Raw genomic sequence first — 72,089 nt, 5'->3', positions numbered from 1 at the left:
TCTGTGAGGCCGAGTGTGTTGAAGAAGCGGATGGCAAGGATGACAACATCGCTGTCGACAGTCCGGACAAATGTCTTTTTATGGCCATTGGCCCCAGCATGTGCAAGATGTAGGATTATTCTTGTATCTGCTTCTGGATGATTACAAGGCTGAAGGGCAGACATGTCATACCCTGGTCCGTTGGAGAGTACAGCATCTTTCTTGGTGGAACGGAGGAGTTTACCTGACATGCCATGCTTGGTTATCTCTTCACTGATATATCCAAATAGTTCATCCTTGTTGTCCTCATTTTTCAGGAAGTCACTGTTCCAGTTACGTTTTGGAATTGGAGTTCTCCCATCTACTTTTAGTTCTTGATCCGGTTCCTCTGCGTTGGTGAGTTTGTGTTTTGAGGTTCTCCTCTGGATATGCATCGAACACAATATCCAATCGCGTGACAGATTCATAGCTCATGTGTGACCTCACAAACCCAGCAATATTGGTGTTAACGTAGTCATGGAATGTTTTTTCAGTAGTTGGCCGGACCATTTGGACCATTACAGGTTCCAGATTTACACAAGCATAAATATAAATATGCCAACTGACTTCCTGTGGTCAATAAACATAAAATAGACACCACATCCTTATTTGTAGTGCATTTGGTTCAAAACTTGTAGCCCAAACCCTTTTTTGGACAGCGGCCATATTGAATTTAGGGAATTTGGGGTTGTTGATATACCCAATCATAAATGTAAGTATTGCTATGGGTTTCCCATGGTCAAAAAAGGTAAAATAGACATCAAGTTTGTATTTGTATCTCATCTGGCTCAAAAGCTATAGCCGAATACCTTTCAGGCAGCGGCCATATTGGTTTTGGCCGCCATCTTGGTCTTAGGGACCATTGGCTCGGGCGCCCTGGCTAAATCATTTCAGTATGCCCTCAGCTACATCTGTGCCAACTTTGGTGCTTGTAGATGAATTTGCACGAACAATGGGGTGTAAGGCCCCATACTACAGCCCAAACTGCTATTTTGGACAGCGGCCATATTGGAATTGGAGAATCAAGGGGTCCAGATATACTGGGTCATAAATATAAACATTCCTATGTGTTTCCCATGATCAATTAAGCTGAAAAACATATCAAGTTTATATTTTGAACTCATGTGGTTCAAAAGTTATAGCCGGATCCATTTTCTGGCAGCGGTCAAATTGGATTTGGCCACCATCTTGGCCCCGAGGGTCGCTGGCTCCGGCGCCCTAGCGAAATCATTTCGGTATGACCTGAGCTACATCTGTGCCAAATTTGGCAATTTTAGATGAATTTGCGCGAAAATGTGCTTAAGGCCCCCAACTATACCGTACTTTGTGCTGCGAGACGAAGTGTATCAACTTGTCAGACGCCATTCTGGATTTTGTCGTTCGCTTGTACGGTGGCTCTGAATTGTCAAAAAAACTCTCAAAATGCTGGCTGTGGATGCGAAAAACGCAGAAAATCGAACCCGATCCGAATTTTTTTTATTACGGACGAAAGTTTCGTAGACAGTGTACAAGCATGATTGACATAACGTGAGGTCGAACTTCTTTTTTAACGTGCTAAAATTTCGGATGCAAGTTTTGGACTCAGTGTGCAATGGCCTTAAGTGTTACACGCTGGCAAGTGGAAATACTGGTTTAATTCAGCCATATATCTTTGAACCAGAAACCGATTTAGAAGAGAAAGAGCGAATTAAGTCGATGTATCAGAATGATAATACGTTTTATGTATTGCAACGTCAGACACATGACTGTAAATAGGATTAGCCTTTGACTTGACTACGTTATCAGACAGCTAATAATGTGATGCTAATGTCAATCTCCGTTGCAGCCTGTGTTTGCTACACTGCAGTTTTAAAGGGAAATACTCACTAATGCTGTTAACATGAATTTACACATGGTTTGTCTTAAAGCATATTAAAAACCCCATATAGACATAAACAACATTAAACACTTATCTTCTCCACAGGATCTGAACTGGTCATAAACAGCACCTCAGGGTTTCATTACTGCACAAGTGAACCAGGATGTGCTTGTGGACTGATGGATGATGATTACTGAAGATGAAGATGAAGCTGAGATTCGTCAGTTCAGCTGCACATGATCTGCATTCAGTGACAAAATACTTCTTATCCTTCATAATACAGTTCATTTTGAAACTTCTAAGATCCACAAGAACTGTTATGAAAAACAAACTGTAAAACCTCAATTAAAAAAAAAAAAAAAATATATATATATATATATATATATATATATATATTTCAGTAATACTTTACTTAAAGCCTTTATATATAATACATTATAAAAGTATTTTTAATGCATTAATAATGGACATTATAATGCATTGTATGCTCTCATGAATAATTGTGACCACGGTTATAATACTTATCTATTCAATGTTACACCTTTAGAAAGTATGATGCATTAAAACACATGACAAACAACCAAGTTCAAAGAATCTGCAAATATTATAATGTATTTTAAATTTGGTTACAAATATTTATGGAAAGATATAATGCATTATAACCTACATTATGAATACCTTTGCATCATACATAAAGGCTTTAAGTAAAGTGTTACCAATATTTCTTTATTTAATACTATTTTTATACTACTTCCATAGTGTTGAGTCAAAGTCTGTGAAGACAGTTAATAAATATTTATGCTCATTAAATGTAATTTAGGACTTGTTTATTTCTAGAGTTTTCTTCCTCATTTGTTTAGCTCATATTATCAGTATAGCTTAGTACTGATAGTTTATGATAACCGTGCATGCTATTTTTGGCGTATGACCATAAAAGAAAAAAAAATCTAAAATGTACACACACACACAAACACACACACACACACACACGCACAAACACAGACACACACACGCACAAACACAAAAACAAACACACCATACAGATTTGGGGGTGAGTAAACGATAACAGAGATTACATTTTGTCTGTCTAACCATTTAAAAAGTCAATTCGCTTCCAGGAAATGGTAATATTAACAAGAGTGCACCGTTGTGTGCAGGACTGAATGTCTTCGGGCTGAAACTGTGTATTTCCATGGTTATAGATGGGAGAGGGACCTTTAAGAAAACAGTCAGAATCACTGGCAAGCTTAAGTTTAAGCGGCTCAATCTCAAGTTATTGTAAGTCCATTAGCTACAGTAGAGAGAGAGAGAGAGAGAGAGAGAGAGAGAGAGAGAGAGATAGAGAGAGAGAGAGTGTGTGAGAGAGAGAGATATATATATATAGAGAGAGAGTGTGTGTGTGTGTGTGTGTGTGTGTGTGTGTGTGTGTGTGTGTGTGTGTGTGTGTGTGTGTGTGTGTGTGTGTGTGTGTGTGTGTGTGTGTGTGAGAGAGAGAGAGAGAGTGTGTGTGTGTGTGCGTGTGTGTGTGTGTGTGTGTGTGTGAGAGAGAGAGAGAGAGAGAGAGAGAGAGAGTGTGTGTGTGCGAGAGAGAGAAATGGAAAAAGTGTGTGCTGTTGCATGTGCTGAAATAGTTTTCTGCTATACAATCTCCAGAGACTTGAGTGCTTTGCATTTTCCCCCATATTCCTGATTTCAACTATGCAAGGTGTGTTTTTCAGCCGTTTTCACAGGGAACCTCTGATTCTGTGGATGTGCAGCTTCTTGTCTAGCTGAGAGAACGAGACGAGTCTTGTGAACACTTAAAGCTCCAGTAGGTAGCTTTTGTAAACAAATATTTGTTAAAACTCTCATTATGTCCTGAAAGTAGAATATGAGACAGATAATCTGTGAAAAAAATCAAGCTCCTCTGGCTCCTCCCTGTGGTCCTACTGCCATTTGCAGAAATACACCGCTCCCGGTCAGAAACAACCAATCAGAGCCAGGAGGAATGTCTTAGCAGTGTCAATCACGCTCGTGTACCCGCTGATCACCCCTCTCTTGCACAGCGCGAGCGCGTACCGTCGTTCGTGACTCTCCTGTTCGAACTCGTTCATCCAAATGAACAAATCTTTTTTCAAGTCATTTCGTTCATTCAACGAACAAAATGATTCGAAAAAAGATTTGTTCATTTTGAACGAGTCTTTTTCGGAGTCATTTCGTTCATTCAACGAACGAATGACTCGAAAAAAGATTTGTTCATTTGGATGAACGAGTTCAAACAGGATCACGAACGTGCATCACAGAACAGAGCAAGTCGAGCATTTGTGCTTATAAAACTTAAAGTTTTTTATTTATTTTTGAAATGACCGATCGTTTCGCTAGATAAGACCCTTATTCATCGTTTAAAACCCTTTGAAGCTGCGCTGAAACTGTCATTTGGTCCTCCAAACTTTTGTGTCATATTGAAGTCCATTATATGGAGAAAAAGCCTGGAATGTTTTCATCAAAAAACTTAATTTCTTTTCGACTGAAGAAAGAAAGACATGGACATCTTGGATGACATGGGGGTGAGTAAATTATCAGCAAAAGTTTTTTTTAAAGTGAACTAATCCTTTAACGTTATCTTACTAGCTATTTATAACTTATAGAAAGAGTGCAACGTTATAAAGTTACATGTATTGCAAAATACATAATGATTTGAGGACCAAGTTTGTAGTCAAAGTATGGGCAGGTCATAGTCAATGTAAAGCATATTGTTGATGTTTCGTCCCTATTAGTGAATGTTCCATAACTGTTTATAATCCGCCGTCATCGGTGGTCCTGCTTACTAGCCTGCGCGTTCACGGCAGGCTCCGCTGTGGGGGAGGAGCTGTGGGGGAGGAGCTGTGGGGGAGGAGCTGTGGAGGGAGGAGCTGTGGAGGGAGGAGCTGTGGGGGGAGGAGCTGTGGAGGGAGGAGCTGTGGAGGGAGGAGCTGTGGAGGGAGGAGCTGTGGAGGGAGGAGCTGTGGAGGGAGGAGCTGTGGGGGAGGAGCTGTGGAGGGAGGAGCTGTGGAGGGAGGAGCTGTGGGGGAGGAGCTGTGGAGGGAGGAGCTGTGGAGGGAGGAGCTGTGGGGGAGGAGCTGTGAGGGAGGAGCTGTGGAGGGAGGAGCTGTGGAGGGAGGAGCTGTGGGGGAGGAGCTGTGAGGGAGGAGCTGTGGAGGGAGGAGCTGTGGGGGAGGAGCTGTGAGGGAGGAGCTGTGAGGGAGGAGCTGTGGAGGGAGGAGCTGTGGAGGGAGGAGCTGTGGAGGGAGGAGCTGTGATGGAGGAGCTGTGGAGGGAGGAGCTGTGGAGGGAGGAGCTGTGGAGGGAGGAGCTGTGGAGGGAGGAGCTGTGAGGGAGGAGCTGTGAGGGAGGAGCTGTGGAGGGAGGAGCTGTGGGGGAGGAGCTCTGGAGGGAGGAGCTGTGGGGGGAGGAGCTGTGGGGGAGGAGCTGTGGAGGGAGGAGCTGTGGAGGGAGGAGCTGTGGAGGGAGGAGCTGTGGGGGGAGGAGCTGTGGGGGAGGAGCTGTGGAGGGAGGAGCTGTGGAGGGAGGAGCTGTGGAGGGAGGAGCTGTGGGGGAGGAGCTGTGGAGGGAGGAGCTGTGGAGGGAGGAGCTGTGAGGGAGGAGCTTTGGAGGGAGGAGCTGTGGAGGGAGGAGCTGTGAGGGAGGAGCTGTGGAGGGAGGGCTGTAGCGCAGCAGAGGGCAAGGGGGTTGGACCTGTAAGTTGTGCTTGTTCAAATTTTCAGGCAAATTTTATGTCAACATTTTCTCAAAACTCCCTACTGCAGCTTTAACCTGTGCTGTGTGATAACGTTCCTCCATCTGTCTCACATCTGTTCTTCATGAGAATCTTTCTCTCATCACATCTCCAGTGAAGGTGCTTCTTCAGCTGCTCAGAGTCTTCTCTGCTCAGAAGCATTTCTTAGCAATAAAATAACGTTTAGGGAAAGTTATAGTCAGAAATGGAAACTTGAGTCTGACTTGCACACATTTTCTATACTGAATGCCATTGGCAGAAAAAAAAACTGTTCCATTCTTGAAAATCCCATCCTTGCAGGCTTATAATTAATAAAATAGTTATAATAGATATCATTTAAAAGTAAACGGTCCTACCTGAAAAATTATTATTTTTAGGTAAAAATTGACACTTTTTTTTACATAAATATGGCTTACAGTTTTTCTCAGTCACTGTGGTACATTTCTCAGATCATAACTGAAATTCTCTAAACTATTTGTTCCACATTGATGCATAGAAAACACACGTGGCCTGATGCATAAAGTGATTTCCGTCACTAAAACTGAGTTTAGTTTGAACAGAGAGAACAAACAGAGAACTGGATGAAGAGCATATGTACCTACAATCATTTGAAACAAAGGCTGCTGTTCTTCGAGGCAGTGATGATGGGAAACTGGAGCTTTTCTAAACTCTTGCAAAATGACCTGTTGTTTTGAAGCGCTTGAGTCACTGGCGACCCCTGCTGGTCAAGACCATGTAACGGCAACGAAAACTCACACAACCAATTGAAAATGTGTGTTCAAATGTCTTGCATGTGCAAAAAACATTCAGTTCCTCAGTCAACCTCTACACAGCGTCTTAGTTCCCTTTCAAGGGAACTTCGAGCTGCGTCAAACGCTGCGGGAACGCCCCTGCGTTGTGCGTCATGAAGCACGTATGGAATCAGCCCAATGGAGAGATGAAACGTCATAGGCGGGTGACGTCATCGACCAGGAAACTATAAAGCACCCCAAAAACACAAGCGCATTAGCTTCTGTGCTTTCAGTCGCGCTACATGTGAATCTGTCCCTGTGTGATATTGTCTGTCTTACATACCCTGCACCACACAAACAATTTATCCCTATATATATATATATTGAGAGATTATGGCGGACGAACAGCAGTTTAGAAAGTGTGTTCCTCCCTGCTCGCGTTATTTAACGAGCGGGGATACACATGATCTTTGTGTTGTTTGTTTGGGAGTTCAGCATGCCCAGTTTGCTCTCGAGGGAGCAGACTGTGAGCATTGCGAGCGTTTGCCGTTAAGGACGCTCCGCTCCCGCCGGTCGCTCTTTGAGGAGAGCGGTTCGGTGCGCGCTCCCCGCGGTTCGGGTCCCGCTTCTGCCGAGGCAGAGCGGCGGCGCTTATCGTGGGGATCGCAGATGGATCTCACAGCGGGGTTTGAGACGGGCTCTGCCTTATCTCTCCCTTCACCTGTGAGATCCAGTGCCTCAGTCCCGGGTTCGGAAGCACGCGCTGCGGTTTCTTCCGCTCGGGCTGAGGCACCAATGCTATCCAGTTCTGAGGAACTTGATGTTGTTAGTGTTGAGGGAGATGTGGAGGATTCGCCACCCCACACTCCTGAGAGTGATGAGCTTATGGAGGTGTTAACAAGAGCTGTTGAAAAACTTAATATTGAATGGCCAGTGACTAGACAGGAGTCTGTTTCTAAATCAAAGTTGGATGAGAGATTTTTGCCGTCACGTGTGCAGCCTCCACGCCGGTGCCTGCCGTTTTTCCATGATCTCCACACCGAGGTGTCGAAATCATGGAGAAAACCGGTGTCATATAGAGTGTTTAGTCCCCAGACTTCAACATACGCTAATATTATGGGAGCCAAGGCTCATGGTTATGGTGCGTTGCCTCGTGTGGAAGAGACGCTTGCGAGCCATCTCTCCCCCGAAGCAGCATCATCTTTTAAGGCACCGGCATTACCCACCAAGCCTTTAAGAAACACTTCGGCTTTGGTGGGTAAAGCATATTCGGCAGCAGGTCAGGCTGCGTCATGTCTGCATACTATGTCAATCTTGCAGGCATACCAGGCTGATCTGCTAAGGGACATGAGTGAGAGTGAGGAGGTCAGTACTGACGTAGTTCGCGAACTGCGTCAGGCTGCTGATTTATCCCTGCGTGCCACCAGAGAATCGGCCAAATTAATGGGTCGTTCTATGGCAGCTCTGGTGGCCGCAGAAAGACATTTGTGGTTAAATCAGACTAATATTAAAGAGAGAGAAAAAGCTTTTCTTTTAGATGCTCCTCTTTCTCCCATGGGGTTGTTTGGTGATGCTGTGAATTCAGTTATCGATAAATTCCAAGAAGAAAAGAAACAAACTGCAGCTTTTAAAAAGTTTCTTCCCCTTAAAGTTCATGTCCCTGGGGCTGCTGGGCGGGAGCAGCCCCGGCCGTCTTCGAGCTCATCACATAGAGCGCAGCAGAGGCAGAGTGTCGCGTCTCGTGCTCCCCCTGCTGGACAGTGGGCTCAGCCGCGACACTCTCAGCCGAAGCCTTCTCCCAGTAGAACTGATCTGAGGACAGTTATATTGGCTAAGAAGGCTTCGGCTAAGAAGAAGTCCTGACGCCAAGCCGTTCAGGATGCTGAGGGTGGTCCCCACCGAGGCGGAAAGGTGTTCACCTCTTTTTACGGTGCCCATTCCTCCTCGGTGCCCTCAGGGGCTCGTTCTGCCAACCCCGCCTTTATGCCGGGGCACAGACGATCCCAGCGAGCGCTTTCCCGAGGGACGCTCGCTCCCTCTGAGGAGGGTCTCAGAGCGGTCAGACCAGTTGTTCCCTGCCGGTGCGCCGTTACAGGGCGCTGCGTCTGCTGCTCAAGTTACACCAGAGGCCAGTCTCGAGAGGCTGGTACCCTTAGTAGAATTTCTGGCAGAGTGGAAAAGCCTTCCAAAAATATCTCATTGGGTCCTGCAGACAGTAGAAAAGGGTTATGCTATCCAGTTCAGGTGTCGTCCACCAAAATTCAGAGGGGTTCTGCACACAGTGGTGGGCCCCGAGCAGGCTCTGGTATTGGAACAAGAGGTGAAAACGCTCCTTCAAAAAGAGGCTATAGAACGGGTTCCTCCTCCCAGTTTGGAGTCAGGTTATTACAGCCGATATTTCATCGTTCCAAAGAAGGATGGGGGGTTGCGTCCAATTTTAGACCTGCGCATATTGAATCGCTCGGTAGGGAAGCTAAAATTCAAGATGCTCACTATCAAGCAGATCGTGTCTCAAATCAGGTCCGAGGACTGGTTTGTCACGATAGATCTGAAGGACGCATACTTCCATGTGTCCATCCTTCCACAACACAGGAAGTTCCTGAGGTTCGCCTTCGGGGGCGAGGCGTACCAGTACAGGGTTCTTCCGTTTGGCCTAGCTTTATCTCCCCGCACTTTCACGAAATGCATGGATGCAGCACTAGTGCCTCTGAGGCTTCAGGGCATTCGTATTCTCAATTACATCGACGATTGGTTGATTTTAGCTCAGACCGAGCAGATGGCGGTTCGGCATCGAGATGTCGTCCTCGCTCATATCAGAAAGTTGGGGTTGAGGCTGAACGCAAAGAAAAGTGTATTATCTCCTTCCCAGAAGACCACTTTTCTGGGTGTCGTTTGGGATTCGGTATCGATGCGGGCGCGACTCTCTCCGACCCGCATCGCTTCGATTCTCTCAGCTGTGAAACAAGTGAAGCTAGGCCAGCTACTCACTGTCAAGCAGTTTCAGAGACTGTTGGGTCTGATGGCAGCAGCGTCCAACGTTATACCTTGCGGCCTGTTGTACATGAGACCGCTACAGTGGTGGCTCAGGACCAAGGGATTCTCCCCGAGGGGAAATCCGCTCCGCACGTTCAAAGTCACGCGGCGCTGCCTTCGTGCTCTGGTCATGTGGAGAGAAACTTGGTTCCTATCCAAAGGTCCTGTGCTGGGGGCTCTTTGTCGTCGCATAACGCTAACGACGGATGCTTCCCTCACAGGGTGGGGGGCGGTCATGAGTGGTCGCCCAGCCCAAGGTCTGTGGCAGGATCATCATCTTTCGTGGCACATAAATTGTCTAGAGATGTTGGCTGTGTTTCAGGCTCTGAAACACTTCCTAACAGACCTGAGAGGCCATCATGTGTTAGTTCAATCAGACAACACGTCGGTGGTCTCTTATATAAATCATCAGGGGGGCCTGCGGTCTCGCCGGCTTTACAAGTTGGCCCGTCAGATCCTCCTGTGGTCCCAAGGGAAGCTACTATCTCTGAGAGCAATGTATCTCCCTGGGTATTTGAATGTGGTAGCAGACTCCCTGTCGAGGCAGGGGCCGAGGCCAGGGGAATGGAGACTCCACCCCGAGGTGGTGGAGCTCCTTTGGTTGAGTTTCGGTCGCGCCGAGGTGGACCTATTCGCTTCCAAGGAGACCACTCATTGTCATCGGTGGTTCTCCATCACTCTTCCAGCCCCCCTGGGGTTGGATGCTATGGTGCAGCCGTGGCCGAGGTCACGTCTGTACGCCTTTCCCCCGATTGCTCTGTTACCAGGAGTTCTGGAGAGGGTCCGCCGGGACGGGGTCAGTCTACTACTAGTAGCCCCGTTCTGGCCGGCCCGAGTATGGTTTGCGGACCTGATTTCTCTCCTGGACGGTTCTCCTTTGGAGCTCCCGGTCAGGAGGGATCTACTCTCCCAGGCGGGGGGCACGATACTTCACCCCCGCCCAGAATTGTGGAAACTGTGGGCTTGGCCTCTGAGGGGGCCCAGCTCATAGACTCCGGTCTCTCAACCGAGGTTGTTGAGACCATTCTTAACTCCAGAGCTCCATCCACGAGGAAGCTTTATGCCTTGAAGTGGAAACTTTTCACTTCTTGGTGTGGAGAACACCTGCAGGACCCAGTTAACTGCCCAGTGGGTGCAGTGCTGGAATTCCTGCAGGAGCGCTTCTCCACAGGGTTATCCCCCTCCACACTAAAGGTGTATGTGGCGGCACTAGCTGCTTACCACGTCCCTTTCAGTGGAGTTTCTCTTGGGAGACACCCGCTTATAACTCGTTTCCTCCGTGGCACTTTGAGGCTGAGGCCAGCAGTTCGTACGAGGGTGCCGACTTGGGATCTGGCCATTGTATTAGAAGGTCTTTCCCTAGCTCCTTTTGAACCTATCGAAGAAGTTCCCGAGAAGTTTCTCACTTTTAAGACTATCTTTTTGCTTGCTATCTCTTCACTAAAAAGAATCGGAGATTTGCAGGCTCTGTCGGTTTCACCCTCGTGCCTGGAATTTGCACCTGGCATGGTTAAAGCTTTTCTGCATCCTAGACCAGGTTACGTTCCTAAGGTTCCTACTAATATTGTTAGACCTACGGTTCTGCAGGCTTTCTGTCCTCCTCCATTTATGTCATCGGACCAGGAGAAACTTAATTCACTCTGCCCTGTTAGGGCATTAGACGCTTATGTCCACAGAGCTGCCCTGTGGAGGAAATCAGAACAACTTTTTGTATGTTTCGGGCCACCCAGGAAAGGGTGTCCGGCGTCTAAACAGAGAATGAGCAAGTGGGTGGTTGAGGCTATCTCACTTGCTTATGAGTCGGCTGGCCAGCCTTCACCTTTGGTTGTCCGAGCTCACTCTACCAGGAGTATGGCTGCTTCTAAAGCTCTTTTGTCGGGGGTTTCCCTGAGTGATGTTTGTGATGCGGCTGGATGGTCTTCACCGCATACTTTTATTAAGTTCTATGACCTAGACTTAAGCTCTACCCCTGGGGCACAGGTGCTCTCGTCCTCTGTGCGCTAGTCTCACATGACGGTCATTTGGTCCTATGGCGACGTGGGTATTCGCGTTCCCGCAGCGTTTGACGCAGCTCGAAGTTCCCTTGAAAGGGAACGTCTCGGTTACGTATGTAACCCTAGTTCCCTGATAGGGAACGAGACGCTGCGTCGCTCCGCCATACTCCCGGCACTCCCGTTAGCGCTTCCTTCAAGCCTATCAGAAGCTAATGCGCTTGTGTTTTTGGGGTGCTTTATAGTTTCCTGGTCGATGACGTCACCCGCCTATGACGTTTCATCTCTCCATTGGGCTGATTCCATACGTGCTTCATGACGCACAACGCAGGGGCGTTCCCGCAGCGTTTGACGCAGCGTCTCGTTCCCTATCAGGGAACTAGGGTTACATACGTAACCGAGACGTTTTGTATTTATTTCATTGATCAAGTGTGAATTTGTGTGTTAAAGGTAGAGTAGGCAATTTGTTTTATAAACACTTTTTTTTAAATATAGCTACTGGTTGGAACTCTCTTCAGAACTTGATAGCAATCAATAATAAAAGTGGTCTACATATTAAAACGTGTAGATATATCTTCTACAGAAGTCTCAGGACCAAAGAACCATGGTCCAATCATTGCATTCGGTCCGACAGACAGCCACCGATGCCAAAAACATACGGCAGCAGAACCAAAACAAGCAGTTTATTGTGCGCTCAAGCCGTAACTACTGTCAGATGGAAACCCGTGACGTTACACTCTGAGCGGTTTGTGACTTGAATTTGTGCATTTCAATGGCAACACTTTCAACGGTGAAATGAACTGCAGCAGCATGTGGTATAAATAAGAGCTCTGTAAGTTTTACGTTCATTATTTCCATGATTTGGAGGAGAAGTGGCTTTGGAGACGCTCTGAAGGGAGGATCTCATGTTTTCAAAGCTAACTTGCTATTGCCAGCCGCTCCAAAATTGCCTAGCCTACCTTTAAAGTGGACTTATTATGCAAAATTCACATTTACATGGTGTTTGATGCGTTTCGTAAAAGTGTATATACAACACATTACCCTATAATGGTAAAAATCCACCCACTTCTTTAATCCCCATAAATCATAAGAATAAGCCGTTTGCAGATAGTAACTTTGTGACTTCTCATTTGCTTAGGCCCCGCACACGACCACTGACTGACTCCACCCCATTAGCATAGACTCCGCCCCTCAGTGAGCTGAACACAGTCCGCCATGTTTATCTCCTCGCCAGAGTATTTAACAGCAGCATTCAAGTAAGAAATGTATTCTTATTAAAGCTATTAAAGTTATTCAGTAAAGAGCAGTGAGTGATTTTTTGTTTTGTTGTTTGATTCATATTAACAGCATATATAGCAGTAGCTACTGTATATATTACACTGCTGTGACATAAAGATAATAAATCATTTGTCTACCTGATGTAGATTTAATGCAGGTGCGGTTCGGGTCGCTGCCTTTATGTCAAACGGGTCGGGTCCGGAATCAAATAGTGTTACTGTCGGATAACAGATCGGGTGTTACGTTAAGTACTGAGGGCACAGGCTGATATGGCTTTAAAACGCATGCAGGTAATAAACTTTCATGATGATAAACTACTGCAGTGACACGTGAGCTTGAGATTATAATCAAAACCAAACAGATGTTTTCGTTTTTGGCAGAGTATCTGAGGCAGGAGCTGTAAAGGCTCCGCCCTCTTCTGGAAAAAGGAGAGGGGAGCAACAGCTCATCTGCATTTAAAGATACATGCATGAAAAAAAGGGCATTTACAACATTAAAGGGTCCCCTTTAAAAAGAATCATACAAGAATGATTTCGTCCCTTGGGGAACAGAGGATCACCGCATCATTCTTTCAGGGGACCATAAATGTCGGATGGTTTTACAGGCAGTGTTTTTCTCATCTGCACACATGGCTTCTGTGCTGGAAATTAATTAATCGACAATGAATTAATTAAGTTATGAGTTGTATTACAGGCTTTAACATCTGCACTTTTGCTTGTATATTCTTTATTTTAAAGACGGATGATTCCTTTTTGAATGTTTCATTGTGTTAATGTTGCTCAATAGTTATGGCCACTGTCATATATTCCCCATGTATTGTCTGGACTTTTGTTGTTTTTCCTGTCGTAGTGCCATGTTTTGTAGTCCGTTTTGTTGATTAGGTCTTTGATTATTCCCAGGTGCGTCTTGTTTGCCAATCAGCCATTGTGTACATACTATATACCCCAGTGTTTCTCATGTTCCTTGTCTGGTGTTGTCCTTCTATGGATGTTACGTGTGTGCTTGTTGTCAGTTTTGTTTACCCTCCTTGTCTGTGTCTGGATTTACTTTCATTATGTTTTTTTGAATGAATGTTTGCTGCCTCTGGATCCTACTCTCGTTATACTGAAACAGCGGTTGTTACAGCTACAAGCCATAACTAATACAAGGGAAGTAGAATGAAAACAAGGTTGTGAGGAATAAATGCTGACGAACATTTTTCCAAAAAGCTTTCAGTTGACAAAAACTCCATAAAATGTTCTTGAAAGTTGTTACATGTGGTCTAAGAGGTTTAAACAGTGGATCCATGCATAAGTGTTAGAGTCCCCCTGTAGTCACAAATTTGATCCCTTAAAATTCATATTTGATCATCAAAGTGACGTATTTAAACGTTTTTTCCTTTGAAAAAAAACTTCAAATAGCTTGAATGTAACTCAACACCCTTCCCTCATTTAGTATGCATGGTTCTATGAATATGCAAATGAGCCCCGCCTCCACTCACTCACTCGCTCAGAGATCCACCCGTTGACGATCACACGTTGATCTGATTGGTTACAAGGTAGTTTGTGATGTCAGACTTATGAATTTGAAATGGTTTGTCTTAAAGCATATTAAAAACACCACATAGACAAATAAACAATATTAAAAGCTTGATTTTCAACACAGGGGGACTTTAATATCTAGTAGATACATATCGTTTCAAATTACTTTTCTTTTTTCAAATCTCCATGATTTATAGATAAATCAGTTTCTTTATCAAAAACATTTCTCTATGATTGTCCCCAGAACTTTTAAAACGTTTTAAAGACAAACAAGCTATTTTGTTCCATCAGATTGTTTTCACTGCAGAAATGCCAACTTTACGAATATTAATTATAATTCTATATGATATCCAATATAATCGGATTGAAAATAAACTAATTTGTGGTTTAGCATCAGTTCACCAAGTTATATCAACGGTTTCTTCAAATCACGTGTATATTCATTTGTCTAGACTATTCTCCACACATCTATAAACTGAGAGCGACATTTAGTGATCAAATTGTTACTACACAAGCGCCTATAAATAAACTGTATTATTATTATTTCACAGTTTTTATATACAGGTCCTAAGCATAAGGGTAAGTACAATAGGACTCTATAAACAGTCATACATATGAAACTATACATTTATGATGTACAAAAAAACAGCAAGAATAAAGAGTGTATAAGCGTGTTGCCTTAAGCTGTTTCTCCTCACAAATGTACTCATTTATTTGTATGTGCACATTTATTTAATTGAATTTATTATCAAGAGAAGGAGTTGGTGCAGTAAAGTTGATAAACATGTGGAGATGCAAGGGGCCTAAACAGGGAGACAGTTTGATGTGTTTTTGTTGAATCAGGGAACTGAGAGAAAACACACTGTTGTTCCCACATGCTTCAAAATAACCACCATCATCCCAGTGCCAAAGATCTTCTGCTTCACCATCTCCCAGTGACAGTGAGTGCAGTGTGGCTTTAGTCTATGGTCGGTCGCTGTACATGCAACCCTGCAGGGGTGTGTATATGTTGCAATGACAAAATGATCACTTTCTGTAAGTCCAAAGGCTTTTTGCATCAGAAGCAAAAATAAAAAGTGTGTGTCCTCCCCCAGAAAAATGTTACTAGAGTAAATGCCATTTCATGTATTCTGGTGCCTTTTAATTAAACAAGTAAACTAAACTCTGCTTCACGTCGTGCATTAAATGCACAGCTATCCGTGGATTATCCCGCTGATACCATGGTATTTTGCCAGCGTCGACAACTTAAAGCTGTTATTGAAGTTTGCAACGCAATATTTGACCGGAAGGATACAACGGACGGTTATTTTGTCAGTCGCGGCTCGTTGAGAAATATAATGATTCAGCAGAAATGGAGTTTTAATTTATTAGGGCATTCCTCAAGTGGAATGGATTTGACTGACGGCACACTGAAAAGCGAACAGCGCTGAATTAGAGATGGTAAAAGTGAGTTGGTCCAATATCATTGGTCTTAAAAAGTGTTTGGGTCTTGTCCCACCCATATTCGTTCGGGTCACATGACATCACTGTAGCTTTACGCCGCCATCTTTACAACCGACGGTCTCAGTAATGCCTGCAATATGTTGTGCAGTTGGGTGCAACAACAGCCGAAAGAGGAACCCCGAACTGGTATTTTATTCTATACCAAAAGACACGAGTTGGCGCGAGTCTCATATTGCATCATGTCCCATCTTTCTGTGCGCACACACCCGACCCGAAGCGTGCAGCCATAGACCCTATACAGCGCGCAAGTAATGAATTGAGCTCTGTTTCGTGTCTGAATGGACAAATACACACAACATTATGTTTAAATGTCCGTTTTGGAGAGTATTCACGTAAAATATTTCGGTTATGTCTTAAACAGAGTTGTCATCCAGTCTCTATGGTAGAGAGAGAGAGACGAGGAAAACAAACAAGCATACAAATGTAAATTATCGTGGCCGGAAAAATTATCGAGCTAATTTTTTTAATCGTGTGATTAATTGATTTATTGACTATCGCGACAGGCCTAATCCAGATTAATGACAGCTAGCCGTGAGCCGTGGCAAACAGCCGGCAAGCTACCAGCTGTTAGCCACTTAGCCAGCTAACAACTCCCTACCTAGTCAGAGCAAACTACCACCAAAATAATACATCTGATTTTTTTTTTTACAATACCTACATTTCCCATGATTAAATATAAATGCCTGGTGGCCAGGTGCCGCACTTTTACGTCTTTTCCCCATCCAGCCACAGCATGTTGATACGCGTCTGTACTCTTGAAAGCCTTCAAGTGATCCCCACTGTATGGGGAGGGGTTATGCACAAGATATATATATATATATATATATATATACACTCACCTAAAGGATTATTAGGAACACCTGTTCAATTTCTCATTAATGCAATTATCTAATCAACCAATCACATCGCAGTTGCTTCAATGCATTTAGGGGTGTGGTCCTGGTCAAGACAATCTCCTGAACTCCAAACTGAATGTCAGAATGGGAAAGAAAGGTGATTTAAGCAATTTTGAGCGTGGCATGGTTGTTGGTGCCAGACGGGCCGGTCTGAGTATTTCACAATCTGCTCAGTTACTGGGATTTTCATGCACAACCATTTCTAGGGTTTACAAAGAATGGTGTGAAAAGGGAAAAACATCCAGTATGCGGCAGTCCTGTGGGCGAAAATGCCTTGTTGATACTAGAGGTCAGTGTAATGGTGTGGGGGATGTTTTCTTGGCACACTTTAGGCCCCTTAGTGCCAATTGGGCATCGTTTAAATGCCACGGCCTACCTGAGCATTGTTTCTGACAATGTCCATCCCTTTATGGCCACCATGTACCCATCCTCTGATGGCCACTTCCAGCAGGATAATGCACCATGTTACAAAGCTTGAATAATTTCAAATTAGTTTCTTGAACATGACAATGAGTTCACTGTACTAAAATTTTCTCCAGGTCTCTCTCTCTCTTATTCAAATGGGCAGTTTGGGCGGCCATACCGGACGAGATCGGTCCTAAATATGGCGGCGTTCTATTTGGTAGTGATGTAGGTGGCATCTATGAATACATTGGTTCCGATGCGATGCCCATGGTGGTGATTAATGCACTGGATTAGAAAAACGATATGATTGTTCAAAATATCTCAAAATCAAGTACTGATCCTTGCATTTCCACATATGAACATATGATCCACATATTTTGACATATAAGGGGTCATTGTACTATAAAACATCCTGTAAGTTTAAGAACTCAAAACTTTCTCATTATGCCTAGTTCAAAAACAGCTTTTATTGAAACCAATGACTCATTTCGGATTTTGTCACACTATGAAGTAATAGAACGACGAAAGATTGCAGAACCAGATCAAAGGCTACTTCTACATCATCACATCTCGCCCACTGGCACATTAGTGAGACGAGTAAGGGAGAAGAGGATCAAATAACAGTACCTTCCAAAGGAACTTAATGCTATGAAAGTGTTTATTTATTTTCAGCTATGTGAATGTGTAAGATATGGACCCGACAGTAATGTCACAAGTTGTCCTCCAAATATGAACTCACGCTATATTAAGCCTACATTAAAGAGTCTAAGGGCACTTTTAAACTTGTAGATTGTTTGCTTTGTTCAGAAACAGGGACTTAAAATGCATTAAAATGTTGCATTTTCTCTTTGGTTCGGTTCTGCAACATTTCAAAACATACCAGTCACATGTGAGTAAAACTGTCTTCTTATTGGTCAGTTTCATCTGCGTCATCCATCAAGATGATTGACAAGTTTTCTCTGCTTGGTTTATCTGTAGCTGTCGAGATAAACGCAAACACTGATATGAATAGTCAGCATTCCCGCTTTAACGGATAAATTAAAGCTATATATATATATATATATATATATATATTTATATATATATATATGAGCGCAGTTGCAATCTTCATATATGCCTAAACAAACTGAACTAAGGGAGAAACGCACCAAATAACCTTTAGTTCCCTTTCGTCCTGGGAACTCCGACGTGTCGTCGGGGGAGTTCCCTGACGAATTGGGATCACGCTAGGGAGCCAACCGTCTTCGAGAGAATTAAAAACGAGCCAATGGACATTGGCATGCAAGATTTGCATTCCGCGACCCGCCCACCAGCGCGGGTATAAAAGGCGGAAGTAAACATTGCGCAATGCTTTTTGCTTCGGAGCCGTCCAGTGTGTCTCTCTGTTGAGCTAAGCTGCTGTCTCTGAGAAGTTTTAAAACCAACGAGTCCTCTTTGGAACAAGAAAGGATCCTCGGTGCTGGTGTTACGGTACTGTTGAGCGACCATCGCCTTCCGCGGCCGGCCGTTTCTCTTAAAAAAAAAAAAAGCTGTTTTAACGGCTGGTACTGGTGGTGAGTGCAACACACGGGCTTGCAGTTTCCCCGTTGTGTTTGCCGCGGTGGTCCCTCTGTGCCTCGGCACATAAAAGAGCATCTTTTTCTGTCTAAAAGAGCAACACGGGCGTTTCGCGTCCTTTTCAGGATGTCGTTTCACCCGTGCGTTTCTGGATGCGGTCGACTTCTCCCTCAGGAGGATGGTCATAAACACTGCCTCACGTGTTTGGGCTTAGGGCACGCTGAGGCAGCGTTTATGAACGAGTCGTGTTCTCATTGCGGGAACATGACTCTGGCGATGCTGCGTTCGAGACTGCGAACCCTGAAATATGGGGGAGTCCCTTCAGAGAATCCCCGATCTAGTTCGTCTGCCGGTTCAGTTCAGCAGACGGCTACTTCGGTGATTCCTGTTGGTGAGCGGATGAGGGTTACCGTGCGGAATGTCCCGTCTGGTGAAAGATCCTCACGGGCTTCCCACGCCTCTAGTAGCTCGTTGCCATCAGGTGTCCCGGCGGCGCTTCCGGGACCGCCTCGTGCGGTCCCGTTTGTCTCCTTCGGGGCACCGCCTGAGGATCAGATGTCGATCGCGGCATCGGAGGAAGAGCGGTCATCTTCTGGTGATGACTCAGCGGGTCTACCCCCTTCGGGCGTGGTGGCTGCGGCTGAGCCGGATCCAGAGATGGCCGCTATGCTCGAAAGGGCAGCTGCGAATGTCGGGCTCGTCTGGAACCCTCCACCGGGCCCCGAACCTTCGCGGCTGGATGATTGGTGTCTCGGAGCGGGCCGTGTTGTTGCCCCGCGGCCTGCTCCAGTACCATTCTTCCCTGAAGTGCATGAGGAGCTTAGGAAGTCTTGGCTGGCCCCCCTTGCGACCAGGCGTAGGCAACCTCGCTCCTCCTTCCTCACCACTCTCGATGGAGGAGCAGCACGCGGGTACGAGGGAATCCCCCCAGTGGAGCGGTCGGTTGCGATGCAATTGTGTCCTAAGACCGCTTCCTCCTGGCGGGGTGCCCCTTCACTCCCCTCCCGCGCCTGTAGGTTTTCCTCTGGTCTGACCAGGGATGCCTACATGGCGTGTGGAGACGCTGCTTCCGCCCTGCATGCCATGGCGCTGCTGCAGGTCCACCAGGCCAAAGCACTCCATGACATGCAGGAGGGTGGTTTCGACCTGGGATTGCTGCAGGAGCTGCGTGCGGCGACGGACCTCGCCCTCCGGGCGACGAAAGTCACCGCACGTTCCCTGGGTCGAGCGATGTCCACTTTGGTGGTCCAGGAACGCCACCTGTGGCTCACCCTTGCAGATATGCGCGAAGCGGAGAAGAACAAGCTTCTCAACTTCCCCATATCTCAAGGGGGCCTCTTCGGCGACGCGGTGGAGAGCTTCGCCCAAGAGTTCTCCACCGCCCAGAAGCAGTCAGAGGCGATACGGCACGTCCTGCACAGGAGGCGGACTGCTGCTGGTCCGTCCTCTGTGGCCGTAGAGCCTCCGGCTGCTCGTCGCCGAGGTCGCCCTCCCGCGGCCGCTCCTCCTTCAGGGCAGCAGTCCAACCCTGGAGGCCGGAGGTCTGGTCGTAAGAGGGCGGCCAAGCCCGCCCAGACGCCACCCGCCCCTTCCAGTAAAAAGAAGGGCGGGAAGCGTCCCTGAGACGGGCGACCTGGTCGAGGTGCTGGATCCTGCTCTTTCGGAGGGTGCCCCTGCACGCCTCCTTCCCCCGGGGGAGGGCCGGGTGGAGAATCTTTCTTTCCTTTCTGTTTCTGTTCCGCCGCTGGCCACTCAGTCAGCGGTACCCACATTTTCAAAAAAAGAGCAGTTTCTTCTTCCTCCTCCAGGTCATCCACGGCCGAGACTGGTGGGCACACAGTCTCCCCCTTCCAAGAGGCCCAGAACGGCAGCGTGTGCCGCCCCCGAGCGCTTACACCCCCGTTCCCCTCTTCCCAGTTTACGGATAGCAGTGACGCAGCCCCAGCTGCGTCACTCCGGTCTGTGGCTGGGCTCCGAGGCGCAGAGACCGGTGCACGAGGAGGCAGGGCCTCGCTCCTCGTCTCTCCCCCTCCCTTCGCCATCGGGCAGTCCGCAGCAGAAGGCCCACGAGCCTTCTCTGCCGCCTGCTCTTCGGTGGAAGCAGGTTGGTGTCAAGCACGCCCAGACCCCGCTCTTGGTGGCTACAATGCCACCAGACCCGAGTCCCTGTCTTCCACCTCGCTGCCCCTCCGTGGGTACGCCGGTGGTCCGAGTGGGTTCATTGGGGCGATACCTGGAGGCATGGTTAGAGCTTCCGAGTCCGTCCCGCTGGCTCATCCGCACCATTCGGTTCGGCTATGCAATTCAGTTTGCACGCCGGCCCCCCAAGTTCAGCGGCATCCACTTTACCCGTGTGCGGTCGGTGGACGCCCCTGTCTTGCGGAAAGAGATCGATGTCCTGCTGGCGAAGGACGTGATCGAGCCGGTCCCTCCTGCCGAGATGAGGTCCGGGTTTTACAGCCCCTACTTCATTGTACCCAAGAAAGGCGGTGGGTTACGACCAATCCTGGACCTGCGAGTCTTGAATCGGGCCCTGCACAAACTCCCGTTCAAGATGCTCACGCAGAAACGCATTTTCGAATGCATCCGTCCCCAGGATTGGTTTGCAGCGATCGACCTGAAGGACGCATACTTTCACGTCTCGATTCTTCCTCGACACAGACCGTTTCTTCGGTTTGCTTTCGAGGGTCGGGCGTATCAGTACAAAGTCCTACCCTTCGGGCTGGCCCTGTCACCCCGCGTCTTCACGAAAGTCGCGGAGGCGGCCATTGTTCCCATGAGAGAACAAGGCGTTCGCATCCTCAACTACCTCGACGACTGGCTAATTTTAGCTCACTCGCGAGATGTTTTGTGCGATCACAGGGACATGGTGCTTCGGCACCTCAGCCGGTTGGGGCTTCAGGTCAACCGGGACAAGAGCAAACTCTGCCCCGTGCAGAGGATCTCTTATCTCGGTATGGAGCTGGACTCGGTCGCCCGGACTGCGTGCCTCACAGAGGAACGCGTCCAGTCAGTGCTCACCTGCCTCAGGTCTTTTCGAGGCAGGACAGCGGTTCCACTGAAACAATTTCAGAGGCTCCTGGGGCATATGGCAGCCGCAGCCGCAGTAACGCCGCTCGGCCTGTTACATATGAGACCGCTTCAGCGCTGGCTTCACGATCGAGTCCCGAGGTGGGCGTGGCACAGCGGCACGTTCCGGGTCAAAGTGACCCCGCACTGCCGCCGAACCTTCTCCCCGTGGTCGGATCCTGTGTTTCTACGGGCCGGAGTGCCCTTAGTCCAGGTTTCCAGGCATGCTGTGGTTTTCACAGATGCCTCTGCCACCGGGTGGGGGGCCACGTACAACGGGCATGCAGTTTCAGGTCTGTGGACGGGGCCTCAACTGCATTGGCATATCAACTGCCTAGAGTTGCAAGCAGTACGCTTAGCCTTGCGTCGCCTCAGAGGGGTTCTCAGACACAAGCACGTACTGGTCCGTACGGACAGCACTGCGACCGTTGCGTACATCAACCATCAAGGTGGTCTACGCTCCCGTCGTTTGTCGCGACTCGCCTCCCACCTCCTCCTATGGAGTCAGAAGCATCTGAGGTCGCTTCGTGCCATTCACATTCCAGGGGAGCTCAACCGTGTGGCAGACGAGCTCTCACGGTTGCCTCCCCTGCCAGGAGAGTGGCGACTCCATCCCCAGTCGGTCCAGCTGATTTGGAGTGTCTTCGGAGTCGCACAGGTGGACCTGTTTGCCTCTCCGGACACGACCCATTGCCAGTGGTTTTACTCCCTGTCCGAGGGGACCCTCGGCACGGACGCCCTGGCTCACAGCTGGCCCCGGGACCTGCGCAAGTATGCGTTTCCCCCAGTGAGCCTTCTGGCACAGACACTGTGCAAGGTCAGGGAGGACGAGGAGCAGGTCCTTCTTGTGGCGCCGTATTGGCCCACCAGGACTTGGTTCACCGAACTCTTGCTCCTCGCGACAGCCCCTCCTTGGCCGATTCCTTTGAGGAAGGACCTTCTTTCTCAGAGACGGGGCACTCTATGGCACCCGCGTCCAGACCTCTGGAAACTCCATGTCTGGTCCCTGGACGGGACGCGGAGGTTCTAGGTGGTCTACCACAGGCTGTGGTAGACACCATCACTTCCGCTAGAGCCCCCTCGACGAGGCGCCTCTACGCGTTGAAGTGGAACCTGTTCGTCGATTGGTGTTCCTCCCGTCAGGAGGACCCCCGGACTTGCCCGATCGGTGTCGTGCTTTCCTTCCTGCAGGATGGGTTGGAGCGGAGGCTGTCCCCCTCCACCCTCAAAGTGTATGTCGCAGCGGTAGCCGCGCATCACGATGCAGTGGAAGGTAAGTCCCTAGGGAAGCACGACCTGGTCATCAGATTCCTTAAGGGTGCCAGGAGGTTAAATCCACCTCGTGTTTCGCACCCTGTACCCTCTTGGGACCTTGCTCTGGTACTTAGAGCACTTCAAAGTCCCCCCTTTGAGCCTTTACTGACGGTAGAGCTTAATATCCTGTCCATTAAGACAGCGCTCCTGTTGGCATTGGCCTCTTTCAAGAGGGTCGGGGATCTGCAGGCTTTTTCGGTCGACGAATCGTGCCTAGAGTTCGGGCCAGGCCTTTCTCACGTTGTGTTGAGACCCCGGCTCGGATATGTGCCCAAGGTTCCTACCACTCCCTTCGTGGACCAGGTAGTGAACCTGCAAGCGCTGCCCCAGGAGGAGGCAGACCCAGCCCTAGCTTTTCTCTGTCCTGTCCGCGCCCTGCGGGTTTATATTGACAGAACGCAAAGCTTCAGAACCTCAGATCAGCTCTTTGTCTGTTACGGAGGCCGGCAGAAGGGGAAGGCCGTCTCCAAGCAGAGGTTAGCCCACTGGTTAATGGATGCTATCACCCGAGCATATGAGTCTCTGGGTGAGCCTTGTCCTCCCAGGCTGCGCGCTCACTCCACTAGAGGTGTTGCCGCTTCCTGGGCTTTGGCTCAAGGCGCCTCGCTGACAGACATCTGTAGAGCTGCGGGCTGGGCGACACCTAACACGTTCGCTAGGTTCTATAGCCTTCGTGTGGAACCTGCTTCCTCCCGAGTTCTGGCTGCGGCCAGTGGGTCGAGGGAATAGGTTGTGTCGGCTTGCTACGCCACTCCGCCTCAATCAGCGGATACGTGCGTTCTTTGCTCCGTATGGCGCCCTACGTTGGTGAGCCTCGTGAGTTCCTCCTTCACCCCTCCGGTGCTGGGCGTGGCGGAGCGCCCGGCACCAGGTCTGCTACCTCTAGGTAGGAGCTGCTAGTAGACTGGGTGCTCCAGTGGTTTCTAATTGTGACCCATCAGGCCACGTGCAGTTCAGCCGTGTCTTCCCCTTGACGGACTCGTTCGTCGTCCCTGTTGAGTACGCTCCCACTTCCCTTGGATTGGGACTACCTCAGGGACTGCCATATGTTTCACTATTCCTTCGGGCTAGTACATATGTGTATTCCTGGCCTTCCTCAGTCAGGCTGGGGCTTCCGCAGCGTTCCCTCCTCCCTTGAGGGAACGCTTTCCCAGTGTTATCCAATATCCACTGTGCGGGTCTCGCGGAACAGCAGTGTGTTTCCCGTGCTAGCTCCCGCAACTTATTTCAAGAAACTGCTGCAGGGTAGCTTTGCCGGGCGCTGGAAGGGGCCAGCACCATGGCGTTTTATTAGGGATCCCAATTCGTCAGGGAACTCCCCCGACGACACGTCGGAGTTCCCAGGACGAAAGGGAACGTCTCGGTTACGTATGTAACCCTCGTTCCCTGAGTACAGGGAACGGAGACGTGTCGTCCCTTCGCCATGTTGCTGTACCTTCGCGGAGGACTGGACACTGTTCGGCTCCTCAGCGAAAAGCATTGCGCAATGTTTACTTCCGCCTTTTATACCCGCGCTGGTGGGCGGGTCGCGGAATGCAAATCTTGCATGCCAATGTCCATTGGCTCGTTTTTAATTCTCTCGAAGACGGTTGGCTCCCTAGCGTGATCCCAATTCGTCAGGGAACTCCCCCGACGACACGTCTCCGTTCCCTGTACTCAGGGAACGAGGGTTACATACGTAACCGAGACGTTTTGGCTCATTTCTTTATAACATATGACTTTAGAATCTGCAATAAGCAGATCAGATAATTGATTTAATTGTTGTGTCATCCTGAAATGGGCCTACAATATGTTATATATTGTGTTTTTTTATTTTTTACAGATATTTATCATCTTAATGGTGAGGTAAGGTTTTAATTTATATAATTTATTATGATGATTTATATAATTATTGTATATCATCATATAGCGATGTTAAAGCATTATAGACAATAGTATGACTATTGTAAAGCTGCTATAAATGATGTGTATTGATAAAAAATAGCACCATACAAATACAATTAACTTTATGTCATGAAGGTCTTAGGATGATGTGTGCCAAGTTTCATATGAACTGAAAACTTTATTGTTCTGGTGATGATGAAACCCTTATACATGTTTCAATGTCCAACTGTTTCATAGTTCTGAAGGCCCTGTTTTATGAGTTTACAAACAACATCACACTCAATTCAATATTATTATGTCAAATAACACTTTTAATACTAGGTGCACATGTAACACTTTAGAATACGGTTCCTTCGTTAATGAATAAATACACAAGAACCAATGAGTAACACAATATTAACAATCTAGTAACTATTATTAACTAACAAGAAACTCTGATTAACGAACTAGTAAGTAATAGCGCACAGATGAAAGTGGTAGTTCACTTTTAACTAATCAATAACTACTAATTTTTTAATGCTTCCAGAGAACTACTGAAAAAGTTTATTAACAATCTAGTAACTACTATTAACTAAAAATAAACTCTGATTAACGAATTAGGAAGTAATACTGCACATATGAAAGGGGTACTTCAGTTACTACTATATTTGTTATGCTTCCCAGAGAACTACTGAAAAATTTCATAATTCACACAAAACTAATCAATAACCAATGCAGGATAAATGACTAGCACTACATTAACATTTGAACTGCTACCGTAAACGAATACACAAGGTTGTTTACATTATCAATATGTAATAGCACAGCAGACTGTTAATAATTGGCCTATGCTGTCTATTTATCAACTGAATAATTTTAAAGAAATTGATTTTTAAATACAGTAGTCTGGACCATACTTGTCTTGTGGCCTATTTTCCGGCATTCCTCTGGACTGACATTGAATCACTAGAGTCACGGTGACGACTGGAACATATTGAGTCATCAGCCATCCATCAGCCAGTTTTTATGTATGTGTCCTAGCTTATATATCTATATATATGTGTGTGTGTGTGTGTGTGTGTGTGTGTATCCTGTGAGTGAGAAGATTCTACTATTTATTGGCTTTTCATTAGTAACTACTGTAAGAATCATGGGAACAAACTAGTAATGACTCAAGTGTTACTACATACTTCTAAGGGAATTACTAATTATTTGGATCCGTATTCTAAAGTGAAGATCATGGTAACTAACTAGTAATGACTCAAGTGTTACTATTCTTCTAAATAAATTTTCTAAAAGTATACTAAAATTCACCAAAAATCTCAAACGCTTGAAATTACTTTTGTGTTTGGTTGCACAAATCATGACTACATCATGTAGTAACAATTGAGCCATTACTGGTTAGTTCCCATGATCTTCACTTTAGAATACGGATCCAAATAATTAGTAATTCCCATAGAATTATGAAGTACCACTTTCATCTGTGCACTATTACTTCCTACTTCGTTAATCAAACTTTTTCAGTAGTTCTTTGGGAAGCATTAAAAAATTAGTAGTTATTGATTAGTTAAAAGTGAACTACCACTTTTATCTGTGCGCTATTACTTACTAGTTCGTTAATCAGAGTTTCTTGTTAGTTAATAATAGTTACTAGATTGTTAATATTGTGTTACTCATTGGTTCTTGTGTAGTTATTCATTAACGAAGGAACCATATTCTAAAGTGTTACCGGCGCATATATTCCCATTTATATACTGTCTATATCCAGCTGTCCTCCAAAAATTTTCTTTCGATCGGCAGAACACTGAAGAAAATGCAACTTATAATAAAAATGTGTAGCAGTGTATGTTTATGGTCAGTTCAGGTCCACTGCAGACTCTGGTCAGCGTCCATGTTTCTGAGGAATATTATATTGTCCCATCACTCCAGTGGGTCGCCCATTGCTTTTTGTGCAAAATAAAAGTCTTGTCCAGAAATGGCGTCTCTTGCCGCAGGATCTTCACAGCCTGATACTGGGGCACTTGATCTTCATACCGAACCCTATGGAAGAAACCACACTGCAAAAGAGAAAGAGGTTGAATGAGATAAATATTTATATACACCACAAGATAAAATCACCTTGAAACACACTGTGTGACCTTGATGCCAGGGTCCAAAGTTAACACATGCTCAGAACCAAATATGAGTAAAAAATAATGCTTGGCTCATAACTTTTAGGGTTAGAACTATATGATCTATGTTCAAAGTTCCATATTAATAATTCATAATCCTCCATTGGCAAGTGTGGCAGGACATTTATTCACACCATGCTTGTCTGTTTCAGCTGAAGATGCTTTAGCTTTTGCAAACTCTGGTTTTCCGTTACTGTGTTATCTTTAAAGGTGATAAAGTTAGTGCTCATCAACTTTTAACAGAACTTGTCTTTTGATAAAGTCTCATGACTTATTCACATGTAATATTTGCACATCTTTTATACTTTGATCAAACTTTTAGTAGATCAGGATGTGCTCAATTGTATTCCTTGACCTAAGCATCAACCTCAATGCAACATAAATACAAAACAGATTTCCTTGATAAATACAAAACAGATTTCCATCATCTTCATTCTTCATAGAACTGCAGGCTATAATTCTTGAAGAATGAGTCTTATTGTTCTTTATTTGTTGATTACATGCATATAACACCCTCGTTCATTATCAGAACTCATTACCCAAGTCAATTAATAAATAAAAATGATTGAAAATCTGTGTCCTGCATTTAGGCACAAAATATAAATCATGCAGACGTTCATTAGTTAAAGCTCCGGGTAAAGTAGCGTTCTGCTTTTCAAAGTTTACTCCTTGGCCGTGAACGTGAAAAGATCTAGTGGACTTTTGTTTTCAAGTGCTAAAATCACAATGGCTGTGTCCAAAAGCTTCAAAATGTTGCCTTCAGAGGACGCATTTCAAGGAAGGCATGAAGGCACGTCTGAATCCAGAGTTAGCTTCACTCTCTGTCTCCGGAGATGCCTTTATCTGATCGATATTAGAATTAGATGTACTTCACTGCCTTTGATATCCCACAATCCTGTGCTTTCCAGTCTGTGACAGTAGTGCTAAAAAAAATAAAGATGGCGTCTGAAAGTTGGGGTTGCTCGTCAGTTTGGGTGTAAATGTATGTTTTTGACCAACATCTTCCACTTATGAAATCATTTCTAGCGAGAAATTACTATTGTAGTAATAAAATATTCTCTTAGCAATCACCAACGTTCACAAACTTGTCACGTTTGGTTTTGGTTTCCTTTTCACTTTCATGTTTTTTATGGTCTAGGTTCCTGGTTTTGTCATGTGATTCCCTTCCCATCATGCTATCATGTCATGCGCTTCCCTAGACTCTTGTGTCATATTCATAATGGTTTATTGGTTCATTGTGTTCAGGTGCGTCTGGTTAAGTCATTAGTCTTGTGTATTTAAGCCCTCATGTTCAGGCCAAGCTTAGTCAAGACATGTCATGCTTAGTCGAGTCTTTGTTCAGGTTTGTACACATTTATGTTATTGTTACATGTCTGCTTTTTGGTTCAGCCCCTGTGACCTAGTTTCCCCCGGTCTGTCTAATTAGCAATGTCATTCTGTTAATCACTTATCTCATTAGTCCTAGTATGTATACTCCCTGTGTATTTCAGTTATTTGTCTGATCTCGTCAGTGCAAGTGTTATGTTAGTGTGTGGATTTGCCTTTCTCCTATGATAAACTCCTGTGGATTTATTAAAGATTTAATTTGGAATTCGCCCTCGTTGTGCGACTCACTACATAGCGTTACGTGACTGTTATCATTACAGAACTATTAGAATAATACATTCCGGTAACACTTTATGTTACATGTAGTTACTATAGTAATAACTATAAATGATGCATAATTACATGCAACTAACTCTAAAACTAACCCTAACCCTATAGTAAGTACATGTAGTTAATTATTATTACTCAGCACTTAAATGTATAATTACATTGTAAAACAGACACCTTCAAAAAAAGTGTAACCGAAATTCCCTAGTGTTGCTGCAAAACAAGGTAAACGTCATCGCTTCAATGCAACTCTTATTAGATCACGGATATTCCCAATATTATTTGGGTACTGGTTATCATGCCATTGACACTTCTAGTTTGTAAAGCCACAGCACAGCAGCACACACAGTTGTACCACATGACGGATGTGGACGAGGCTGTTATTGCAGGTCCGTAGCCTGTTTTCTCTCCACATCAGACGGCTGAAGCTGAAGTTCAGCGCGGTAATACTCCGTCTCATACTGAGGCTTCCTCTCGGTGCGCTTGAAAAAACCACACTGCTCCACCACAAATATGTATAGGTACAGAAAGAAGGAAACATGAAGAACTAGCGATGGGTGGTTAAATCATTAGAAGTATTGTATAGACAATAATATGCATAATTGGAAAAGGCAATCAATTCATTCACATATGCACAATGACTACTTTTAGATGCACCAAAAGTTATTTTGGTGCATTTTTGGCAAGAAAAATAGAAGTACATGACTGACAACTAGTAAGTTCACCAGTAATCACACCATGATCAACATTAGTAAACTGCCACTCAATCATGACCATGTCCGCATGCCAAATTATTTTTTTGGGCATCAACAATGATCAAATCAAACGATTGGAAAATCCTCATGGAGGTTATGGGTGAACTGCAAAAAATGATTTTGTCTTGTTTTCCAATACAAAAACTGTATATGAACATTCTTAAATCAATGTATATTTACTGGAGAAGCAAAATTACACAAGCTAACTGAATGAGTTTTTGCTTTAAACAATAAAATATCTGGCAATGGGGTCCGAAAATCTTGTTTTTCCTTTAAATTATGTTTATTTTTCGGACCGCATTGGCAGATATATTTCTTATTGTTTTAAAGTACCCATATTATGCTTTTTGGAATATTTCCTTTCATGCAGTGTGTAATAGAGCTGATAGTGAATGTAAAAAGTCGGCAAAAATCATAGTGCAGATAAATGGAGATTTTGTCTCTCAAAATAAAGAAGTGATTCTGAACCGAAACAAGTCGTCAGTAATTCCAGTCTCACTTCCTGCTGAACCTATATAGGTTTGTCACTAATTTGCATAATTTGCCAGTACGTGGTCTTGATTGGCTGAACAGCATCTCTTTGCCCCGCCCAAAATCACTGTAGTTTATCTGAGACTGGAAGAGTTTAGTTCGTGTTGTTCATGTAAAGAAGACGCTGTTTTCTGCAGGCAAAGCAAATCCACTTTGATACAGTAAAACGTGATTGCTGTGTATCACATGCTGAGGAAGATCCAGAGCTGAATTTCAGATATGCAAAAAGGCGTTTGGTTTCCAACATGCACTGTAAGTGGTGAACCAATCACAACAAACTGGGTCATCTGACCAATCAGAGCAGAGCAGCTCTCAGAGAGTCGGGGTTTAAAGAGACTGAATCTTTGATGAACCGTTTCAGACACTGTGAGAAAACAGCTGACGCTGCAGTGTTTATTGTGAGATAATCAAAGTGTTTTTTTTTACTTTGAATGCATGTAATCCTATTGTAGGAGACTCAAAAACAAAATTAGGAAGTACTTTAAAATAACATAATACTCACTTCAATTTTTCAGAAAACAAGACTTAAAATCTTTGATGTAAGAATGTTTAGGAATTTGTACGGGAAAAAAGGCAAAAATACTGAGGGAAAGAAAAAATCCTCTTTTGCAGTGTACAGGTTGTGTAATAAAAGCAGGTTCGGGTGTACACTCACCTTCCACAGTACACACACGAGCAGCGCGAGAGCAATAACTCCAGCCAGGACGGCGATGAGAATGATCCACCACGGGATCGAGTGCTGGTCTGCGAGCCCATGCTCTGGGTAAATCATTACTGACACCTGCACAGAAACAAACCTTGATACCAAGAACACGAATGCGAGAGAGAGCGTGTGTGTGTGTGTGTGATATCTGACCTGTGTGGCAGCGTCCTTCAGCACTAGATGCCTGACGTCGGATTTAATGGTGATATTGGCTCTGACCAGCAGCTCCACAGCACTGACAGATGAAAACTCCTAATAAACAGGAAAAGTGGACTCACTATGAACCCTGGGCACATTTATGGACATCACTGATAATCACTGAAGAATTATATGTGTTTGAGGTGTGGCGCCGTTTTCTTGTCTGTAACTGTTTCCATATTTTAATCCACAGTAAATATTAAGAATTCCTTTTGGTGTAAAGGTACTTGCACACCGAGTCCGAAATTCTCGTCTGAAATTTTCGCACGTTAAAAAATAAATATGCCCTCACGTTGTGTCAATCACGTTAACACACTGCCTACGAAACTTCTGTCCATCATAAAACAATTCGAATCGGGTTCAATTTTCTGCATTCTTCGCATCCGTTGCAAGCATTGAGCAATTCAGTGCCACTGTAGGCTACAAACAAACGCCAACATCCAGAACTGTTCAGGATCAATTGGTTCACGGTAATTGGTGGTCTTCTTTTGAACATGTTTCTCCAGTATCGCCAGCAAAGCATCAAACTAACTATCCTGAAGTAAACTTTGATCTATCTCAGGATTGGATGGACCCAATATTTCCTCTTATTTCTCTTTTTAAGAAGAGAGAGGACAAAAAAATCATCCTCACTTCTTGAAGACTCCATTTTATATTGTTTTGCCATTTTTTTCGCAATGGATTAACTAATACGCATCTGACTCAGTGTGCAAGGTCTCTGTGCGTGACCAATTTTTAGGATGACGAATACAAAAAATACGCATACAAAAATTTTGGACCTTAACTCTCCATTGAGCTAATAGTAACTGTCCCACCATGTCAAGAGGACAACCGGCATGTAAGAGCGACTGTCTCTCACCTCAATGAAAGTGCTGTTCCACAGGTTTGCTCGGATCCTGATATGGATGGAGTCGGAGAACGTGTCTAGAGGACATCGGAAGAGCAGGCAGCGCGCAGAGCCCAGTAAACAGTCCTGAAACACACCAGCAGCTCAGATCAATCAACAGCAGATTAAGGAATGATATATATTGTCTCAAATGCATTTCTCCTTTCGTGTAATCTGGTTCACACTCACCAGTGTGAGAGACTTCCTTCTCTCAGACGCAGACACAGCTGGAGTGATCCTGGCTACAGGGTTTTTGGGAACCACGTCGGCTTCGGTCTCCAGATGCGAGGGCACATTTCTGCTGCTCTGTTCACAGATGATGCATGTAAACGTCTCTTGGATTTATTGATAAGCAGCAGCTTCGTTTGATGGGTGATAAGTCAAGTCAAGTCACCTTTATTTATATAGCGCTTTTTACAATACAAATTGTTTCAAAGCAGCTTTACAGAGATAACAGGAAAATAATGTTGTAATAATATTGTTAAATATAAAATTAAATGTCCCCAACTAAGCAAGCCAAAAGCCAATGGCGACAAAGGCGAAAAAGGCGACACACCATATAAGGCCCGTTCACACCAAGCACGATAACTATAAAGATAACTATAAAGATAACTATATTTGCGTCAACACCAATGAATGATTACGGTCTGATTATTCTAAGTTCGAGTGCTGTGGTTTCAAAATGTGTATAACGTCATTGAACATGTTTTTGCTGTTCTTGTTGCATTTACAAGGCTTTAACCAGCAGATGTCCTCAGCATGCTGCGTCTCGAGTGAATCAATCTAATAATCTAACAGAGAATTTAGCTGATGAAGTCAATATAGTGGAATAAAAACATCACCTAGTCTTTTTTACCGCAACTTTAAAGGAAGCAAGACAATGTTGTGTAAACGAGCGCTGGATACTCGAGGTAAAACTTCTCATTTATTCAGAGGGTTTTATTAACTTCTCCACAATGTTGTCTGCCATTTTAAAAGCGCAAGCCCATTAAATTCGAGTGGATTCTGATTGGCTGTCAGTGTTTTATCGTTCGTCAGTGACCCCAACGATATCGTTCCTCATATCTTTATCGTTATAGTTGTGGTGTGAACTCTGCTATTCTTTAATATGGAGAAGGATTTTAGAACAATATCTTTATAGTTATCATCCTTGGTGTGAACGGACCTTTACCTTGAGGTTTTCAGCCTGTGGCGATCGATGTATGCCCAGACGCAGAGGGTCGAGCGCAGACTGAGGTTCACAGAGAGTGTGTGGATGTCCGTCCACCTGCAGAGACCTCGGATACAACAGCCACTTCTTGTTGACCAGCTCGTACGGCCACATGATGTTCAGAGACGCCGAGCCGAACGTTTGGAGAGGCTGCCCAGCATTAGACACCTGTTAACACACACTGAATGAATTCTGTCCTGTTCCTTCCATTTCTCCATACAGTTTATCCAAAAACTAGATGATTTGGAGACAGCAAATGGAGAATTCTTTTAAAATCTCCTCTCATGCTTTTTTCATGTTCATCTTTCTCTAGTGTGTAATGTTGCTGCTAGTGTGTAAAAGGTTCAGCAAAGCTCCAGTTATTCTCAATATCAGTGTCAGTGTTTCTGAACTCTCTGAAACGCCTCCATGAGTTTCTTCCGGGAACGAACACGTCACAATATTCTTCATTTAAATAATTCAAACGCAGAATAAAGGGGCGGGGCCTGGTTGAATTAGTAAGTAGTGTGTTAAACTGGCAGTTATGGTAAGGGGCGGGACATTTCCCAAACACACTCGAAGCGCTCGACCAATCACAACACACTGCTCCAGCCGATCAATCAGAGCACAGTGTGCTTTTCAGAAGGAGGGGCTTCATGGAGACAGGAAGTAAACAGAGTGTTACGGACAGACTGGGAAGAGAGGAGCCGCAACAATGGAGAATATGAGGAAAATAAGCAACATTCAAGCAGGAAAACCTGCTCTAGTAGAGGAATACCTTTATAAAGCATTCTGCATGAAGGCTTTTGTTACCGGACTTGTTAGTTTAATAATGGAATGTCTTTGATTTTTAACCAAAAATGTCCATAGTGCAGCTTTAAAGGGAACATGGATGAAAACTCCCTTAAAGTCCCCCTGTGGTGAAAATTCAGCTTTTAATGTTGTTTATATGTCTATGTGGTGTTTTTAATATGCTTTAAGACAAACCATGTTTAAATTCATAAGTCGACAGCATTGCTGAGTATTTTCTGCTTAAAACTGCAGTGAACCAAAGACAGTCTCAAAAACACAGTTTGAAATCGCTGGTGTTTCTGACGTCACAAACTGCCTTGTAACCAATCAGATCAAAGTGTGATCGTCAACAAGTGGATCTCTGAGCTGAGTGAGTGAGTAGAGGCGGGGCTCATTTGCATATTCACAGAACCACGTATACTAAATGAGGCAAGGGTGTCGAGTTACATTCAAGATATTTTAAGGCATAAAAAAGGAAAAAACTTTTAAATATGCCCCTATTATGCTATTTTAAAGTTTCCTAATGTTGTTTTGGAGTCTCATACAACAGTTTTACATGCATCAAAGGTAAAAAAAACTTTAGTTTCATTTTCTCATAATATACATTTGCACATGACCATATTTTCAATGATTCTCAAACGACTCGTCAGATGAATCAATCTCTCTAAATCCCTCCTTCAAAACGAAGTATTTTGAACACCATCTTTCAAGCATAAGCGGTTTGCGAATCTTCTATTGAACTCCGAGATTTGAGAAGCAGTCGTCAGTAAAAAAAGGGGAACACAGCAAAAGTTTAGGATTATACTGCTGTGATATCGTGGTAAAGATGAACTTTAACCACTGATTCATCACATGCTCGTCCTTGGGCAGTGAAAAAAAAAACTGTCTATAAGTCTTTTGAGATATGATAGAGCACCCTCTGAGGAATAAAATCTTCTGAGCACATGAACTTACAATAAACTCATATTCCACTGCGCTGCCGACGTCCTCCAGTGATGTCATGGCGCTCTCGCCCATCACGGCTCCGCTGAAGAACATCTGATGAGGACGAGACAGTCTACAGGACAACAACAAACCACACTTTAACAAGCACTTCTGAGAACATTTAATATGAAGCATTAGACACATTTATTGAGATATACACTGAACCCAGCAAGCAATAGATGTCATTTCATCGTCTAGGTTAACTATAGACCCGATATAGTCCGGCTATGAGTAACACACTTCTAGCCAAAATAACCTTGAATTTTGGTTACATTTGCCAAAGTAACTTGCGAGATGAGATTTATGATATTCCATCATGTAAGCAAAGTCAACAGTGATTACAAGCTGTTTGGTTTCATTTCTTTACTCATTTCATTTCTTTGTTATCTAATTATTGACTAGTCTATTCTTAGGCGATGGTTTAGACATCTATTAAATTTTCACTGACAGCCCAAATTTTGCCTTGTTTTAGCCAGATGTCTGTTTGGATGGCTATTAGACGTCTTTTAAATGCAAAATTGCTTGCTGGGAAGTGACTTCAGCATTCATGAGAAAATAAGCTGCTATTTCAGAAAAGTAAGTAGTGAGTAAAAGCAAGTAAACACACACCCGCTGAGCACCAGAGGAAGCTCGATCACCACTCGCGCGTACGCCGTGACGGGGGCCAGAGACGGCTGTTCACTGATCCTGTGTGAGATTCACACATAGGGCATATGTGCACGGCGGAAATCATAACCTTTGTTTTGGCACTTTTTACAACAGGGTGAATTAATCTCACAACAATATCCAGGTTACATTTCACCGGGAAGCCATTTTTGTTTAGTGCTGAGCAAAAGTTTTATTTGCTACAATGCTGAATGGCCTCCTTTCCAAATAGTAAGCGGTTAGAAGATATAAAAGAACAGTCAAGGGCCAGATTTACTAACAGCAAACCCTCTTTTGGTGTTAAAAAAATACTGTGGGGATTTACTAAAGACGTGAAATGAAAAATTTGCAATGAATGACAGTTATTTTTGCGGCTGAAAAATTTGCAATGAATGTCAGTTATTTTTGCGGCTGGTCTTATAGAGAATGTGAAGATACGTTGCATGCTAGGATGGCGACGCCATACGGTGAGCATCACTCGCTAATACTAATATTGAAATTGATACCCAGGAGAATGAATGATATGGAGAAAGGGAAAAGTACAAGAGAAGGGACCCTACCCAGACAAACTAAGCGTGAAACAACAGTATTTGGACAAATTAAAGACTAAATCACATGAGAGGACAACAACCGACAATGAACATGGGAAACACAGGGGTATAGGAACAATCAGGGACTAAAACCAGGAAAAACTACAACAAACTACAAACATGGCAATCAGGACAGGAAGTAACATAAAAGTCCTGACAAGACATGGGGAACATATAATAAATAATAAAATAAAATAAAAATTAAAAAAATAGAGTGGTTGCATCTGAAATCACATTTCCCTACTATATAGTAGGCGAATAACAGTATGTGACAAAAGAAGTATGCCTGAATTCACAGTACTCATAAAAGAGCAGGCAACAAGTACCCGGATGATCTATTACTTCAGCTGAGATACTGAAGTGTGCATATGATGAACACTTTACAATCCCATGAGGCCAGGGGAGAGGATTTATTAATGACAGTGAAGCGACTCGACTAGGTCACATGACAATGACATCATGGCGAAAGAGTGTATTCATAAAACCTTTTTTATTTTGTCCGGGACTTTTTCCGTATTGCGGTTACCAGCGACCTCAGAGACGAGGCCCTGTGTACTTTATTCCGGATTCGGGCCACTTTCAACCAGTGTATAGACCTCCCAGACACCACTCTGGAGAGTGGCCACTCTGGCCTCAATCCGGGACCCAGTCAGCCCCAAGAGATCGTCACGTCATGCCTAATCACCTCGCCATGCCGGATCTTCTTTGCAGTCTTGACCCTGATCTCCACGTCTTGCCTGAACCCTTGTCACCAACCAAGAGTCCAGATCCCTCACCGCTGGTCCTGTCCAGCGCAGAGCCTTCACCGCTGGTCCCGTCCAGCACAGAGCCTTCACCGCTGGTCCCGTCCAGCACAGAGCCTTCACCGCTGGTCCCGTCCAGCCCAGGGCCTACTTCACTGCTGGTTCCGACCAGTCCAGAGACTTCTTTACCGCCTGTTCCGACCAGTCCAGAGACTTCTCCACCGCTGGTTCTGACCAGTCCAGAGACTTCACCACCACTGGTTCCGACCAGTCCAGAGACTTCTTCACCGCAGGTTCCGACCAGACCAGAGACTTCTTCATCGCTAGTTCCGACCAGTCCAGAGACTTCTTCACCGCTGAGTCCGTCCTGTCCAGAGGCTGTTACTTACCCCAAGTATTTTTTTGGGGGGGGGGGGAGGTCACCTGAAGGTCACCTGAAGAATCCTCTCCGCCATGGCCACCCGAAGGGGCTTCTCCGCCATGGCCACCCAAAGGGGCATCTCCGCCATAGCCGCCCGAGGGGTCTTCACCACTATGGCCGCCCGAAGGATCTTCACCGCCATGGCCACCCAAAGGGGCTTCTCCACCATGGCCGCCCGAGGGGCCTTCACCGTCATGGCCGCCCGAAGGGTCTTCACCGCCATGGCCACCCGAAGGGTCTTCACCGCCATGGCCACCCGAAGGGTCTTCACCGCCATGGCCACCCGAAGGGTCTTCACCGCCATGGCCACCCGAAGGGTCTTCACTGCCACGGCCACCCGAAGGGTCTTCACCGCCACGGCCACCCGAAGGGTCTTCACCGCCACGGCCACCCGAAGGGTCTTCTCCGCCACGGCCGCCTGCACGTCCTGCTCTGCCCTGGTCGCATGCACATCCTGCTCCGCCCTGGTCGCCTGCACGTCCTGCTCCGCCCTTGCCACCTGCACGTCCTGCTCCGCCCTGGCCGCCTGCACGTCCTGCTCCGCCCTGGCCGCCTGCACGTCCTGCTCCGCCCCTGCTCCTCCCAGGCCGCCTGCACGTCCTGCTACGACCCTGGCCGCCTGCACGTCCTGCTCCGCCACGGCCTCCTGTACGTCCTGCTCCGCCACGGCCGCCTGCTCGTCCTGCTCCGCCCTGGAGGCTTCCTGCCCCTGTTGAGCCACGCCCTGGTCAGCCTTCAGGGCGCCCACCCCCCCACCCTGATTGATGTTCTACGGCGCAAGGTCGCGCCTTTTTGAAGGGGGGCGTTATGTCTCAGTCCTCGTCTACACCAGTCTGTCTTCGTCTTCACTACCCTTCCCAGTATCCTCCTTGTCTGGAGGATAGATGCAAAAATTATAGGCAGAGAGGATTTAAATAAGGCAGCGGCTGTTTACACTATGTAAAAATAGCGGTAGCCTATTTTCTTGACAATAAGTGTAAATAGTAGTTAGATACTATTTGCACCTCAAAATTTTACTATATTATAAAACAGTATGCAATAATATCCAATAATTACATACTGAGTGTAATGTTTTATATATTTACTAAATAGTAAATTATATATTTAGTAGGCTAAATAAATGTTGCCTTATTGAGACAATAAATCCCTGCCTAACCTATAAACACTTTATTATTAAATAACCGTTAGGCACTATAATTGCACTTTTCACATATTTTCTTAACATTTATTAAAGAAAGGCATTTTTAATGCCATTTTTAATTTGCGCTGCTCTTGGTAGACTGCGTTGGTTGGTCATTATGGAAATGATCCTGCTGCGTTCTTTAAGGGTATGTTTACACGACACCATTTTTAACTGAAAACGGAAAACCTTTTATATGTTTTGGCCGTTCATTTACATGACAACAGTGTTTTGGTGGCCTGAGAATGCAAACTTTTTAAAACAGGTTCAAAGTGCAAGGTTTTGAAAACAATAGGCTATTGTTAGCCACGTTTCCATTACCCTTCAAACTACGCAAATTAAAATTTTACATTTAAAATACACCCAATAAAAACACGTCAATTTCCACCAAAAACTCCCATATATCACAAAAATGTTTTTACGGGGATTGCTTTCATAACATTGTCATCTGTACAGAGGAAAAAACTTTTCCTTTTTTAGAACATCGTTGTCGTGTAAACATTCCTTGAACATTTTTTTTAATGATCTAAATAAAAAAAAAATCTGTCATGCATGTTTAAAAAAAAAAAGAAAAGTAAAGGTATTTGGAGGGAAATGTGCTGTTGTCATGAAAATGACAAAATTTATATGGGCGTAAAATACAGGGTGAAATATTACCAAGACATTTCTTTGTGAGATTCATCCAACATCATTTGTATGATTTTGTTATGCTCACAAAAAAAAATATTTTCAAATGTCATGCAGAAATCAGAACTGGAACTCACGTAGACAGTGCGAGATGAACACTCAGTAACGTAGTTTCTATAGTGATCGCAGAAGTGCTCAGAATAAGATAAAATTTGACCTGACAAAGAATTAAAGGTCAATTTGAGTTTCTCAAAGGTCATAATTGTGTAAGTGTGTATGCGAGACCTTTACTGTACCGTCGCTTCTCTTTTGAGCGGATTACCCAGTTCACACAGCGCTTGAGAGCCGTTCTGATTGACTTCACACAACACCTTTAAAACAAGACCAGCATTAGGAGACTACAGCTGCGTTCAGACTGATAGTCCAAATCCGGTTTTATGTGCACCTCTGATTGAAATCCGATCAGAATTAGCTAATGTGAACAGCAAAACAATCACACGAAATGCAATTTTTACAAATCTGTTTCAAACTACATCCATATGTGGTTTATGTGACTTTCTCACGGCACGTAAAACATAAACAGCAGACGTTGTTATAGGAAACATGCGTGAAGTCGCTGCCAAAACAATGCAGTGCCGGACGAGCAGAAAATGACAATATAACAGAGACGTATTTTGAAACCGGCGGAGACGATTTTTACATTTCGAATTTACATTTTACATTTCAATGTTGTAATTGAAATAAAACAACATCTCTATTGCAAACTCCTCCATGTTGTAGTTGTTGCTGTTTTTGGCGTATTCCTACCAACGCAGCGTCATTCCCATGAAACCAATGCAGATTCCGGGAAACGAAAGAGCCGTATGGACACACACATCGGATCTGAACAGTTGCGATACACAGTGTGGACATCAATCATTTTAGATCAGATTCCAATCGGATACACAAATAATCGAATTTGGACTGACAGTGTGAACCATCCCTATAATAACTACGACTGCATACTAGGGGTGTAACAATACATCGTGTCACAATATATCGCAATACAAAAATGCAACAATATGCATCATGGATGGTGACAGTATATATTTTCGATAGTTCACCCAAATCGAAAATTACTGTGTGGAAAAAAAAAATTCAAGTTTACAGAGTTTTAGTGTCAGTACTACATTAAACTACTACATATAATGTTGAATATAATGTATAATAATGCAATGTGGGAATATTTGTGGGTCCTGATAATGCCAAATGTCTGATGTTACCACTAAAAAGTGGCCTACATTATTTTAAATATATCTAGTCAGTGAAAGAGTGAAAGCATGTTCGTCTAAAATAATTCTGTATTCAGCTTCAGAATCATGAATATTGTTATTCTGGTGTCTCTATTATCCTGTGCATTGGGTTTCAAAGTCCAAACCGATTCATTAACACACACAATGAAATACCCAATTTAGCATTTTAATCAGTATTTTTTTTTGTTAACCTTTAACCCTATGTCTTAGAGCAGGGGTGGGGAACGTTGATCCTGGAGGGCCATTGTCCAGCAGAGTTTAGCTCCAACCCTAATTAAACACACCAGAAGCTAATCAAGGTCTTCAGGATTGCTAAAGCTACAGGCAGGTGAGTGTTTTTTTTCAGGGTTGGAGCTAAACTCTGCAGGACAATGGTCCTCCAGGATCAACGTTCCCCACCCCTGTCTTAGAGTATTGCAATAATATCGTATCATATCGTGAGTTTAGTATCGTGATATGTATTGAATCGTGACATGAGGAAATCGTTACACTCGACACATAAACCGCCCGATGGAGAACCTGCGGTCCCATGATTCCGGAGTACGAGAGTGTGTTCGGCAGAGACACCATCAGCTGCGCGGCGTGAGCATCGTCTCCGTCTTCCTGAGGGGTTTCTGGGTCAGACGGCATGTTCGTCACCGTGACCTCGAGCACGACCGACCTCTGATCCGACAGAGAGAACACCGGCACATCAGAGCCGTCTCTAAACACAGAGGAATACAGATAATGAGAGCTTCTGTGCATTTTTTGGTGACATTTTACAATAAGGTTAATTCGTTAACATTAGTTAACTCCCTTAGTTAACATGAAATAAGAATGAACAATTCTTCTACAGCATTAATTAATCTTAGTTAACATCAGTTAACGCACTGTGTGAACTAACATGAACAGCTGTATTTTTAATTAACTATAACATTAACAAAGATGAATAAATACTGTAACAAATGTTTTGCTCATTGTTAGTTCATGTTAGTTAATGCATTACCTAATGTTAACTAATTCACCTTATTGTAAAGTGTTACCTATGTTTTACATTTAACAAGTGAAATGCTTGCACTGGTTAAGGAAAAGTATTTTCACATGTACAGGCAATTAATGAATGAAATGTAGAAACATTTAGGAAACATGTTCACATTTAGGATGAGTCCTTGCACTTCTTTATAAACGCTCACATAACTGAGACATCACTTCAGAGACTTACCGCGGTAAAGGAGTGAAGGCGTTTGAAATGGGTGCTTTTGTGCCAAACTGATAGACAAGCTGAAGGTTGCTCTGGCATATTTTATCCTCACCACACCCTTCCCTGACAAAATTAACCTGAGAACAGACAGAAAGCTTGCAGAGTCATTTTTAATGTTATACTACTGGTTCCTGATGGATTGAATTCCCATTCGATGAACATTATATAAGGGAAAAATGTACAGACAGCTAGTCATTTTCACAAAATAAACCCTGACATGAAGCAGACCGCTCTCATATGACAACTTAAATAAATATATGTGCATGCAATATTGATTTTTTATTGAAATAAAACTTTTATCTAAACACAGATATAAATGTAAACACGTATAAAGTGACACTATAGCAAATCTCAATTTGCTTGATTGTTGTAAAATGTAACTATATTATCGCACAGCTCAAATGTGACTATAAGGCTTGAAGATATTAAGATATTTTTAAGTTCCCCTGTGGTAAAAATCCAGCTTTTAATGTTGTTTATATGCCTATATGGTGTTTTTAATATGCTTTAAGACAAACCATGTGTAAATTCATAAGTCGACAGCATTGCTGAGTATTTTCTCCTTAAAACTGCAGTGAACCAAAGACAGTCTCAAAAACATGGTTTGAAATCGCTGGTGTTTCTGACGTCACAAACTACCTTGTAACCAATCAGATCAACATGTGATCGTCAACGAGTGGATCTATGAGCTGAGTGAGTGAGTGGAGGTGGGGCTCATTTGCATATCCATAGAACCGCGTTTACTAAATGAGGCAAGGGTGTAGAGTTACATTTGAGATATTTTACTTCTCCAAGTAAAAAACTTTTAAATATGTCATTTTGGTATTCAAAGATGAGTTTTAAGGGATACAATTATTGACTACAGGGGGACTTTAAAACATTAAAGGATAACTAAACCCTAAACCAACTTTTTTTAGTTAATGATCTGTAAGAATGGGGCTTTATTAGTGCTGTTCATTGATTCGAGTAACTTTTTTGACATTTGTGTATAAAGTGTTTTAATTCTACAATATATGGTGTAAAAACGTCTGAGTGCTGCCCTCTTCAGGTTGAACGGTGGCTACTGCAGTTGAATTTTCCTATTGGATGTTTAGGGTGGTTCGTGACGTAAGGGGTTGTTGGTGAGGTAGGCAAGTTCCATACAGACAGATGCGTCTCAGGTGCACGTCCCCCTCCGCTGGGCTCTGCCCACTTTTCCAGAGTCCAAAGTCTTTTCCAAAGTCTAGCGGTCAGCAAAGGCTTCATCAAACAAATATGTCTTAAGCTGAGATTTAAACATGGTTACAGTAGTAGAGGATCGGATGAACATTGGTAACCCATTCCACAACTTAGGAGCAGTGACTGAGAAAGCACAATCTCCTTTAGTTTTTAGACGTGACCGAGGAATTTCAAGGAGCAGCTGATTTTGTGATCTCAGGGATCTCTGTGAGCAACTCAAATGTATAAGTTCAGAAACATATTTTGGTGCCAGTCCATGCAAAGCTTTAAAAGTATATAAAAGTACCTTGTACTTTATTCTAAAATGAACTGGTAGCCAGTGTAACGAGGCCAAAATAGGGGATATATGATCCCTCTGATCCCTCTTTTTAATATATGATCCCTCTGATCCCTCTTTTTAATATATGATCCCTCTGATCCCTCTTTTTAAAGCTGCTTTGAAACAATATGTATTGTGAAAAGCACTATACAAATAAATTTGACTTGATCTAAATACGATGCCACTTTTCACAATTTGCGAAATGACAGCCATTATAACAATATTGCTTATTTTTCCAATTACCATCTTGTGCGAAAAATTTTACGTTTTTATTTTATTTTATTTTTTTACTTAATCTGAATGGTACGAAACTTGGTAAAGGTTTTGGCACTTGCTGTGTGAACACAAAAAACAAATCATGGACATGATTTGAACAGGTTAAATGGTCCTGAAAAAATAGTCACACTTGTGCTCGTCGCGGTCAACAATGAGCGCATTGGAAATGAATGAGAGTTTCCTCTAGTGGAAGCGTTTGGAACTGCAGCCGAACACACTCTCACTGAAAGATCATTTACTGAGATATCAGACTCAAGTTTAGAAAACAACTTGTTTAGATTTATGGCTTTGATTTTCTCACAGTTTTAGAGTAAAACGTGTTTTGGAATATATATATTTTATATAAAATATTTTATACATTTTTCATAACAATTCAAGTTCACTTTTTTTAAACTTTTCATTTCAGCAGTAATCTTCCAAGTGCAGTGATTGAACAGATCAGAAACGGTGGATCATGTGTTTTACCTCAGAGTAGAGTGTGTTGGAGGGACTGGGGCTCAGGACAGGGCTCAGCTGGTTATGGTGTTTATGACCCGTGTGATGGCGATGTCTGCTTCTCCGGATAGTGTGTGTGATCGCCAGAGACACAGGCCGCAGCTTGTCCAGAATGTTTTCCTGGTGAAACGAGAACAGAAGAGTTTATATAGTTTAACAAGCGTCTCCTCTGACCACTTCATTGAGACCCTCCTTTAATATTATGAAATGCAGATGAAGTTTAGATCGCAATGTGTTTGTGTTTTGGTGCAAAGTTTGAATCCCCCGTTTTATGTTTACGGTGTTGATTTTTCACAACATATGGATTTTTCCATAACGGGCAGACTTCAATAGCTGTGTCTCATTTGAAGGCTGCGACCTCTGGCGGTCAGAAAAGTAACAGTAAATATAGAAAATTACAGTCATTTATGCTTCACAAAGAATAAGTTTCCTGAAATGAGATATTCTCAATGTCATAAATGGCTGACAAATGCGACCTCCGGAGCAGAGCATGTGAGATAGTATATAAGTCATGGGCTAATGGTTAGAGACTGGTAATCCGAAGGTTGCGGGTTCAATTCTCAACAACAGCGATGAGAAAACAGAAGTGAAGAAAGTTTGTTGCACGAGGTCTGCAATTCGGCTCTATCCAGTCCAGTCATGTGGCCAACTGTGATTGAGACATTTATTCAAGAAATGAATTACAAACAGAAAGACCGAAAGAAAGGTTTCTCATTATGTGGTTTCAGTTCCTATGTTTTCATCCTCCCGTTTTTATTTTTTACATTTAGTGATTCACATTCACAAAAAAAAAGTGGATGGATGTGCATAAAAACATATGCGCTAAATAGAGGTGCATCATTTTTTGATCTGTTAATTCAAGTCGTCTACTTCATTTATATATCGCTTTTAACAATATGGACTGTTTCAAAGCAGCTTTACAGTGATAATAGGAAATTACAGTAACAGAGATTGTTTTGGCTTTACAGCAGCTCTAGAATAAAGTTATGGCTCGTTTCCACTGAGCGGTACGGTACGGTACAGTTCGGTACGGTACGCAATTATTTGCGTTTCCACTGTCAAAAGTTGTGAATGGTACCAAAAAGCCGAACCGTACCGTACCACTTTTTGGGTACCCTTCCGTTGGGGTACCTAGCACAGTGGTACGGTACTAAAGGGTGGAGCTAGACTCACTGCAGAACGCTGATTGGTTGACAGAGATCGTCACTTGCGCGAGGGGAATGCACATATTGCCTGGAATATGTTTAATATTTTTTTACATTTAAACGAAAAGATGCAGGGTTGTGTTTTATATTTCGTTTTGTTATAAATAGGCTAACGTTAAACATGTATATAATCAGGTCTATACATTGCCTGAACCACATTTGTGTGCCTATAATGTTTAAAATTTATTTAAATGAAAACGAAAAGAGGCAGAGTGGTGTTTTATAACATATTTCGTTTTATTGTTGCCTAAAATGTACATGCAGAACGCGCTGTTCTATGTGGTGAATTACCGGACTCGCGATGTGATTAGATGTGGACCAATCGCATCGCAGCACATCTCAAATGTTGGTTTGAGAAGCATCTGACATGATTGCGTTCCCAAACACAGGAGAAGACGACAGGCAGTGCGCACTCTGAGACGCAAGTCGTTGATGAACCGTAGGAAAACAGTGGCGTCACCCGTTGCAGCAACACCCAGTTTTGTTACAGATTATTTGTGCCAATTTCCCAGGTAGTGACAGTTTTGTTCTCTAGAAACACATGGGATGGTAACAATGTTTATTCAGTTTATTAACTTTTTTATGCTGTATTCCAATTAAATTTGCAACTTTGGATGGAAACAAAGCTAGTGATACTAGTGATTGCTGCTTTGAAACAAAAAGGTGATATAAATAAAGGGGACTTGACATTTAACATTTAACATTCAATAATATTATTGATCTGCTGCATTGACACCAGTATATGAGAACTGAACTGAGCTGGACGATGACATCACGGTTTTCTCCAGAGCGGCTATATATATATATATATATATATATATATATATATATATATATATATATATATATATATATATATATATAAACTAAATTAATAACTTTTTTACAACAGAAATAAACCATCACTGAACTTACTTAAGCTGGACTGTGACGCTTCTGGAAACAAACTCTGTTGCATTATTTTCCTGTTATCACTGTAAAGCTGCTTTGAAACAATCTGTATTGTAAAAAGCGCTATATAAATAAAGGTGACTTGACTTGACATTCACAAAATGTTTTAGACCCTGTTTCCACCTGTATTCGACTGCATCTCTAGCTCTACCTGTACAACTAAAGTCACTGTTTGACAGTCCGGGTGTTTTTGTCCTCGCAGCTCCACTTCCACAGAATGAACAAACTCCGGCTCTGATAAACTGCGGTCCAGGAACTGAACTCTGTGAGGAAGATTCAGCTTTCTGCGCTCCACGTCTGCCTCGAAATGAACGCCGAGAGCTGATGAAACAGAAACGTTCAAACACACACGTATATCTGCACTTACAGCGAATGTTGTGGGAATTTCTTACTGATATGCGGCGAGTAGGAGTCAGGATAAGCAGTGTATGAGTAGCAGGCCTTCACCTCCATACTACATGAAGACAACACACAATTACACAGGAACAGATTCACGGACTTTTTTTATATATCAATTTTAAATGGATTTATCTATACTGTATGTGTTGAATATACACCGCCGTTCAAAAGTTTGGGATCTGTAAGATTTGTAATGTTTTTAAAAGAAGTCTCTTCTGCTCACCAACGCTGCAGTTATTTGATTAAAAATACAATAAAAAAACTGTAATACTGTATAATATTATTACAATTTAAAATAACTGTTTTCTATTTTAATGTATTTTAAAATGTAATTTATTCCTGTGATCAAAGCTGAATTTTCAGCATCATTACTCCAGTCTTCAGTGTCACACGATCCTTCAGAAATCATTCTAATATGATGATATGATGATTTGATGCTCAAGAAACATTTATTATTATTATCAATGTTTTAAAAAAAGTTATATATAAAAAAATTCAGGATTCTTTGATGAATAGAAAGAACAGCATTCATCTGAAATAGAAAGCTTTTGTAACATTGAAGTAAGAATTCAGTAAAGAAAGGGTCAGTAAGAATTTTTTTGGGGAGGGAGAAATAAAAGAAATCAATACTTTGCTTCAGCAAGGACGCATTAAATTAAATTGAAGTTACAATGAAGACATTAATGTTACAAAAGATTATATTTTAAATGAAACAGAACTTTCTATTTATCACAGAATCTTGAAAAAAATTGTCCACAACTGTTTTCAACATTAATAATAATCATACATTTTTCTTGAGCATCAAATCGTCATATTAGAATGTTTTCTGAAGGATCATGTGACACTGAAGACTGGAGTAATGATGCTGAAAATTCAGCTTTGATCACAGGAATGAATTACACTTTAAAATATATTAAAATAGAAAATGGTTATTTTAAATTGTCCTAATATTTAGCAATATTACTGTGTTTCTTCTTTTGTATTTTTAATCAAATAAATGCAGCCTTGGTGAGCAGAAGAGACTTCTTTAAAAAACATAAAATCTTACAGATCCCAAACTTTCCAATGACAGAGTGTGTATGATGAATCATTGCACTTGTAATTTCCAAGCAAGATGTCATATACACAATGAAAAAGCATTGTACAAAGTATGAGTAAAGTAACTTCTGACCAAACTCCATCTTGGCCCTGGCAGTTCTGCTGCGTGAGATCGATGTACTGAGGCTCGATTGAGATCTCTCGGATCACGTGAACCACTGGACGTGACCTGGTGGACAATCAACGAGTCAGAAAACAACTCAAAATAACTATTGCTGTGGCTTTAAATGACTGCCATTGCAGCTTGAGTGTCAAAAACATAAACGGGCCGTTCAGATCTCACCTGTAAAGCACAATCTGATCACTGAGGGAGCCGACGGCTAGATCTGGATAAAAATTCCCATCAACATCTAGTCCTCCAGATATGGAATAGCCCAGTCGCTTGACTCCTGCATTAAGCCCATCCAGAACCTTCACATGATGATAAATATACAGCTAATTATATTCAAAACACTGTGATGACACTGTTGTGTGAATATCGATAAATCTATTCAGTAAACAGAACCTTGAGCGTATCAATATCAGAATCAATATCACATACTGTTGTTCTGGATATATTATTATTTTAGCCTTGTAATGTTCCTTCCATTCAGTTCAAGTTAATCTTGAATAACTGACATTTTACACCATATTGCTTAAATTTTTGCTCTGCCAATAAAAAAATATATGGCATAATTAACCATTGCACATGTCTGAGCAAACACACCATAGTGTTTATTTTCTGAATGAGTGTTTTCGAACAAATCAGTTGCATGAAGAATTCAACGACTCACTTATAAATACGCCACCTACTGGTCTAACAATATAACCTGCAGAGAAACACTGAAAAGTCCCAGTGCTGTTCATTGTTCTCAGCCATTCACATTAGTGGACCAGAACTAATTGTTGAACAATTTTTAATATTTTTGAACATTCAAGAACTGTTCACTGTATTCAACATTGTGACTCTACAAAACAACTCGTAAGTTGTTTTTATCAATAGATAATTACAATATTTGCATATGGAATATTTGGAAATGTAAAATTGGATTTATTTTACTCACATGCTAAAGAAAAAGATATGAATAACAGTCTTAAAACAAATGCTTTTGTGAAGCATCGAATGTGCCTAAGACTTTTTCAGCATGTGTGTGTGTGTGTGTGGGAGAGAGATAATGAGAAAGTGTGTGAGAGAGAGAGAGAGAGAGTGTGTGTGTGTGTGTGTGTTTGTGTTTTAGAGAGAAAGTTTGCCTGCGAAGGTTTGGTATCAATGCCAGATGAAGAGCCACGGTAAATAAAAACTTTCCCATCTCCATCAAACGGGGCTCCGACAGCAATGTCTGAAAACAAACACATTCAGATTCCAATTTGACTATATATTACAGAACATTATATACTGTATACACAAGATGTGAGTACACCCTTGTGTAATATCAGTAAACGATCAAATAATATTTGATAATAATTGCATTATTTCTAAGTTCACAAGTGGAGTATTTCGTCTTATGAACAACCAAAAAACAAATACTTTAGAAATACTATTATTGAAAGTACAGAGGCAGCTCACGAGCAGAAAACGGGAGTTAACCGGAGTCATTTCTGACATGCAGATAGTATACACAAGTCCAGTATCCACAGTCACAGGGAAGGACATATGAAACATGAAGTCAAAAAATACATGAATTAATCATATATGATTTATGATTTATTTAATCATATATGATTTTTTATGATTTAGAAGGAGCGTGCGAGGGCTAATTCCTATAAAGGCCCATTCAAATTCGTAAAGAAGTTATTCACCAGTGAGAAGAATGGCACTTTAAAAGCATCTAGGGTTGAGCTAGAGAGATATTTGGAGGAAACGGATACAGATGCAAAAAGGCATGAGCCTATGTCAATTCCGTCAGACATCCCACCTGTCAATCCACCAGAATACCAAATGGAGGTCTGTGCACCTGAGTGGAAAGAGATAGAGCAGGTTGTGAGAAAGGCAAGGGCTTTATCATCTTCAGGGCCTAATGGAGTTCCGTACAGAGTGTACAAGAGTGCTTCAGGAGTTCTACGAATTCTGTGGAAATTGATAAAAGTGGCATGGGAAAAGCAGGTTGTACCTAGAGCATGGCACCGAGCAGGTGAAGTCTTTATACCCAAAGAAAAAGATGCTACAAGCATCAGTCTATTTCGTCCTATTTCACTAACGTCGAAGGTAAGATTTTCTTAAGCATTCTTGCTCAGAGATTATCAACCTACCTATTAAAGAATGGCTTCATTGACACTTCAGTTCAAAAAGCGGGCATTCCAGGGTTCTCAGGATGCTTAGAACACATCAATGTTATCTGGCAACGAATTCAATCAGCTAAAAAGGAGAAGAAGGAGCTCCATGTGACATTCCTGGATTTGGCTAATGCATATGGTTCAGTGGCAAATGAGCTTCTTTGGGCAGCATTTGATTTTTTCAGGGTACCGATGTCGATAACAAATTTAGTGAAAGCCCATTTTGGAGATTTGCAATTTAGTTTCTCAACTCCAAAATTCAGCACTACATGGCAATGCTTAGAGGTTGGAATAATGGCAGGATGCACCATTTCTCCACTGGCTTTTACCATTGCAATGGAAGTAATCATTAGGGCATCAAAATGGGTAGTAGGAGGAGAGCGCTTGGCTTCTGGGATGCGACTACCACCAATCAGAGCATACATTGATGACATGACAACCATGACTACAACAGTAGCCTGCACTAATAGGTTATTGAGTAGCTGGTAGTCAACGAGGTGCGAAAGCAGGAAGAGAGGATGAGGTGCATAAATACATTTTCCCAGGCCAAGCAGGGAGAGTGGATGAGATGGGAGAGTGTGGAACAACGAAAGATGGACTGGCAAGACCTTTGGTCAATGGAAGAGAGTAGGATCAGTTTCCTTATCAGGTCAACATATGATGTTCTCCCATCACCACAGAACCTAAACCTCTGGGTAGGAGAGGATCCCTCTTGTCCTTTGTGTTCATCACCTGCCACATTAAGGCACATTTTGACAGGATGTAAGGTGGCTCTTAGCCAATGTCGGTTTACTTGGCACCATGACCAAGTATCCGATGTTTGGCTTTAGCATTGGAAGACAAGCGTAACATGACCAATAAGTTGCCACCTGTTCTAGCAAAGCAGACAATATTCCTCCGCCCAGGCGAGCAACCACCAAGAAAAGATGTTAAAACCAATTCTCACCCAGGACAACTGGAAGCTGCTAGGGACTGGAAAATGCTGGCTGATCTTGATCAACGGCTTATTTTTCCACCTGAGATTGCCACCACTAACCTCTGACCAGATATTAGTGATGTGTCGTTCATGAACGATTCGTTCATTTTGAACGAATCTTTAATATGACTCGGGACTACCGAGTTGTCTCAGAGAGTGATTCGTTCATTTTGTGTCGACCGCGCATGCGCATTGCGCAACATATGGGTTCTGAATCTTTACTGGAAACAGAAATGATTAGTTCATCTCTCTCGAGTCTTCGGGTTCGGGACGGGTCCGAGTCTTTCGTTCTTCCTGTCAGTCCATAGAGACTATGCTGTCAGTACCGGAAAGAGAATTGATTAGCTCATCTTTCGAGTCTCGAGTTCGGGTTCGGCCGGGTCCGAGTCTTTCGTTCTTCCTGTCAGTCCAATAGAGGCTATGCTGTCAGTACCGGAAAGAGAAATGATTAGTTCATTTTTTCGAGTCTTCGGGTTTGAGTCCTTCGTTCTTTTGTCACGTGACTTGTCACCGTATTGAATAGCCTACTAATTTACAACCTTTTTACAAACAAGCACATAGTTAAGGTATTAAATATAATAGTACTTAATTAATGTATAATATATAATAAAACATACCACAGATGCACAAGAAACATTTAGAAAAGAGAAGGACAGGGACAATATAAGATGGAACTTTTATTTTACAGATAATGTTTGATATATGACTTCCTTTCTTCTGCAAAACACAAGATCATTCGGAAAGCATTTCCATGTTTTTGTCCGTACAATGAAAGTCAATAAGGTTCAATGTTGATTTGTTCCCAATGTTTAAAATGTTCCACAGACGAAAATTAAGTCTTTCAGATTTTAACAAAATGAGGTTCAGCAACACCTTCTGACTATCCACATGGATGTACTGTTGTCAGGCAACTCTATATGGGCATACATATGAAATATTAATTTTATTTAAAATATTTTATGCCTACACTGTAAAATTATATATATATTATATTAATATTATTATATTAATCCAGCTAAATTTATGAATATTAAAAAAACGTCAGCTGTCGTTGCCAAACCATTCACCATAAAAATATGATGATAATGTTTCAGGTATTACTGGAATTGTATTGATTGATGCCTGTATGTTTTACAACTTATAACACAATATTAAGTAATATGGTGTTAATATAGCCTAACAATCTACTTGAACAACAAAAATCTAAAAATAAATTACCTTAAAATGTACTGATAACCACCATGATAATACAGGTGGTACAACAAAAAACCAGATGATGAATCAGAGTTCATAAAACATGTCCAATACTCGTATATAGACGGTGCACAGAGTCATACAAACACATAAAGACAAAACACTATCAGGGTAACACACTAAAGACTCGAACCCGAACTCGAGACTCGAGAGATGAACTAATCATTTCTCTTTCCGCTACTGACAGCATAGTCTCTATGGACTGACAGGAAGAACGAAAGACTCGGACCTGGTCGAACCCGAACTCGAGACTCGAAAGATGAACTAATCATTTCTCTTTCCGGCCCTGCTGTATCACACACGGCACGGTCGGCCCAGCAGACAGATCCGAGTCAGACACTGGCGAGTCGACAGCTAATGTCTCGAGACACGAGAGGAGAACTAACCTGATAAATATGAAGTTGCAAAGGAAAGAAGGTCTCGGATCAGGAGGTGAGGTGAACCAACAGAATCAGACTGCAATAGCCTGAACTTAAGACCCAACAACTAATCAATTAATAAAACATTTCGGTTTCTTATAATTTGGCTTTGGCTGCATTACCCTATAGTTTATTTTTATTCTTTTTACAAATGTAATCAATATTTTCGTAAGTACTAGATGTGTTGGGATATTTAACATGCCATTTTAATTATATTTTGCTGAAATGAACGAAATGAACGAAATGACTCGAAAAAAGATTCGTTCTTTTTGCTGAACGAGACTCAAAGATTCGAGTCAGTAAAATGATCCGATCTTCCCACTACTACCAGATATTGTTTTGTGGTCTGGATCAAAACGCATTGTTCAACTGATAGAGTTAACAGTGCCATGGGAGGATGCTGTAGATGAGGCATATGTGAGGAAGAAACTGCGGTATGCTCAGCTGGCCACTGAAACAGAACAGCGAGGATGGAGAGTCCGGGTTTATCCAGTGGAAGTGGGTTGTCGAGATTTTGTGGCACACTCCACAACCCGGTTTCTCAGAGACGTCAGATTCAGAGGCCAAGAGTTGCGTCGCACAGTAAAGAACTTATCTGAAGCAGCAGAGAGGAGCAGCACCATATGAAAAGAAGCGTAAATGGATGGAGAAGCATAGATTCCTGTAAAGCTACGTCTTAGTTGGTGCTTATCTTGGCGAAAGCCGAGTACAAATCAGCATGAAGTTTTAACATCTACTCTCGTGTAATGGAAATCATCTAAGTTCTTAAAGCAGCCTCTGGTATTTTTCATTAGCATATGTGCATTTATTATGCAATGGTTAGCACAAGTAGCAAAGTAGTAAACTTTATATGCAATGCTAAAGGCTACTTGTGCTAACCACTTCCCCATTGGATCACAATCAGAAGTTTTTTCAGACATTCGCTGGTGTCTATGAGTGAGTTTTGAGTTGTTTGAAATTGAAAAATGTTGAGGATAACTGGTAGCTTGATAAGAAAGAAAGGTGGAAAAGTATTGATAAATTAATAGATTTGAATCTCAGTCATGGAAAGTGTATTCAGAATCAGAATCAGAATCAGAATCAGAAAGAGCTTTATTGCCAAGTGTGCACACACAAGGAATTTGTTTTGGTACTGAGGCTTCCAGTGGACATATACAGATACAAATACAACATGAAACATAATACTACAAATTATAAGAATAAAAAATAAAAATATAAATATTTTTTTTTTTTTTTTATTCTTATAATTTGTAGTATTATGTTTCATGTTGTATTTGTATCTGTATATGTCCACTGGCTTTGGCTGCATTACCTAATGCATTTGAGTTCCTAATGCGGGGCCTGTATTTTTAATACAGTAAATCTAATCAGAAAAACTTTACATGAGAGAAAATACCCTACTGTTCAACTTAGAGGTAATGGAATTACTGTATGTTTTTTAAAAAAATTCAATTGTTAGTTATGTTGCACAGGGGTGTACTTACTTTTGTTGCATACTGTAAGTGTAATATGATATAATATTAAAAAAGTAATTTTGTACAAAGAACCGAACCAGGAGTTCAATCTAATCTGCTTTTCTGAGATTTCACCATGACAAAACACACTTGCCTATGTGTGTTATTTTGCTCTTACCTTCATAACCATCCCGGTCCAGATCTCCAGTGCTGCCGACGGCTATCCCAAACATGGAGTCGTACGTTCCGTTAAGTCGGATCGGTCGGGCCTTTTCCCAGTGGCCAGCTGGGTTCAGAAACACATACACTGCTCCTCCAATCTCTGCCTTTCGGTCGAAGAAATTAGGAGCTCCAATTACGAGATCTGTCCAGCTGTGGGGGAAGTCCTCTGTTAGATGTTGAGCACATCAGCTTTACACAGGAACTTATTAAGGGCCCGATTTTAAGGATCTAAGCTCATGGTCTAAAGAGCACTCAGTGCAAGTCCGAATCTACTTTTGCTAGTTTAACGACGGGAAAAATGGTTGGAGCTCCCGGCGCATGGTCTAAAAGGGACGTCTCTATTCTCTTAAAGGGTGAGTTCACCCAAAAATGAATATTATGTCATTAATGACTCACCCTCATGTCGTTCCAAGCCCGTAAGACCTCCGTTCATCTTCGGAACACAGTTTAAAATATTTTAGATTCATCCCGAGAGCTCCCACCATTGAAAATCTATGTACGGTATACTGTCCTTGTCCAGAAAGGCAATGAAGACATCATAAAAGTAGTCCATGTGACCTCAGTGGGTTAGTTAGAATTTTTTGTAGCATCGAAAATACATTTTGTTAAAAAAATAACAAAAACGACGACTTTATTCAGCATTGTATTCTCTTCCGGTTCTGTTGTCAATCCGCGTTCACGAGGCCAGTGACGCTGCTGACGTAAGACGCTGCTGACGTGTTATCTGGTGCGTCCGTGTATTCGGGTTCAAATAAATATGTCTGGTTAAATAAAAATGCAAGTCTTCCCCTGTGTCGAAATCCTTAGACATGTTTGCAAAGATTGTTTTGTTTACAGCGTGCGTCTCCCTCAGACTGTAAACAAAGCTCGGGCGCACCAGATAACCTTTCTGGACAAGGACAGTATACCGTTCATACATTTTCAATGGAGCGACAGAAAGCTCTCGGACTGAACCTAAAATATCTTAAACTGTGTTCCGAAGATGAACGTAGGTCTTGGAACGACATGAGGGTGAGTCATTAATGACATAATTTTCATTTTTGGGTGAACTAACCATTTAATGAGTGATGGGTGTGTTTTGTCTCTATTCTCTTAATGAGTGATGGGTGTGTTTAATATGTCTGACGTCAGCATATCCCATTATTTACATAAACCCCTCCTCCGAGAATACTTAATAAGCGGGGCGAGGCCATTTTATTTTATATTGCTGTTTTGGAGACGAGATGTCGCAATGCCGTCGAAATGCTGCTTTTATTTTCATCCGGATTGCAGGTCCGCTTTGTTCAGCCTTCCTAGGCACGAGGGAGTTAGGGATCAATGGTTAAAATTTATTTTTAACTCGGTCCCTCATAATTATGACCCAAATCTCGCTCCCTGTGCTGCACACGGAGGTTGCACAATCGTGGCGAGTTCAATGCAGGATTCGCACTACGGCTTGTCCTGAAAGATTGAGCAGTTCACACTTTAAAAACAGAAGCTTTTGTTTACGGGCCACAACCTGTAAGTATGATTTATTTTTCGTTGATGTGTTTTCCTGTAATAGTTTGTATTGTTAATTGTACGTTGTAGCAAGGAAGTAAACAAATGACAATGCTGTTTGGCTCTGCAAACCAGCTTGTTAAATCCGCATTCATACTTAACGTTATCCGACAAACACCTAACGTTAAAAACTTTTTTTTTTAATCTCAACAGCGAACTTGGAATTAGTGTAAATTATTCTTTGATTAGAGCTTTTATGTTTATCTACATGCTTGTTTAACTACAGGCATGCTAAACATGGTTCTGTGTTTGATTTGGCAGCCGATGTTTAGTGTTCGTTTTGGGTTAATAGTTCTGTCGACAGATATTTGTCTACAATCGTTCTAAAAATACAAAAGTAACGGTGGCATACAGTCAGAAACGATCACTATAGATCCGCAGTCTTTACTCAAAAAAATCCCTTTGAGGACTGTAGTATAATTTGTTAGAACGATTATATGAAATTCTTGTTTATGAAGCTTATTTTTTTGTAATTCTATAATAATTAGTACAATTAAATAACAGCATATCTAAAAAGTAATGAGAGAACTACAAAAAACAAACCTTTCTGAAACGTCGTTTAACAGCCGTTCTTGAACAGGTTCTGCTCGATCATCTTCACTAACGTTTCCCCGGGTCCGATTGGTTTTATTGACGCCATTGTTTATAATACACCAAAGCACAAACTACCGGTAAAGGTACAGGGCGTGACGTTCCCAGGAGACATGCACTAGACGGTTAGCTAATCACAACACACTGGGCCAGCTAACCAATCTGAGCCCATTGCGTAGTTTTGAGGGACTGGCTTCACAGAACCAGAAAACCATCAGACCGTTTTTACAAGGAGGGGAAGAGCAGTGTAGAATAAAGGTAAAATATATGAAAAATAATGCAATTCTTAAAAAACGAAGCATGAACACATGTTACAGTGCACCCCACAAACACAATCAAGCCTTCGAAAAAATGCGTTTTACCACCCTTTTAATGAGTGAGGGGTGTGTTTTGTGTCTATTCTCTTAATGAGTGATGGGTTTGTTTTGTCTATATTCTCTTAATGAGTAATGGGTGTGTTTTGGGCATAATGAGAAATAATCCAATCAGAGTCTCATCTCCCATTCCCTTTAAAAGCCAGTTGCGCTCACGCCATGGCAGATTCGCTATTTACATGACGGAATTTCAAGCGTAAAAACTGAATGCGTCCCTAGTGAGGAAACGGATCTACTTGTGCGCAACGTTAAAGTGCAAGCAGAACATCTACGGGACAAGCCGGAATCTATTCTATTCTTTATGTACACAAAATTAATCTTTTACATTGTAATCCTTTTAATGTTTAATATTTGGCTAGTTTGTGTGCTGCTGCGTGTCCCTGTGTGTTTAATAAGCAGAGTGTGTGTGTAATAAGCAGAGTGTAGCGTGTTGGGGACCTGCCTATAGGCTCACATTACTAACACACTCTTTAAATAACAAAAAAAAATACTGCGCCATTCACTTTAGACCAGGTTTCAGTTGGTCAATGGCTCAGTCTATTTCAGTTCCTAAAAATAGCAACGCACCAACAATGCGCCTGAACACACACCTAGTTTTCAGCCCAGCAGCCCATGGGTATTTGCTATTTAAACAACGTGGCGCAGTACGTGAAAATGATAACAGCGTCGGGCTGAAACTAGCAAAACACATTGGGTATTGTATTGCATACAGCCGCATTGCTCCGGGTGTATGATAGGGCCCAGTGTCTTACCCATCGCTGTTCAGATCAGCAGTGGCCACTGAATAACCGAAGGAGGAGGCCAGTTCCTCGCCCCACAGAATATGCTCAGGCATCAGCCGGTAGACGTTGTCCTTCCGCAGCAGAACCACGGCTCCTGTGTGATTGGCTCGAGGAGCTCCGGCCACCAACGTCAGCTCAGACTTACTCATCAGACCTTTGGCTGAGTCCACAGAGAAGCCTGGGACAGATTTATTCAACAAAGTGATGATTTTGTTCCTGTTTTCACATGATCTTGACTGGGATTGAGGTATGTGAGTGTATTCATGTTGTCAGGATACCACTATCAGCAGTCAATGCCAATACATTTTGGAGTTTGCAAATGAAAAACAGTCTATTAAAATATTACATTGAAAGGGTTCTGCCATTAAGTTTTTTTGTCTACAAACCCAGGTAGCTGTTCTGAGAGACGTCCTCGAAGGAGCTTTTGGACGGTTCCAGAGTTTTATAGACCAGAGCGTCCTCAACAGGACTGGCCATAAATAACAGTCCTGAGCGTACAGACAGGAAGACAGATACAGCAAGAGAATAGTTCAGATGATTTAGAGAGAAAAAAACACAACAATTCATTGAAAGCAATTTTACAGGGACAACTACACAAATAAATAATCTAATAGCTGAAAATGCCTTAAAGCATGTCTTAAAGTCTCACTTAAACCTTTTTTTTCCCTGAAAAAGATTTCTTCAAGCCTTCAAATATCATTGAAAGTAACTCAACACCCTTGCCTCATTTAGTATACGCAGTTCTATTGATATGCAAATGAGCCCCGCCTCCACTCACTCACAGCACTGCTTTCGCATGTTGGCTGGCACTGAGCCAGAGACGGACACGCTCAGTGCTTGTTATTTATATAACCTATTCAGTGTTTTCAACCACATAATGTTTATTTTAGGTTTCAGACATTTAAATTCACATAATTTAAAAAAACTATATTTAGAGTTACACACTGATGTCTATGGAAGCTGCACTAATAATCCGTTCTAACCCTTCCTTTCTACCCTAACTTTAAAGTTTACTCTATTCTTCTCACAGGTTACCGGCCACTTACTTTCATGTATTGGGTTAGTAATATTGGTCATTATGGTGGTACTTGGAAAGCCAAATATTTTCTGAGGTGGTACTTGGTGTAAAAAGTTTGAGCACCATTGCTCTAATGCCTGCTGGTTAACATGTAGTTGCAAAGTTACTTATAGTCAGTAGAATGTCTAAATTGAACTCAAAATAAAGTGTTACCAATCATTTAAATGAGTGGTCCAATATAACATCGAAAAGCTCTCAATCCCATTACCTTTCCAGTTGTAGGTGCCCGGAGCCCCAAACAGTATGTAGTTTTTGTCCGGTGTGAAGCTAGCAGACAGACCCTGCTGACAGAACCCAAACTGCTCGTGTCCATGAGAACGACCTTCACAAAACTTCCACTCTCCCCCGTCCAGATCATCTCTCTCAGTCAAATCCTCACTCAGCACATAACAGCGTCCGATCGGGTCGCGTGTCTCAAACGTCTGGTTGACATGTTGTCTGAGCTCATAGAGGTGAGCACATGTCTGTGACATGACATCAGAACAAAAACAGGACACATTTAGGACACATGCCACAATGACAATGTCCCATTCGACCCTATTTTTATTTGATTTTCCACACTGACAGTCCGTGTTGCAAGCAAGCAGTGGTGAATGAAGTACTTAAGTTGCATTGAATTCCATCTTTATTTAAACCCATGTTCTCATTATCTGATGCTTCTAGACTAGACAGGAATCCGGACGAGCTTAGTGCCGAATCATTGTTCATCAGCTCTGTTCCATCAAAAAGAATTTGTGCAAAGAACTGTGGGTGTTTTGAGGACACGAAGGATACGCTTGTTGCATCCTTCAAAATATGCCAAATGAAGGATGCTAAAAGAATGCTGCCTTTTCAAGGATCTTTAAAATTGAGATGGTCTTTGACGGCGCTTGGCAGTGTTATGACCCTGTCTTTTTATTCTCTACCTGACGGTGGCAGTATAACATCCGACTGTGATGTCACTGTTAATTAGATAATTTATGGGTGGAGAGTATAAATGTTTGGACTGATCTACCCCACGTTACTTCTGGTGGAACGTAGTTCTCCAGGGAAGTCATTTGCTGCAATTTGTTTATTATTTACCAACATTCATTACCCCATTGGACTATTATTTTCTCTTGTTTATTTAAATCCCTAGACATGATGTTTTATTTCTGTAACAGATAATTTTTTTCTTAATATATAATCTTGCAAGGCAAACCGTTCGTTTGAATGCGTAATCCTCTTCATGTTACAGTCGGGAACTAGCTGGCCATGACAGCAGCCAAGGTTTGCAGCCTTACTAGGATGCAGCCAACGATTACATCCGAAATCAAATACTTCCCTACTATATAGTATGCGAAAAATGTATGCAAAAAGAGTAGTATATCTGAATACATGGTATTGGAAGAACAGTAGGCGAAAACTACCCGGATGATGATGACACTGGTAGGTCACATGATAATAACAACATGGTGGATATAGTGTGTCCGGATTACATTCATACTACCCATATTCATACTATAAAGAACATACTATTTTAACAGTCCAGAAGAAATTTCAAATTCAGATGTAGTACAGACTGTCATTAGAGTATTAGTAGACTGTCTGCTTAATATCTGCTAACACTTTATTTTGTTGGTCCCCCAACAGATATTCTTCTGACTATAAGTAACTTGGCAACTACAAGTCAATGTATTCTCCTAACCCGAACCCTAACACCTAACCATAACCTAACAGTCTACTGACAGTCTTCTACAGCCTACTAATACTCTAATGACAGGTAGTTGACATGTAGTTGAAAAGTTACTTAAAGTTTGTAGAATGTCTAAAGTGACTATCGAAATAAAGTGTAACCGTACCGACTACATCTGAATAGAGTATGTGATTTCGGATGCCTGAAAGATTAGTCCTGATCAATAATACCTGACCCAGCTAATCAAGGTGTTCAGGTTTACTTCAAAATAGCTAGCATGAGTGCTGGAGCAGGATTGGAGATGAAATCTGCATGTAATTATCCCTCCAGGAGCAGGCCCTCCGGTCCTACTCCACCCGGGTCATGGCACCATTAACCCAGGGGTGGTACTCGGTGTATTGCATTTTTTACAATTTTTTGAAAGTCTGTTGCGTGCGTGCAGTAAGAGTTGTTTGGTATTCAAATCAACAATAAAGTTTAAAAAATACAACCCATGGACCGGCGATGAGGTTCAGGCTTTATTAAGCTTAAATTCAGAGGATAAAATCCAGTGGGAACTGTAAAGTAGCGCGCAGTCCTACGTCACCGGACTAGTTTTCCTAATCTTCCCAGTACTTTAGACCGTGATGGAAACACGCAGAAACAACAGGTCTGGGGGGAAAAAGGTTCCTGTGACAAATTGTTGCGGTTATTTCCGGTGAAAACAAGGTATATGTAAACCCTCCGGTCCTACTCGGCCCGTTCCGAACAGGACTCGAACTGGGACTTAGGCGTGCTAACAAGGAAGCTAAAGCGTCAGTCGCTAGTGCACCTCTTGAGATCAGGGGAGTGAGGTTTACACAGCTCTCATTAGCTGGCCTCCGTGACACTCGACCCCTAAACCTCACTCACATCCGGGAGACGGCACCAGGGCTTGACATTACCACCCGTCAACCCGCGGGTGAATTTTCTATAATATACATTTTTCAATTGTAGTCTTCTAAACTGGTATCTGAAATAATAAACTAAGTGCAATCTAGTGTTGTCGAAAATAATCCATCATCTCAATAATCTCTACGATAGTGAATTGATGCACAATTCACAATTCCCTCGTCCCTTTACTCACTCGTTTCATTTGCTCTGGAGGAATATTGGTGGTGTTACAGGGCTTGCATTACGGCGAGGGATTGCGTGTATTGAGCATAATTTTACTCATTCCCACAGATTTTGTGCTCACACTCAAAGTGCACACACATAAAGACAAGTATTGGCTATATAAAACAGTATAAGGGGTCCGTGCGTCAGGTCTTAAAGCAACAGCAGCCTATTTTACTGGCTGCCAAATTATGAGATAATATTGAAAAGATCTATATGGCAGTTTTTCCCGAGTTATCGATGTCAACATTGTGGCCTGTGACCACGCTGATTGGCTTGTAACTTTGGCAAACCACTAACCACAGTGGCTGGTGAGCAAAAAAGGAGTCCTCCGGTCCAACTCGCCCTGCTCCGAGCCGGACTCGAACCGGAGTTTCTGGCATTGGGAGGCGGCGTGCTAACAAGGATGTTAAATACCACAGTCTCTAGCGTTATCTCTCACTAGCTGGCAGGGTTTGAGTCTCCTACAGGATTTTATGCTTCACATCAGATCTGTGTGATCTACCTGTCACAGGTATAAAATACAGTATACTCACCACCACTTTTCCACCAATCCCTTGACTTTTGACTGTGACTCCCAACCACTGGTTTTCTTTGCTCTCCTGTTCCAGACTCACTTGAGAAATCAAGAAACATTTTTCCTTGAATGGACACTTAGCTTAGCAGAGAGAATAGTTCATCACATGAAAATTAAGCTGAAGTGTTACCATTTCCATCGATGTCCACTCGTTCACACTTCTCCGATGTAACGGGACAGCGATACAGGGCACCGGGACGGCTGGTGTGCAAAGTTCCCACGCCTCGGGCCTGAGGAGCCCCAACCAAAATCCTGTAGAGGAAGAACAACTGTTTTACCCTCATCCTTCCCTCGGGTCATGTTAACCCGGATTTTTTATTTTTTTATTTAAAAAATGGAGTGTTCATCGGAGGGGTCCAAGACCCCAGGACTTTTGTCTCACTTGAACCATGAATACTCACACAAACATTTTTTTAACACAAAAACCTAAAATTCTCAGGACAGCAGCATGTGTCCAAATTTTAATCTTAACCGTTAGATTTAATCAGAAACGATCTTAAAACAGGGATTTACTTGTAAAATGCCGAACTTACCCTTTAACATTAGACATCAAGTTTATGTAATAATACATTTGTTTTTGCTTTTCTTCAGCTGTTTTCAAAGCAATTTTATGTTGTTTTTATTCTGTTTTTGCCATAATTGACACAAAAACACAATATGCTCTTTTTGTAACATGTGAAGTGTGATTGCCTAAAACTTACTGAGGTCTGAAGTGAGACATTTAAAGCACCACTATGCAGTTTTTTTTAGCTTAACTGAACAGCTTCAGAGTTATTGTAATGGTTATATGACTCTTTTCGGGTTGAATGGTGGTCGTCTCGCCCCCCTCTGGTGCCTGTGAGTGGAAAAACCGCACTTGCAACTTTGGGCCGGCGGACCGGCCTCAGCGTCAGGAAGTATCGCGTGATTTCAGCTCTCGCGATGTAACGAATTGCTTTACGGCACTGCAGACATTACACGCATACACGCCCCCATCCAGGATCCGGCTAGCTATAAGAACAACTATCGTCATGGCTAAACCGGCATATAAGAAGCAGAAAGCTAGGAAAGCATTGTCGGAGGAACAGAGAAAGCGGAAACGGCAGACTGACCGAGCAAGGAGTCAGACACGAGTAAACATCGGACCTGCGTTTTCAGAATGGAGAAAAAAAACGAAGAAAGCGCAGTCGGAAGAGTCTAGAAAAAGGTAACGAGAATCTGACAGCGAGAGGAACCGACAAGAGTCCTACTCGCTCAGGCTTTCACTGGTAAATTTGATTCCTGCGATTATCATGAGAACAGTTGTCAATATCTCAAATAATTATCAGGACATAAATAAGCCTACACGTTGTCAATAGTGTAAATGAGCGCAATTTGCAAACTATTATGATAAATTGCAATAATCATGTCTAACGACATCATAATAATGGACATTGTTATGAAATAATGCGACGTACATGATGTGCCTTTATTGATGTCATTTGGCATTTAGGCTCAGGTTAGCCTAACGCGGTAGGCTACTTTATTATTATAAAGTGGAGAGGCCGTGAGTGCAGATCATAGACTGTCACGCTCTGCGTGAGTTGTATTTACGACAGTAACGTTAAATACAAGTACTCTACAGCGACTCTAGGGGTCGCTGATTGACAAAAACGGAATTCCTGCATAGTACTGCTTTAAAGGGGTGGTTTACTGCTTTTTTTCTTTGCATGATTCTGTTTATGGGGTGCAATATAAGATGTCTTCGTGTTTTTTTTTGTTTTGTTTTTTAAGCCTTATTTTTCATAAATTTCACCTTTATTGTAAGCCGCTTTCTCCTCTGTGATTTGAATGACCGGTTGACTTCCTGATTCTATGTATCCTCAGAATTCCACTCCCTCAGAAACAGGCAATGGGCTCAGATTGGTTAGTTGAGCCAGTGTGTTGTAATTGGCTAAACTGCGTAGCGCGGGCGAAAGTTGCATGTGCTCCGGTCAAATGAAAATAATAGTGTCAATACTGCGTATAAGTTTGAGCCAGAATCAGACCCAGAAAGCGGCAATAAAGAGAGTCAAGCAGAACCTCCCCAAACAGGGCTCTTACAAAACGTTTCAGAATGGTACATTTTTGTATTATTATTATTATTATTATTCTATTCTACTATTATTATATAAGAATTTCGATACGCTGTTACTTGAAAATGCTACTGCTGCTTGTTAGCTTTTGAGATACGGTTTTCTCCTGATTAAATATTTAATATAACTGAATAAATGACTGAGTAATACCGTTTTTTAAAGTTATTGTTTTATCGATACAATGAACAACCGTTTATCTATTCACAAAACTTAGTTTACTTGGTGTATCGTTTTCTTTAGGTGTACATGTGGCAACTGTGTTAAAATGCCAACAGAACGTGAAAACATCTGTTGCAAAGAAATACAAAAAGGTATTGTAAAAATATATATGCCTATATATTTTATAGCTTTGTGTTGTCCTTTTGTCATAAGCTGTAATAGCATCAAACTAACTGGCTACTATAAACAAACAGAGTTGGCATTGGTTTACGTTCTTGATCAAATCGAAAATGAACGTCATAAAGTATACATGGAAAATACATTTACAAAATTAGTACATAATTACAAATTCAGGTCTAAAATGTTTGTACGCGTTTGTCATAGACACACGAAATAGCATAACTAAGTGGCTAATAAAGCCAGCGCTGGCATTTGTTTACGTCCTTGTTAAAACTAAAACATTACGTCTAAAATTACGTTATACATGCAAATACATTTAAAATTATTAAGTCTTACTTACAGGTTGCGGCCCAACAACTGTTGCCTCTGGTTTTAAAGTTGGAACTGCTTCATGTTTTACAGTAACAGTTTGTTGTTGAATCCAACATTGAATTCGTGGAGAATCTGGAAGCTGTCTTCCGTCAAATGCGCAGCACAGAGAGCTAAATTACGATTGTAATTTTCAGGAACATAATCAAACATAAATTGTAGCCATTGTTGACGAACTACAGCGACAGTAGGAAGCCCGAACACAGAAGACCTGTGTAATGATGGTGCAGACGCAAGGGGATCCATTTGCAGCATTTATTAGAATGGTCAAAACAGGCAGGGTCAAACAGTGGCAAACAGAACAGAGAAGGCAGGGCTGAGACAAACCAGGTAGACAGGCAAAGGGTCGAGGCAGGCAGAGAGAATCAGAGTCCAGTAAACAGTCCAGGGTCAGGGAAGGCAGAGAAGGGTCACCAACGATAAACAATCCACAGGTCTAACACAGAAATCAAACTCGGGAAGATAACGCTCAGAAATGATGGCCGGGGCAGATCAAGACTTCGCAGAGAAGTGGTGTGTGGAAGTGGCTTTTATGTGTGTGTAAATGAAGTGCAGGTGTGTGTGCAATCAGTGCAGTGCAGGTGTTTGGTGTTTGGTGTTATCAGTCCAGGGAGGTGTATGATGGGAAATGTGGTCCAAGTAAACCCAGGAAGTGCGTGGCTAATCGTGACAACCTGACAGCTGGGTGAAAATAACACACTTTCGACGGCATGGCTACTGCTCTCCACTGTAACTCTTCCTCTTCGACAAAGCAGCAGAAATATGGCCATGCCCCCTTTTTGCATATTCTGGAGGGAGGGTTGGTTGTGGGTTAGTTACCTATTAAAACCCGGGAAGTATCTCATTGTAGTCCCATTCGAGTCGTTTTTGTAGGCATTAAACTTCCTGATTTTTAAAAGACGATATCTCTGCTTACATTGAACTTTCAGCGCAGCAACTTTGCAGATACTGTTCATGCACCAACAGCAACATTACACACTATTTAAAATGAAAAAAGTGAAATTCGCAATCAACCACCCCTTTAATATGGGATATTCCCAAGTCAAACCTCCTCTGGAACGCTGCATTAGTAGTGTGTTAAACTGGCGGTTAGGGTAAGGGGCATTATGACATTATGGTAATTACAAGACATTTCCCACACTCGAAGTGCTCGACCAATCACAACACATCGATCCAGCTGACCAATCAGAGCACAGTGTGCTTTTCAGAAGGAGGGGCTTCATAGAGACAGGAAGTAAACTGTGAGTGTTACTGACAGACTGGGAAGAGAGGAGCCGCAACAATGGAGAATATAGGGAAAATAATCAACATTCAAGCAGGAAAACCTGTTCTAGTAGAGCACAAAAGACTTTTTAAAATGGCATCATATGGCCTCTTTAAATGTTTTATTGGTGAGTGTGCTAGTGCATCTTTTATTTTAAATAAATGCTTAAGTGCAATGACAGGAGAGGGAAAATGCTTGAATTTTTGGACCCAACAGCCAATTTATACATCCATGAATGTAGCTTAAAATGGTTTCTGTGATCTGGAGCTGCACACTTTTAAAATACAGTTTTAATGTCATAGACTCACCAGGGGTTTTTAAGCCTTGTTTAGTCAGAATAAACGGTACAAAACTGTCTTTTGAAAGGTTATCGCCCCAGTGAAATCTTTTGTACCTTTTTTTTCTGAGAGCGAAGCAGGCTGTTAAAATGAGTGGTTTAGAGGGACACATTTTTTAGATTTCGAGTTTGTGAGGTTCATGGCATTGTGTCTTAATACAAGGGTTTGTAATGCATATCCTTTTCTGAGCCCCTGACTGTATTTAACAAGCTTTGTGTTAGTGATGTGAAAGAAAGCTGTAGATCTTTGAACACAGACTGTGCGGGTATGAGTCTCGCTCTGGGTTATGTCGAGGCGTCTGGATGTGGGACGAGAGCTCCACGACTCTGGGAACTCATTAGCATGAGAAAGACTCTGTGTGAAAGGCATTTTTAAACGAGGACAATGAGCCGATCCTCTCCTCCTGATGCAGCGTAATATTCCTTTCAGCTGGACATTTACTGCTCTCGTTTAATGCATTTCTGCATCTCTCTCTCTCTAAAACACAACCCCCCACACACACAAACACACACACACACACACACACACACACACACACACACACACACACACACACACACACACACACACACACACACACACACACACACACACACACACACACACACTCTCTCTCCCTCTCAAACACACACATACACTCTATCTCTCTCTTTCTCTCAAACACACACACACACACACACACACACACTCTCTCTCTCTCTCTCTCTCTCTCTCTCTCTCAAACAAACACACACACAGACACACACACACTCGCTCTTTCTCTCTCTCTCTCAAACACAAACACACACACACAGACACACTCTCTCTCTCAAACAAACAAACAAACAAACAAACAAACACACAGACACACACACACATACACTCTCAAATAAACACACACAGACACAATCTCTTTCACTCTCTCTCAAACAAACAAATACACACACACACACACACACACAGAGAGAGAGAGAGAGAGAGAGAGAGAGAGAGAGAGAGAGAGAGAGAGAGAGAGAGAGAGAGACAGACACTCTCTCTCGCTCTCTCAAACACTCTCACACAAACACACACACGAAGACACACACTCTATCTCACTCTCTCAAAAACTCTCACACACACTCCCTCCCTCTCTCTTTCACACACACTCACAATATCATACACACACACACACCCACACGCTCTCTTGCTCTCTCAAACACTCTCACACTCTCTCTCTCTCTCTCTCAAACAAACACACACACACACACACACACACACACACACACACACACACACACACACACACACACACACACACACACACACACACACACTCTCTCTCTCACACTAAAGTGAACAGTCAAAATAAAGTCTTTTTGTCATGACCCTTGGTAAGATGTGAGTGTGTAGATGGTGAAAGTGACAATATTTCCTAAACAATCTAAATAACTGTATATTGATGAGAATCTCTCTCAGTGAACTTGGCTCGCGTCTCTTTTAGCAGCGCTCTATAACGGGCAGCAGATCTCACACAGTATAAATAGAGCTCACACACAGTAACAGACACACCACATGACCTCCTCACACAAGGCCAATCGATTGTGTTTAAATGTGCATTTACTTCCCGGACTCTGGGAAAGCTGTATCTGATGTCACTGTGAGTCAGAGAAACATCACTGGCCTGAGGCGTCAGAAATCGAGATCTCACACACACATGTGCGGATTTCTTCAGGGAATGTCCCTGGATCCAATAACATCAAACTCGAAATCCACTAACTATTGTAATCTAAAACATTCATAAAGAAGAGAAAAGCAGCAGAAGCAGTGAGTCACAGAGATTGGGTTTATGTCTGGCTGCACTTCTGAAGTTTCCCTTCAAGGATCAAAAAACAATATATATATAGTATATATTAAACAACCTGAGAAATAGAAATAAAACCAAGACAACAACAACAAATGCACACAGGACTGGACATGCATTATTCGTAACTTTTGAACAAGTGAACAGAAAGATCTGCTGGTGACCTGAACTCAAAAAAAAAAAATTCTTCAAGATTGGTCCTAACGTTTTAAAGATAGTTCAACCTAACTTTAATCAGAAAAGTAATACTGATTTCCTCTCTAGTAATTTCAAGTTGCTCAAATTAGTTTTTAAGACACTGAATCCTTTCTGCTTCGGGCCTAGACTGAAATCTCTTTTAATGTGACAGCTTCAAACAGCTTCTTGCTAAAACAGCATCTTGTAACCTTATAGCTTAAACACACACAACCTCCTTTTAGACGGCAGAGACCGACTGACTCCAGCACGAGTCGAGTGTGTGTCGGACACTAGTAAACATACAGCACTATCTACAGAAATACATTTACACATCATTTAGAGAGCGAGAAAGAGAGAAGGAAAGGAATGTGTAAAAGATGCCCTTTTTAATCACATCACAGTCTGAAAACACCAGTTTAACTTGACATCTTAAAGGCACAACACTCAATACATTAAAAAACAAAAAACTAATTAGAAAAAGAGACACACACGTCTCCTGAAATCAGATGGTGACTTCGAAACAAAGTGTTTTCCATTGTGTGCGTGTTGTGCATCAGACGCTCAGCCAACGGCCCGTGACGTCTGAGACAGATACATCAACTCCCTTAAATCACTAGTCGACCATCCTGACCAACAGTTTCATGCATTATTATAGACTCTAAATGCTTTGCTCCTGATTTACATTCAAATCAATGCATATTCATGTTGATTGAAAGGTCATAGTAGAGCTGATTTCTCTGAGAAGATGATCCTGAATAAAGCTGTGATCATGTGACTTATAGAAGACAGTCCTGACTTGTTCTTCACGATGTGACAGAAATATAAAAGCGAAGAAATTTGCATGTATTTAATTTGGTAAAGCTTCGAAAGTTCACTTTAGACATTTTACTGACCATAAGTAATTTTACAACTACATGTCAACTTATTCTACTAACCCGAACCTAACAGTTTACTAATACTACTTAGTGCTTAGAGAGCAACAATAACAGAGATGCTGGCTTCTAATAACAGTTGATAATAAGCAATGAGGTCATCACAGCGTAATGCTTCTCACTGTAACTCATCTTACACACACACACAAACACACACACACACACACACACACACACAAACACACACACACACACACACACACACACACACACACACACACACACACACACACACACACACACACACACTGTATGTCTGGCAGAACAGAAGCGTCCAGCTTTAACAGTGTGTGTTCGATCATATCTGCTGTGTCACTGACTGAACATCATCCTGAATATTAACAGACCCTTCTGTGATTGCAGAGTCATTCAGCATGACACACGCAAACGTGCACACACACACACACACACACACACACACACACACACACACACACACACACACACACACACACACACACACACACACACACACTATTAAATAGACAGATCTTTTGCCGTCTACATGAGCTGAATCAATAGTGCAGGACATGCACAACAAAAAATAATGTTCTTACTCAATATTTTTGTAGCACAAATATCTAAACATCCTTAAATAAAGATACAAGAAAAATGACTAATGATATGAAGTTTTGTTTGCTGAAAGAGTTTATGCTTAAAACAAGAACAAATATGTGCAAGTGAGGTCAGAAAAATAATTGGTAACACTTTATTTTACCGTGTCATTGTTACACGTATTACAGTTACTATAGTAATAACTATAAATTATGCATGATTGCATGCAACTAAACCAAACTAAATCATAACCCTATAGTAAGTACATGTAGTTACTTAGTATTACTTAAATGTATAATTACAGTGTAACCAATAATGTGTAACCAAATCATCTTAATTCAAAGGGAAAACAAGTTTATTTTGGCAGATATTTGTTCGGTTACACTTTATTTTAAGGTGTCATTGTTACAGTGTAATTAAATATTTAAGTACTGTGTAATATTATTTAACAACATGTACATACTATAGGCTTAGGGTTTGGTTGAGGGTTAGTTGCATGTAATTATGCATAATTTACTGTTATTACTATGGTAAGAACATGTAAAATATGTATCAAGGACACTGTAAAATAAAGTGTAACCATTTGTTCTTGTTTTTAGCACAAACTCACTTCAATTTAATGCATTTTTCATGAAGCGAGACTAAATATCTTCAGTAGTTTTACTTCTCAAGCAAATGTATCTTGATTTGAAAATGTTTCGATATTTGTGCTAGAAAGCAAGAGTCATAAAGTCCTATTTCCCGTGTGTGACTCACCAGCTGTGAGGTTCAGGTGTGATCTGCTGGTGTAACGCCAACGAGAAGCCGAACAAGCTTCCCTGCTCGCCCTCCTGGATGAGGATGGTGCTGATGTCCAGGTTAAACGCTGAGATCCGGGAGCCGAGGTAAAGCAGGAGCAGGAGCAGGAGCAGGGGTCGATCCGAGCTCCTCCAGTGTGTGTTCCCGACGGACATGACAGTCCTGGTCAACAACACAACACACACTAGAAGGTCTTCAGAAGAGATCAGGGTCGGTTTGCTGTTGCCAGTCTGAGATCCTCTCGAGCCGGGAGTATGACTGCCAAAGACAGACTGTGCACAAGTGCAGGGCCACACACACACACACACACACACACACACACACACACACACACACACACACACACACACAGAGCCGTGAATAGACCACACACACCCCCTCAGCTGACATCATCACTCAGCGATCTGTGCAACATTGATCAGGATTCGCTGGAGAATACAGGAATGCAGATCTGTATCGAGTCACTCCACAAAACTTACATTTAGAAGAGGCAAATTTTAATTTCTGAAACTTTTCAAACATGCTCTCAGGCACAGAATGTGAAAGTGTCGTTCAGTTGCATTGAGGCGTCTCAGGCTATACTTTATAGATGATATAGATACTGTGTGTTTATATGGGTTGATTTCTTCAGTTCATGCACTAGACTTGTGCTCAAGGTCACGATGCTGCAATGTTAATGCGGTAACACTTCATTTTAAATTGATTCTTGTTACAATTGTAACACATTCTAACTGTAGTAAAGACAGTAAATTATGCATTATTATATGATGCAACTAAACTTCCTGTTGTGAAAATCCAGCTTTTAATGTTGTTTATATGTCTATGTGGTGTTTTTAATATGCTTTAAGACAAATCATGTGTAAATTCATAAGTGGACAGCATTGCTGAGTATTTTCTCCTTAAAACTGCAGTGAACCAAAGACAGTCTCAAAAACACGGTTTGAAATCGCTGGTGTTTCTGACGTCACAAACTACCTTATAACCAATCAGATCAACATGTGATCGTCAACGAGTGGATCTCTGAGCTGAGTGAGTGAGTGGAGGAGGGGGTCATTTGCATATTCATAGGACCATGTACACTAAATGAGGCAAGGGTGTCGAGTTGAGAAACCATGAAGAATGAGTTTTAAGGGATAAAATTATTGATTTTTGACAGGGGGACTTTAAACTAAAACCTATTCCTAACCCTATTAAGTACATAATGTTAATTAATATTAGTCAGTACATACATTTATAATAACAGTGTAACAAAGACACATTAAAATAAAGTGTAACCCAAATTCTACTATAATAACAGATCTTCCAATACCTACAAACCTAAGGAAACATGAGATAAAGTGATTTAAATAAAAACATGCAATATGATTGAAGAGTTTATGATGCTGTCATTATAGCAGAATTTGGGTTACACTTTATTTTAAGGTGTCCTACAGTGTAATTATACATTTAAGTACTTAGTAATAATAATTCACATGTACTTACTATCGGGTAAGGGGTTGGTTTAAGTTTAGTTGCATGTAATTATGCATAACTTACTGTCATTACTACAGTATGTATGTGTAACAGATGTAACAAAGACACTGTAAAATAATAATTGTTTATGGAATCATGTTAATACACATTCATATTTTGGTCCGTTCCTCACATGAAGCTTTGGAAATACGTACTTTCAAGATACTTTTGTCATGTCTGATAGCATCCACTCTTTATTTTATGGACATGTGAATATTTATCTCCTTCTGTGTCC

General features: G+C 42.3%; 1 protein-coding gene across 4 annotated transcripts; it reads right to left on the bottom strand.

Annotated features, from left to right (window-relative positions):
* Positions 1-24,969: 24,969 nt before the first annotated feature.
* itga7 (integrin, alpha 7) lies at positions 24,970-70,698 on the bottom strand. Of its 4 annotated transcripts, XR_013195030.1 has the most exons (27): positions 70,301-70,698; positions 61,789-61,910; positions 61,618-61,697; positions 58,502-58,757; positions 57,602-57,703; positions 57,186-57,393; positions 53,886-54,079; positions 48,582-48,670; positions 47,635-47,762; positions 47,425-47,520; positions 46,247-46,308; positions 46,006-46,175; positions 43,669-43,818; positions 41,352-41,467; positions 40,670-40,853; positions 39,155-39,229; positions 38,996-39,075; positions 35,262-35,339; positions 34,623-34,725; positions 32,859-33,065; positions 31,877-31,993; positions 31,661-31,774; positions 30,757-30,855; positions 30,556-30,681; positions 28,970-29,111; positions 26,063-26,847; positions 24,970-25,972 (listed from the first exon to the last, which is right to left on the bottom strand). XR_013195030.1 is itself a non-coding variant. In XM_077204523.1 (26 exons), exons 1-25 carry the CDS (start codon positions 70,495-70,497, stop codon positions 28,995-28,997), a joined length of 3,270 nt encoding a protein of 1,089 aa, XP_077060638.1. In that variant the 5' UTR covers positions 70,498-70,698; the 3' UTR covers positions 24,970-26,847; positions 28,970-28,994. The 4 variants fall into 4 exon arrangements, 3 of the variants coding, with proteins under 3 accessions (XP_077060638.1, XP_077060637.1, XP_077060636.1); XM_077204523.1 differs by having other exon boundaries at positions 24,970-26,847; XM_077204522.1 differs by having other exon boundaries at positions 24,970-26,847; positions 32,853-33,065; positions 70,301-70,676.
* Positions 70,699-72,089: the final 1,391 nt, after the last annotated feature.

The sequence above is a fragment of the Siphateles boraxobius genome, unplaced genomic scaffold, assembly GCF_051911475.1.
Source record: "Siphateles boraxobius isolate OS27281-9 unplaced genomic scaffold, OSU_SipBor_1 5, whole genome shotgun sequence".
Classification (NCBI taxonomy): domain Eukaryota; kingdom Metazoa; phylum Chordata; class Actinopteri; order Cypriniformes; family Leuciscidae; genus Siphateles; species Siphateles boraxobius.
Note: the sequence above shows the minus strand (reverse complement) of the source record. Positions and strands in the feature narration are given on the sequence as shown.

What these genes read in the sequence shown, in the direction of transcription:
- itga7 (XM_077204521.1), bottom strand. Translation starts at nt 70,497, where the DNA reads ATGTCCGTCGGGAACACACACTGGAGGAGCTCGGATCGACCCCTGCTC. An exon ending in GGACCGGGATGGTTATGAAG is followed by an intron (nt 48,671 to 53,885) that starts GTAAGAGCAAAA and finishes GTTTGTTTTCAG; the next exon opens with ACATTGCTGTCGGAGCCCCG. An exon ending in CCGGAATCATGGGACCGCAG is followed by an intron (nt 39,230 to 40,669) that starts GTTCTCCATCGG and finishes CTTGTTTTAAAG; the next exon opens with GTGTTGTGTGAAGTCAATCA.